The sequence below is a fragment of the Mixophyes fleayi genome, chromosome 10, assembly GCF_038048845.1.
Source record: "Mixophyes fleayi isolate aMixFle1 chromosome 10, aMixFle1.hap1, whole genome shotgun sequence".
Lineage (NCBI taxonomy): Eukaryota > Metazoa > Chordata > Amphibia > Anura > Limnodynastidae > Mixophyes > Mixophyes fleayi.
The window spans coordinates 93,156,784-93,228,872 of record NC_134411.1 but is presented as its reverse complement, the minus strand read 5'-3'; the positions used below and the strand labels follow the sequence as shown (position 1 = coordinate 93,228,872).

The 72,089-nt window shown below is 44.3% G+C and overlaps 2 protein-coding genes and 1 pseudogene across 3 annotated transcripts; 1 reads left to right on the top strand and 2 right to left on the bottom strand.

The window, feature by feature from the left end:
• Positions 1 to 9,913: 9,913 nt before the first annotated feature.
• On the bottom strand, positions 9,914 to 10,362 carry LOC142103393 (adenosine 5'-monophosphoramidase HINT1 pseudogene; annotated as a pseudogene).
• A 6,352-nt stretch (positions 10,363 to 16,714) lies between these two features.
• Positions 16,715 to 18,105, top strand: LOC142103614 (SS18-like protein 2). The gene is made up of 4 exons (XM_075187701.1): positions 16,715 to 16,900; positions 17,034 to 17,110; positions 17,523 to 17,607; positions 17,704 to 18,105. The coding sequence occupies exons 1-3, from the start codon at positions 16,832 to 16,834 to the stop codon at positions 17,605 to 17,607; spliced, it is 231 nt and encodes a 76-aa protein (XP_075043802.1). The 5' UTR covers positions 16,715 to 16,831; the 3' UTR covers positions 17,704 to 18,105.
• A 1,343-nt stretch (positions 18,106 to 19,448) lies between these two features.
• GARRE1 (granule associated Rac and RHOG effector 1) lies at positions 19,449 to 66,141 on the bottom strand. 2 transcript variants are annotated; one of them, XM_075189171.1, is made up of 14 exons: positions 65,915 to 66,141; positions 44,278 to 45,584; positions 38,960 to 39,160; positions 33,859 to 33,999; positions 33,264 to 33,359; positions 32,339 to 32,500; positions 32,091 to 32,249; positions 30,085 to 30,182; positions 28,860 to 28,985; positions 26,529 to 27,574; positions 24,779 to 24,944; positions 23,647 to 23,784; positions 22,512 to 22,590; positions 19,449 to 22,262 (listed from the first exon to the last, which is right to left on the bottom strand). In XM_075189171.1, the coding sequence occupies exons 2-14, from the start codon at positions 44,755 to 44,757 to the stop codon at positions 21,963 to 21,965; spliced, it is 3,192 nt and encodes a 1,063-aa protein (XP_075045272.1). In that variant the 5' UTR covers positions 44,758 to 45,584; positions 65,915 to 66,141; the 3' UTR covers positions 19,449 to 21,962. The 2 variants fall into 2 exon arrangements, with proteins under 2 accessions (XP_075045272.1, XP_075045273.1); XM_075189172.1 differs by lacking the exon at positions 44,278 to 45,584 and having other exon boundaries at positions 65,915 to 66,140.
• Between the last annotated feature and the right edge of the window lie 5,948 nt (positions 66,142 to 72,089).

Here is a 72,089-nt window from a genome sequence, read left to right as displayed (position 1 = left end):
CATCACACTGTGCCATGCTGCTCCCCCTCCCCATCATCACACTGTGCCATGCTGCTCCCCCTCCCCATCATCACACTGTGCCATGCTGCTCCCCCCTCCCCCATCATCACACTGTGCAAGCTGCTCCCCCCTCCCCATCATCACACTGTGCAAGCTGCTCCCCCCTCCCCATCACACTGTGCCATGCTGCTCCCCCCTCCCCATCACACTGTGCCATGCTGCCCCCCCTCCCCATCATCACTGCCATGCTGCTCCCCCCTCCCCATCATCACACTGTGCCATGCTGCTCCCCCCTCCCCATCACTCTGTGCCATGCTGCCCCCCCTCCCCATCATCACTGCCATGCTGCTCCCCCCTCCCCATCACACTGTGCCATGCTGCTCCCCCCTCCCCATCACACTGTGCCATGCTGCTCCCCCCCTCCCCATCATCACACTGTGCCATGCTGCTCCCCCTCCCCATCATCACACTGTGCCATGCTGCTCCCCCCTCCCCATCATCACACTGTGCAAGCTGCTCCCCCTCCCCATCATCACACTGTGCAAGCTGCTCCCCCCTCCCCATCACACTGTGCCATGCTGCTCCCCCCTCCCCATCACACTGTGCCATGCTGCCCCCCCTCCCCATCATCACTGCCATGCTGCTCCCCCCTCCCCATCACTCTGTGCCATGCTGCCCCCCCTCCCCATCATCACTGCCATGCTGCTCCCCCCTCCCCATCACACTGTGCCATGCTGCTCCCCCCTCCCCATCACACTGCCATGCTGCTCCCCCCTCCCCATCACTCTGTGCCATGCTGCTCCCCCCTCCCCATCACACTGTGCCATGCTGCTCCCCCCTCCCCATCACTCTGTGCCATGCTGCCCCCCTCCCCATCACTCTGTGCCATGCTGCCCCCCCCTCCCCATCACACTGTGCCATGCTGCTCCCCCCTCCCCATCATCACACTGTGCCATGCTGCTCCCCCTCCCCATCATCACTGCCATGCTGGTCCCCCCTCCCCATCACACTGTGCCATGCTGCTCCCCCCTCCCCATCACACTGTGCCATGCTGCTCCCCCTCCCCATCACACTGTGCCATGCTGCTCCCCCCTCCCCATCATCACACTGTGCCATGCTGCTCCCCCCTCCCCATCATCACACTGTGCCATGCTGCTCCCCCCTCCCCATCATCACACTGTGCCATGCTGCTCCCCCCTCCCCATCACACTGTGCCATACTGCTCCCCCCTCCCCATCACACTGTGCCATGCTGCCCCCCCCTCCCCATCATCACTGCCATGCTGCTCCCCCCTCCCCATCACTCTGTGCCATGCTGCCCCCCCTCCCCATCATCACTGCCATGCTGCTCCCCCCTCCCCATCACACTGTGCCATGCTGCTCCCCCCTCCCCATCACTCTGTGCCATGCTGCTCCCCCCCTCCCCATCACACTGTGCCATGCTGCTCCCCCCTCCCCATCACTCTGTGCCATGCTGCCCCCCCTCCCCATCATCACACTGTGCCATGCTGCTCCCCCTCCCCATCACTCTGTGCCATGCTGCCCCCCCTCCCCATCATCACTGCCATGCTGCTCCCCCCTCCCCATCACACTGTGCCATGCTGCTCCCCCCCTCCCCATCACACTGTGCCATGCTGCTCCCCCCCTCCCCATCATCACACTGTGCCATGCTGCTCCCCCTCCCCATCATCACACTGTGCCATGCTGCTCCCCCTCCCCATCATCACACTGTGCCATGCTGCTCACCCCTCCCCATCACACTGTGCCATGCTGCTCCCCCCTCCCCATCACACTGTGCCATGCTGCTCCCCCCTCCCCATCACTCTGTGCCATGCTGCCCCCCCTCCCCATCATCACTGCCACGCTGCTCCCCCCTCCCCATCACACTGTGCCATGCTGCTCCCCCCCTCCCCATCATCACACTGTGCCATGCTGCTCCCCCCTCCCCATCACACTGTGCCATGCTGCTCCCCCCTCCCCCATCACACTGTGCCATGCTGCTCCCCCCTCCCCATCATCACACTGTGCCATGCTGCTCCCCCCTCCCCATCACTCTGTGCCATGCTGCCCCCCCTCCCCATCATCACTGCCATGCTGCTCCCCCCTCCCCATCATCACACTGTGCCATGCTGCTCCCCCTCCCCATCATCACACTGTGCCATGCTGCTCCCCCTCCCCATCATCACACTGTGCCATGCTGCTCCCCCCTCCCCATCATCACACTGTGCAAGCTGCTCCCCCCTCCCCATCATCACACTGTGCAAGCTGCTCCCCCCTCCCCATCACACTGTGCCATGCTGCTCCCCCCCTCCCCATCACACTGTGCCATGCTGCCCCCCCTCCCCATCATCACTGCCATGCTGCTCCCCCCTCCCCATCATCACACTGTGCCATGCTGCTCCCCCCTCCCCATCACTCTGTGCCATGCTGCCCCCCCTCCCCATCATCACTGCCATGCTGCTCCCCCCTCCCCATCACACTGTGCCATGCTGCTCCCCCCTCCCCATCACACTGTGCCATGCTGCTCCCCCCTCCCCATCATCACACTGTGCCATGCTGCTCCCCCTCCCCATCATCACACTGTGCCATGCTGCTCCCCCCTCCCATCACACTGTGCCATGCTGCTCCCCCCCTCCCCATCACACTGTGCCATGCTGCTCCCCCCTCCCCATCATCACACTGTGCCATGCTGCTCCCCCCTCCCCATCATCACACTGTGCAAGCTGCTCCCCCCTCCCCATCATCACACTGTGCAAGCTGCTCCCCCCTCCCCATCACACTGTGCCATGCTGCTCCCCCCCTCCCCATCACACTGTGCCATGCTGCCCCCCCTCCCCATCATCACTGCCATGCTGCTCCCCCCTCCCCATCACTCTGTGCCATGCTGCCCCCCCTCCCCATCATCACTGCCATGCTGCTCCCCCCTCCCCATCACACTGTGCCATGCTGCTCCCCCCTCCCCATCACACTGCCATGCTGCTCCCCCCTCCCCATCACTCTGTGCCATGCTGCTCCCCCCTCCCCATCACACTGTGCCATGCTGCTCCCCCCTCCCCATCACTCTGTGCCATGCTGCCCCCCTCCCCATCACTCTGTGCCATGCTGCCCCCCCTCCCCATCACACTGTGCCATGCTGCTCCCCCCTCCCCATCATCACACTGTGCCATGCTGCTCCCCCTCCCCATCATCACTGCCATGCTGCTCCCCCCTCCCCATCACACTGTGCCATGCTGCTCCCCCCTCCCCATCACACTGTGCCATGCTGCTCCCCCTCCCCATCACACTGTGCCATGCTGCTCCCCCCTCCCCATCATCACACTGTGCCATGCTGCTCCCCCCTCCCCATCATCACACTGTGCCATGCTGCTCCCCCCTCCCCATCATCACACTGTGCCATGCTGCTCCCCCCTCCCCATCACACTGTGCCATACTGCTCCCCCCTCCCCATCACACTGTGCCATGCTGCCCCCCCCTCCCCATCATCACTGCCATGCTGCTCCCCCCTCCCCATCACTCTGTGCCATGCTGCCCCCCCTCCCCATCACTCTGTGCCATGCTGCTCCCCCCTCCCCATCACACTGTGCCATGCTGCTCCCCCCTCCCCATCACTCTGTGCCATGCTGCTCCCCCCTCCCCATCACACTGTGCCATGCTGCTCCCCCCTCCCCATCACTCTGTGCCATGCTGCCCCCCCTCCCCATCACACTGTGCCATGCTGCTCCCCCTCCCCATCACACTGTGCCATGCTGCTCCCCCCTCCCCATCACACTGTGCCATGCTGCTCCCCCCTCCCCATCACACTGTGCCATGCTGCTCCCCCCTCCCCATCACTCTGTGCCATGCTGCTCCCCCCTCCCCATCACACTGTGCCATGCTGCTCCCCCCTCCCCATCACTCTGTGCCATGCTGCTCCCCCCTCCCCATCACTCTGTGCCATGCTGCTCCCCCCTCCCCATCACACTGTGCCATGCTGCTCCCCCCTCCCCATCACACTGTGCCATGCTGCTCCCCCCTCCCCATCACACTGTGCCATGCTGCTCCCCCTCCCCATCACACTGTGCCATGCTGCTCCCCCCTCCCCATCACTCTGTGCCATGCTGCTCCCCCTCCCCATTATCACTGTGCCATGATGCCCCCTCTTAGTTGCACCATGTGTTGGCTCAGATGACTAGTAGCCTGGTGCTTTACTGACATTAGAGTCCTGGTTCAAATCCCCATTTGTACATGGGTTGGTGCACCTGGCTGGTTCATGACTTTGAGAAAAGTCTTCCTGAAGGGCAGTCTGTCTATATTCACATTGAGGGCATAAGTTACTGGGCAATCAGTAAAGTGCTCAACTGAGAGCAGAGTTCCTATTAATATAAGAGTAGTCTAGTGCCAAATTAATAATGTAAGAAGAGTACCATTTTCATAAGTTAGCTGTTAGTGCTTTTAGAAACCCCCACAACTATTTTTAAATAATGCTAGACAAGTAATTTAACACATCATCACAAGGAGAGAACCCACTGAGCAGGTTGATGACAGAGAAAGACCATCAAGCCTGTCTGGGGATTCAAACCAGGACCTCCCACTTCACAGTCATTAATCTGGCTATTAGTCAGCTGAGCCAGCCAAGCCAGTACATGATGTGAGCAGCAGTGAGACCTTTATCAATGGCATCAAGAGGTCTGGAGCCAAATCAAAAATCCACGTAAACTATAAACAGGTCACCTATCTTCTGCACCACCAAGCTGGTACATCTGTTGTCGATATGGAGAGACTTTTCTCATGGACTTCATCAAACCTGTTGCAATATAAAATGTGCTAATAAGGAAGCAACTCGGAATTCAAAGCAGGGCCTCTACTATGACTGTCCATGGGCACCTCACTACTGTCTACTGAAAATTCTTACCTCCTAAATATACTGTGCTGGATCAACATCTCTACTAGCAGAGATGTTGAAGTCCTGGTTTATGTTCCCCCAGACAACATTCTGTTAGTAGCTTGGATGTTGCTCCAGGCTGGTTGATGACATTGAGCATAATCTCCCTTCATATCTAGCAAACAAGCTGGCTCTGTTGACTTGTGTCCAAGTTCTCTGTTTGCAGCTTATGGTGGTGTCTCAGGTTTGAACCCCAAGACAGGTTTCTTTCAGCTATATTTTCTGATGCACCAGGATGAATTATGACACAGAGGAAACCTTGGCTCAGAGGACTAGTAACCAACTTGTTTGCTGGTAGAGATGTTTGAGGTCTTAGTTCAACTCCACAAACAGCTGTAGCTTTTGTACCTTGGATTTTACACCTGACTTGTTGAAGACATTGAGATAAGTTTCCGTATTTTCTTACATCATATGTGGGCAGCGTGGTGGCTAAGTGGTTAGCACATCTGCCCCACAGGGCTGGGGCCATGAGTTCAGTTCCTGAACAGGGCCTTATTGTGAGTGTGTTGTGCTGTGGAAATAGTGGTGCTATATAAATGATGATGTTGGCTCAGATGAGTAAGATCTAGGTTATGTCAATGTATATATAGTGTATCTGTCAATGTGTATCTGTCAATGTGTATCTGTCAATGTGTATCTGTCAATGTGTATGTCTTTGTCTTTGCTGGGTGGAGGACTTGTCTGACTCATGACATTTAGGAGTCTTTGTGAAAAATGGTCTTTAGTCATATAAGTTAGTGGGCAAGTAGTAAAGTGCTCATTGGGCAGAAGAGTTCCCATCAATATTGAGAGTAGTGTAGTGAGAGAAGAGTAATAAGAGACAAGTTAATAATGTAAGAAAAGTGTAGTATTTTTATAATTTGGCTGTTAGCTTCTTTCAAAACCCCCACAGCCATGTTTATTTAATAATGCTGGACACACAATTTAACCCATCACTTACAAGGAGAGCACCCACTGAGCAGGATGATGACAGAGAAACCATCAAGCCTGTCTGGGGATTCAAACCAGGACCTTCAACATCACAGACAGCAATCTGGCTACTAGTCAACTGAGCCATCCAAGCCAGTACATGATGTAAGCAGCAGTGGGTCTTTTATCACAGTCATCAATGGGCCTGGAGCAAAATCAACAGAGCTGAAAATGTTACCTGTTCAGGGTTTCAAACCAGGAACTCCACCAGCACAATCAGCAATCTGGCTATTAGTCAACTGAGCCATCCAAGCCAGTACATGATAATGAGCAGCAGTGAGACCTTTATCAATGTCATCAAGGGGTCTGGAGCAAAATCAAGAGAGCTGCAAATGATACCAGGCTCAGGATTTGAACCAGGGACTACATATCACCTATAAACAGATGCCCTGTCTATTGGGCCACCAAGTTAGAACTCTTGTTGAAGATATGGAGAGACTTTTCTCAATGTCTTCAAGCAGCCTGCTGCAACATTCAATTTACTAAAAAGACACAGACAGGGGATTCAAACCCAAGCCTCTTCTATCACTGCAAGTAAAGAACATGGCTACTAACCCACTGAGCCACTTCCTCTAGTAAGTAAACTTTTGTCCAGATTCTCTGTTCACAGCTAATGCTGGAGTCTCCAAGACAGGTTTCTTTCAATTACCTTGTCTGATGCACCAGGATGAATTAGGACACGAAGAAAAATCACTTGCTTAAGCTGGCTCAGAGGACTAGTAACCTGGTTCTCTGATTCTAGAGATGATTTTGCTCTTAGTTCAAATCCACAAACAGTTGTAGCTTTTGTACCTCAGATTTTTACACCTGACTTGTTGAAAAGTCTCCTCACTTACTCCATATGTTGGCTCAGATGACTAGTAGCCAGATACTCTCCTGTCATTAGATGGCTGAGGTCCTGGTTCAGATCCCCTTTGTATGTTGGTTGGTGTATCTGGCTGGTTCATGACATTGTCTTTACAGTGCTCAACTGACAGCAGAGTTCCTGTCAGTAATGAGAAAAGTGTAGTCTAGTAGCAAGTTAATAAAGCAAACACAACAACTGTCTTTTCATACATTGTTCTAGTAGCAAGTTAATAAAGCAAACACAACAACTGTCTTTTCATACATTGTCTGTTAGTACTTTTGGACACAACAGCCAAGTTTATTAACAAGTGCGAGACAAACATGTTAACACATCATCACTACAAGGAGAGAACCCACTGAGCAGGTTGATGACAGAAAAAGACCATCAAGCCTGTCTGGGGATTCAAACCAGGACCTCCAACATCACAGTCAGCAATCTGGCTACTAGTCACCTGAGCCATCCAAGCCAGTACATGGTGCGAGCAGCAGTGAGACCTTTATCAATGTCATCAAGGGTCCTGGAGCAAAATCAAAGAAACTAAATGTTACCTGGTTGGGGATTCAAACAAGGGCACCTATATCAACTGCAAACCGATCTCCTATCTGCTAGGTCACCAAGGTAGAACATTTGTTGAGGATATGGAGAGACTTTTGTCATGGACTTCATCAAGGAACATGAAATATGCTAAAAAGGAAACCACTTGGATTTCAGAGCAGGGCCTCTACTATGACTGTCCATGGGCACCTCACTACTGGTCAACTGAGCTACCTTATACTGTTCTCAATGTCTTTAATCAGCCTGCTGCAACATTCAATTTATTAAAATGAAGCAAGACAGGAGATTCAAACTAAAACCTCCTTTATTAATATAAGTAAAGAACCCACTTACCAGCCAGCTGAGCCATTGCTTTCTTTAGGCAAGTTGAGAGACTTTTCTCACTGACTTCAATCAGTAACTTTGTATCAGGAATGGGCCATGCTTCTGAACTGCAAGTCCCAGCAAACTTTATAAACCTCAGTCTGACCATCAGTGGAGAGAGTCCAGCCACAACTGGAGTCCTCTATTTCTCTGACTGCAAAAGCCTTTGGTATCTGATTATCATATATTTCTACATCGGTACCTTTAGAGCTTTGAAACAATGGTGTCAAATCATTCTGTTCTGTGGTGGGGTTTGTACATGTCAAGGACTATAGGAAGGGGTAGGTGACAAGTGGGGGTTGTACATGTCAAGGACTATAGGAAGGGGAAGGTGACAAGTGGGGGTTGTACATGTCAAGGACTATAGGAAGGGGAAGGTGACAAGTGATATGTGGAGTGATGATGATGATGATTTTGGTGTGGTCACCTCTCCAACAGACAAATGGCGGCTGGGGGAAGTTTGTGGTAGTGGTTAAAGAGAGACCTTTGGGGTCTCCTCACACTTGGGGCAGTTAGTGAGAGAGACATTAGATACAATGAAGTTATAACTAATTTCGGATATTATTCTATAAGATAGACACAAAGGGGCATATTCAATTAGGTTTCTGGTCCGCGGTGCGCAGTATTGACGGTAATACGGTACCGCAATAACGCAGATTTTCCTACGCAACCCTATGGGGTGCACACCAAAATCCACATTATTGCGGTACTGTGGATTGACTTTGAGGCCCGTTCCGGCGCGTTACCGCGGACCGGAAACCTAATTGAATATGCCGCAAAGGGCCCGATCCATTAAGGAACATAAATGCCAATACGTGCCGTATTTTGCGTAAAATAGTTCTGCCCATGTCCAGAGACAAACCATACGCCAGTGAGCGCAGCAACGTCCAATTCATCTATGAGCTCAGGGGACCCTTACTACAGACTACGATTTCAGGGGCGGATCGAGGAGCGGACTGGGTGTATGAATGTAGTCATTGTACAGTAAGGACAGGCCAAGCCAGAGGACAATCAGCAGTGTCCGATTCAAGCTTTGGGGATCTCTACGGTACGTGATTTTCTTTTGTGCCACTTGCACCAACTACAGGTCGGATGTAAGCGACGATAACTAGCGATGATCTATAATATAAATGGCTAGTGGCGTGTGTGTGGAAAAAAAAACCCAAGCAGCAGCGCCACCTGCTGGGCAGAGTTATACACTGACCTATATATTTCTTGAAGGAGAAGTGACAGTTGGGAGTGGTTGGTGGTTGCCGGGGGTGACAGTGGGGAGTTTTTAACACCTTAAGTAGCTTGATGTGACTAGAATGCATGAGTATCATGCACGGGGTTAACTGACCTACTAAATTCTTAGTGTGTGTGGAAAAAAAAACCTCAAAAAGGGCTGAAATTTGGTATACTGACATTATTGACGAGTTGAGGGGTCAAACTCATTTTCGTGAGGTAATTTAACCTCATGAACACACATGTGTACAGTGGCGGATCCAGGGGGTGCGATCGGGGCAATCGCCCCCCCCTAGCAGGGGTTTGCTGCCGACGGCTGCACAGTATGTGCAGGTCCGTTTGGCAGTGACAGTGTGCTGCCCGGCTGCTCTGATTGTGTTTTAAACACACTGTCCCTGCCTGTCACTGCTGAGCGGACCTGCACATACTGTGCAGCCCCCAGCAGCCTCAGAAGTCGAAAAGGGGGTGGGTCCTAAATCGCCCCGCCCTAACATCCTTCCGGGGAACAAACATTTTCTAGATCCGCCCCTGCATGTGTAGCTGTGTGTGTGTGTGTGTGTGTGTGGAAAAAACTATTTTCTCAGAAAGGGCTCATCCGAATGAGCCGAAATTTGGTATACTGACATTATTTGACAAAAAATCGCATGAGTATCATGCACGGGTTAACTTGTGGTCATATATGCAGCTAAAACATGTGTTTGCAATCGGCAGTAACTGTATTGTACATTTTATGTACAATAGACATTAATGTGATCATGATAAATGTATTTTATGAAGATAATTTTTATTTTTTAATGATTTCTTATTAATAACTATAACAGGTGACATTAATTATTATTATTTTTTGTGTGTGTGTGACTTTATATTCCACACATATATATTGGATGTATCCTGCAGTGTATTGTCTGTTAAAGCAGAGTGGACCTAGACCCGTATTTATCAACAGAGGCTGGTCCAGATTAAGTACCACATGTGTCTTGGGCTGAAAATTATAAAGGGCCTATTGCGAGAAGTGCCGTCCCACTGGAGGTGTGGCTAGTCGTGGGTGGGTGTGGCTAGCCGTGTGTGGGAGTGGCCAACACCATGGAGGCATAGTTGCCAATTGCGCTTATAACAAGCGGAATTGGGCTTCTTATTTTTGTGTGAAGTTGCGTTTTTTTTTTTCACTGCCGCGGGTAGCTTGTTTTTGGGCTTGGAGACCAGGCCCATATCAGCAGCACATTTCTTGCCAACAATCATCAGATGTCCTAGTAAAGCGTCATCAGCAGGTTCTACTTCAGATAATTGGCTAATAGCTTTCTTAGGTACCAATTGGAAATGTGTTGGTGCTTGTGGAGCGACATCATGGAATGCGATACATTGATCGCCCTCATAGATTATATTAGCCGGGATTTCCTTACGGATAATTTTCCCGAATATGGTGTCACCACCGGGACGGGCTGTCTGTGCTTTGCTGAACTCATCCGCCATAGCTGCAGCCCTGATGACAGGTGCATTCAGTTTGTTTTTTTCGTGGGCGGGTTGTGCAGCGAAATCCTCCAATGAATTAGCGCTTTGTGGGTGGGCAGAGTCAGAGGAGAACGTGGGAGACATAGTTGCCAATTCCGCTTATAACAAGCGGAATTGGCCTTGTTTTATTTTTAAGTTGCGTTTATTTTCAGCTTGCCGCGGGTTGCGGTTTTTTGGGCTTACAAGCTCAGCACTTTTATTTCCTTTTGTTTTTTAAAAAGCTTTATTGCCTTGTTGAGTGTATGAACGCTTCAGAGTTGGACGCTGCTGGCCTCTTCTTAAGTGGACGTGACCTCGGCTGTTGGCCGGTGTGTTAGCACGAGCTCTCAGCTGAAGGGAGCAGCAGAACTAGGAAGAGGTGAGAGCCGGGGATTTAAGAACATGTGACATTCAGATCTCCATGTGTGGTTTAGTGGGGAACCTGTGCAGGAATGCACGGGGTGGGTATAGCTGAGGGTCCCAGTAACCAGGGGGATTCAAAATGGAGAAAGGAGTCTCTTGTGTCAGTACATCTGTCTATAGTATGTATCTTGTACCGAATATTCTCTATGTGCACTATATATTATATTTATATGTGCTCTGTCTGTATGTAGAATATTAGTATTAGTATTACTGAGCCTGGCAGATGTAGGGCATAGTCGGGACCATTCCAGGATTTAAGATGTGACACTGTTTAAGGGTTAACATATTAACACATTAATTGCCTAAGGTGAAACTGAATGACCTCTGACTGCATGGAAACCGAGTATTCTAATTACATTCACTTTTAATCTTGTATTTGTCCCTGACTGGTCACCATTCATAGTAGATGAATAAAGTATTGGAATTATTAACTCTCATTCAATGCATTTTAATAGCAGTGAGAACACAATTGGTCAATGTTTTACTGTACCAGATACTGTATGAAACATGGTATAATATTTTATTGGTATTTTATACAATGTTCTATTGAAGAAACATTGAAGACAGATTGTAGAAATCTTTATATGTATTTATTTAATAATAAATACACGTTGTGGTTTTCATTACAGTCCTGTCCTCTGTAAGTTGGGCTTTTTAGGATTGGTTTGGGCTTGTTCTTCACTTAGCGGTTGCTTGTTTTTCATTTCAGAGTTGGCAACTCTGGATGGAGGGCGTAGCTTGCACTGCCCTCCAACCACCTACATCTCCCTCCCATCCTCCATTATATACAGAGTGCACCTCTAACTGGTTCACACAGCATGTATGTAAAGTGAAGAGTGGAAATACGTCCCAGCTGTCCCTCATGCCGGTACAAGCTCCTGGCTGATCAGGATAGTCCCCTAAAATAATGACTTTCCTGACGAGGGGTAAATGTTGTTTTATTGACCATTGAAGACAAAAATTCAAACATTGGTTGATTATTTTTATTTATAAAGTGCTTTAACAGAAACATACACTAATTTTCAGGTTTTTAACACTGAACAAAGTAGAGGGTGCTGAAAACTTAAGAAAAATAAATAAATAAATAAATTTAGTTGAAAAAAATAAATAAAATATATATATACACACACACACACACACACACACACACACACACACACACACACACACACACACACACACACACATCTATATTGATCATAATATATAAACATTCACTATCCACTTTATTAGGTAGCCCTCCCCTGGCAGACATTGTCCAATAATACAATTGTAGTTCAGACCAAACACCAGAATGGAGAAGAGATGTGATATAAGTGATTTTTCCTGTGGAATGATTGTTGGTGCCGTACGGGTTGTTTCAGTACCTCAGAAACTGCTGATCTCTTGGGATTTGTACACAACTATCTCTAAAGCTTACAGAAAATGGTGCTCAAAACCACAGCATCAGTTCTGTGGTGGAAACACCTCGTTAATGAGAGATGACAGAAGAGAATTGCCAGCGTGGTTCAAGCTGACAGGAAGGCGACAGTAACTCAGTTAACCATGGGTGGTATGCAGAAGAGCATCTCTGAATGCACAGCACATCCAACCTTGAAGTAGATGTGCTACAGCAGCAGCAGAGACCACACAGTACCCTTGTGACCGCCTCACAATACACAGCCTCCTTGTGACCGCCACACAATACACAGCCTCCTTGTGACCGCCACACAATACACAGCCTCCTTGTGACCGCCTCACAATACACAGCCTCCTTGTGACCGCCACACAATACACAGCCTCCTTGTGACCGCCACACAATACACAGCCTCCTTGTGACCGCCACACAATACACAGCACCCTTCTAACCACCACACAATACACAGCACCCTTGTGACCGCCACACAATACACAGCACCCTTCTAACCACCACACAATACACAACAGCCTTGTGACTGCCACACAATACATAGCACGCTTGTGACCACCACCCAGTAAAGACAACAAAACATGATTTTTATTGATACAAACAAAATGCAGTTAATGTGCGAGAACGTGATTATCAGCTGCTGGTTATTTTCATACCATCTAACACCTCACTGGAGGTGTGGCTAGTCGTGTGTGGGTGTGACCAGCCGTGTGTGGGAGTGGCCAACACCATGGAGGGCGTAGCTTGCACTTCCCTCCAACCACCTACATCTCCCTCCCATCCTCCATTATATAAAAAGTGAACCTCTAACTAGATCACATATCTTGTATGTAAAGTGAAGAGTGGAAATACGTCCACCTCAAATGGCCAAAGGGGAATGTATAAGATTTGTTATATATAACTATTCTTTCTTCAAGTGTTCATACATCTGAGCAGACTTCAAAATACAAATAGTCAGACACAGTCACTGTCAGTGGCACCAGGGTATAATCTCCATTGAAAATGTTGGTAATTTTGTTGCAAGAATAGGAACGGATCCCTATACTAATACACACGGGTCATTCACACATGTATATTATATTTTCACATGTCCCCTGATGTCACATATCCCATTAAAAAATAAATTGTTCCTACCTGTTGTGTTGAGCACCGCTGACCTCCGTCTGGGACTGGGTGGGAGCAGGTACAACACGAGTCACACACAGCCTCTGAATGCACAGCCTCCACCCCACTCAGCAACAGACAGGCTCGCAATTGGCTGACTGTGGCTCTAAAATGATGAGACCGCCCCCTGGCAACCATGAAAGCCACCAACGGTCCACATCACCAGCCTGCACCGCTCATTACCCTGAACCCCTCCCTGCGCCAGATGTAGTCACACACACAAAAAAAATCACTCCTGATTGGCCTGGGCCTATTTCTGTGGAGAGACCTCGGCCTGCAGCCCCATTGTTAATCCGGCCCTGGGAAAGGGCACATTACCCCTGTGCAGGTCCTTATGAAAACAAAAAGTTTTGTTACGCTGAATTACAGCTAATCCACAGACCCCCCCTCCCCCCCCCCCCAAGATCCTGCTCCGTGTGACATCGTCTTCAGCTATTTATATAGCGCCACTAATTCTGCAGCGCTGTACAGAGAACTCACTCACATCAGTTCCTGCCCCATTGGAGCTTACAGTCTAAATTCCCTAACACAGACACACACAGACAGAGAGACTATGGTCAATTTAATAGCAGCCAAGTAACCTACTAGTATGTTTGTGGAGTGTGGGAGGAAATCTACCCAAACAAACACAGGAAGAACATACAAACTCCACACAGAGAAGGCCCTGGTCAGGAAGTCAATTCATGACCCCAGCACTGTGCAGCAGAAGTGCGAACCACTAAGCCACCGTGCTGACACCCACTTTTATTTATAGATCTCACTGATCTGCGGCTTTTACATACAGACCTCACGCATGTGCTCAGCACAAACTGCCCCCGTGTGGCTGCTGCTAGTTACAGTATGAAGGGATCCTGACTCTGGCTGTGACTGGAGCTCAGCGAACACTGCCCCCCTGTGGCTGCTGCTAGTTACAGGATGAGGGGATCCTGACCCTGGCTGTGACTGGTGCTCAGCGCATACTGCCCCCCTGTGGCTGCTGCTAGTTACAGCATGAGGGGATCCTGACCCTGGCTGGGAGCTGGTGCTCATCATATACTGCCCTCCTGTGGCTGCTGCAAGTTACAGCATGAGGGGATCCTGACCCTGGCTGGGAGCTGGTGCTCAGCACATACTGCCCCCATGTGGCTGCTTTCAGTTACAGCATCAGGGCATCCTAACTGGCTGGTAGCTGGTGCTCAGCACATACTGCCCCCGTGTGGCTGCTACTAGTTACAGTATGAGGGGATCCTGACCCTGGCTGGGAGCTGGTGTTTAGCACATACTGCCCCCTTGTGGCTGCTGCTAGTCACAGTATGAGGGGATCCTGTTCCTGGCTGGTTGCTGGTGCTCAGCACATACTGCCCCCGTGTGGCTGCTGCTAGTTACAGTATGAGGGGATCCTGACCCTGGCTGGGAGCTGGTGCTTAGCACATACTGCCCCCTTGTGGCTGCTTTCAGTTACAGCATCAGGGCATCCTAACTGGCTGGTAGCTGGTGCTCAGCACATACTGCCCCCGTGTGGCTGCTACTAGTTACAGTATGAGGGGATCCTGACCCTGGCTGGGAGCTGGTGCTCAGCACATACTGCCCCCATGTGGCTGCTTTCAGTTACAGCATCAGGGCATCCTAACTGGCTGGTAGCTGGTGCTCAGCACATACTGCCCCCGTGTGGCTGCTACTAGTTACAGTATGATGGGATCCTGACCCTGGCTGGGAGCTGGTGCTCAGCACATACTGCCCCCGTGTGGCTGCTGCTAGTTACTGTATGAGGGGATCCTGTTCCTGGCTGGTTGCTGGTGCTCAGCACATACTGCCCCCGTGTGGCTGCTGCTAGTTACTGTATGAGGGGATCCTGTTCCTGGCTGGGAGCTGGTGCTCAGCACATACTGCCCCCGTGTGGCTGCTGCCCCTGGCTGGGAGCTGGTGCTCAGCACATACTGCCCCCCTGTGGCTGCTGCTAGTTACAGGATGAGGGGATCCTGACCCTGGCTGGTAGCTGGTGCTCAGCACATACTGCCCCCGTGTGGCTGCTACTAGTTACAGTATGAGGGGATCCTGACCCTGGCTGGGAGCTGGTGCTTAGCACATACTGCCCCCTTGTGGCTGCTGCTAGTCACAGTATGAGGGGTTCCTGTTCCTGGCTGGTTGCTGGTGCTCAGCACATACTGCGCCCCTGTGGCTGCTGCTAGTTACAGGATGAGGGGATCCTGACCCTGGCTGGTAGCTGGTGCTCAGCACATACTGCCCCCGTGTGGCTGCTACTAGTTACAGTATGAGGGGATCCTGACCCTGGCTGGGAACTGGTGCTTAGCACATACTGCCCCCTTGTGGCTGCTGCTAGTCACAGTATGAGGGGTTCCTGTTCCTAGCTGGTTGCTGGTGCTCAGCACATACTGCCCCCGTGTGGCTGCTGCTAATTACTGTATGAGGGGATCCTGTTCCTGGCTGGGAGCTGGTGCTCAGCACATACTGCCCCCGTGTAGCTGCTGCCCCTGGCTGGTAGCTAGTGCTCAGCACGTACTGCCCCCTTGTGGCTGCTTTCAGTTACAGCATCAGGGCATCCTAACTGGCTGGTAGCTGGTGCTCAGCACATACTGCCCCCGTGTGGCTGCTACTAGTTACAGTATGAGGGGATCCTGACCCTGGCTGGGAGCTGGTGCTCAGCACATACTGCCCCCATGTGGCTGCTTTCAGTTACAGCATCAGGGCATCCTAACTGGCTGGTAGCTGGTGCTCAGCACATACTGCCCCCGTGTGGCTGCTACTAGTTACAGTATGATGGGATCCTGACCCTGGCTGGGAGCTGGTGCTCAGCACATACTGCCCCCGTGTGGCTGCTGCTAGTTACTGTATGAGGGGATCCTGTTCCTGGCTGGTTGCTGGTGCTCAGCACATACTGCCCCCGTGTGGCTGCTGCTAGTTACTGTATGAGGGGATCCTGTTCCTGGCTGGGAGCTGGTGCTCAGCACATACTGCCCCTGTGTGGCTGCTGCTAGTTACTGTATGAGGGGATCCTGTTCCTGGCTGGTTGCTGGTGCTCAGCACATACTGCCCCCGTGTGGCTGCTGCTAGTTACTGTATGAGGGGATCCTGTTCCTGGCTGGGAGCTGGTGCTCAGCACATACTGCCCCCGTGTGGCTGCTGCTAGTTACTGTATGAGGGGATCCTGTTCCTGGCTGGTTGCTGGTGCTCAGCACATACTGCCCCCGTGTGGCTGCTGCTAGTTACTGTATGAGGGGATCCTGTTCCTGGCTGGGAGCTGGTGCTCAGCACATACTGCCCCTGTGTGGCTGCTGCTAGTTACAGCATGAAGGGATCCTGACCCTGGCTGGGGGCTCAGCGGATACAGCAGCTGATGATTGCTCATTGGCTATCACCTGTGTCTGTGCATCACGTGACGTCCCAGGTAGGCGACGGGATCTGGGGTGACGTCATGAGCAGGCGCGGTGACGCTGACAGTGTGCGCTGGAAACGTCGGGACCTCCGAGAAGATGTCGGTTGTGTTTGTGCCCGAAAAGCTGCGAGGCCGATTCCAGATCCCCGAGGACAACGTACAGAGGGTGAGTGACCCGGTGCCCAACTACTGGCACAGCCTCAGTCATATACCCGGCAGCAGTCCCGTCCTTTACACCGAGGCCCAGATATCTGCTGATCAGTTCCTGTAACCACCGTCCGTGTTGTTGTTTTTTTCAGCTGCTGGAGGAAAATGATCAACTCATCCGCTGTATTGTGGAATATCAGAACAAGGGGAGAGCAGCAGAGTGTTCCCAGTAAGTATCCAGTGTCGTGGTACTGTGGAGCGTACACCCACCCCATCCCATCCCTGTTCTGTTGGCCCTGGGTGGAACACGTTATTTCTGGGCCCCATATCAAAATTTGGTAGGGACGACAGCATCCTGCAGCCACACTCTGCTTTTGGCATATACGGTCACCTACACATTGGCAGTGACACTCTGTCTTGGCCTCACTGAGTTTGCTTTGTGATTTTAATAGATCACAGGCAGTGGTGATAGTTCTACCACTCCCAGAGACATGGCCCATGTCATGTAAAGATGCTCTACCAAGCACACAGCTTAATTTTCAAATAAGTGTTAAAAAAATTGCTTTAGATACCAATTCTCCCTTACATTGAGACCACCAATTAGCATCAACATCCTGTATTTTTTTTTTCCCCCCACTCAGATACCAGCAAATTTTGCACAGAAATCTTATCTACTTGGCAACGATAGCAGATGCCAGCCCAACCACAGTTAAATCAGCAACCTGAGTGAGTATTTCTTTACACAACTTATTATTTATTGTACAGCTTTTTGTTACACTATAAGCAGACTATTCAGACACTCATTCTTTGTTCTTATCTTAGATTTGCCTGGAAGCTGAGAAATGACCACTTTCAGAACATCGCAACATTTGGCTGAAAATCCCACTTTTTATGTGATGCTAATTGTATCCCAGTGGTGTCCACAAGGTGGTGCTAGATAATTGTTGCACATAAATTATTTATTTTTTCCTTGTATATCATCCACTTAGTAAATTGGTGGAGACTATTCTGTAAGCTCACGGGATGAGATGCATAAAGGAGGGGAGGGAGGAAGTCTAGGTTGATGAACGGGCATTTGTTTGATCTTGTGAGCATCATTTTAAATTTATTAAATATCCACGTTAAGTATTATACCTGTGATTGTTGGAAACATGTACTGTTGTGGATTCCTTTTTAACAGGACAAATAAAATTGACACTCTAGCTCTAACCTACATCCAAAATATTTCACGTTAAAAGTGTCTTAAATTTGAAAACTGTGACTCTATGGTATAAGTTAAGAGACATTTTTCACAACACTGTTCTCTGCTTCTGCCAACCCATTCAAACTTCAAATGGGATAATTTACTGAACAAGCAGAAAACCCCCCAGATTGTGATGACCCCCCCCACACACACAAATAAATGGAAATCTCTTTAAAGTAGGAACTTCAGTGTAATTATCATATAACTGCTGTTCATTGTCCAGAACTTAACTTGAGTGCCGCTTCTATTGGTCTATATAATTTTTTGGGCAACCATGGCCATAAGCTACCCTTTATGATGGGTGTGGAGGTTTTATCACATGGCCATGTCCCTGTTCAGATGGTTATGGACAATTGCTGATTTTGGACCCAGTTCGGGCTAGTCAAATTAAGTAGCCCATAGATACAGATGCACTGTATATATGGGCCAATTAATCTTTAAGTGTAATAAGCAGAATCCTAGTCTGCCTAGTGTAACATGGTCTTACAATTACTTTAGTCAGAACTTTTTATAAATCAAATGTTTAGTCTTTACCACCAGTCTAAGGGTTGTTTAAAAGTAGAAAGTGGAGATAAAGTTCTTCCATTTGATAAAAAGGCCACTGCTTAATATTGAGTGCATTTACCACCAACCTTCTGTACTCTTTATATTGAATAGACCTTTAAATATTCATTTCAGCTTGTGTGTGGACCAGTGAGACATCAGATCATTACATTCTTTAATGAGGGATTGGTTCTCTCTCTCTGCTGAGGAAATGTGCTTAGAACTCACATTCTGGTGTCTTTAACGTACGGCAGCAAATACTGAATTCCTAAAACCCTTTGGGCTGTATGTATCATTTTGGGGCCCTTACGTCCATTTACTAGTATGTTTATCATCTACACTTGTGAACAAGTGTATGTTCTAGAGAGCGTTAATATCACCTTCCCTCTACTTTCTAGATAGTGTGGAGAGACTACAGAGACCTGATAAGATATTAAGACCTCAAAAAAAAAAACCTAATGCTTTATGCAATATACACAATCAGAAGAAGAAAACTCTTCCAAGCCCTATTTTGAAGATATCCTTCTATGCCCACATGTAGAAAATGTCTGTCTGCCGAATGGTACTTATTGTGCTGTACAGCTTATACTACCATGACTGGGCTCAGCTATTAAGGCATCTTGCCCAGGTTGTAAGACTTCGCCCATGCCTGCGTCTTGATGCCACAAACCAATGTGCAAGTTTCACATTGTCAGATCTTCAGCTTATGTAATAAGACATTTTTTTTTTCCTGCTGACACAGAAACAACAAACATGCAACAATAAAGAAATAGAAATAATGTCACACTATTAAATGTATCTTTAATAAAGCAAATAGTTATTTTACTTACAGAAGCTTTAGAAGTAAAATACAAAATGTACAGTTCCAGTTCAGCAGTGTTTGCTGGAAAAGAGAAAGCGATAGCGAGGGCCACGGTCACACAGCGCCAAACCCTGGCACGGACTCCGAGGGGGCCGATGCCAACTGCTGCACTGTAACTCCTGGGCATACGGAGAAGTGGTGCAGCCTTCTCTTGCCGGAGGGTGCGGTGACCAGTGTTCAGAACAATTGGAAGCCAAAAAACCGTAGCACCTACATGGTCAAAGCTTCAACATATAGAAAAATGGTCTCAGGTTTCAGTTTCCGCGGATCGTCACATTTAAATTTAGAAGACTTCAAAATACAAGTAAAAAAAATATATATAGAATGTGGAACATTAAGTTGGCACTTTGAGACGTCTGTTCGATACAAATATATACGTCTATCCATTAATAAGACCATAATTATTCTGATAAAATATGGGGGTAGATTAAGTGCAAAGGGCTGACGTGGGAAACGGGAATTAATTTGGGAGACTGAAAGTGAACCATTTGTTAAATCTCATACACAACTAAACGTTTAGAGCCAGTCTTCGAAACAAGTGGTACAAAATATTCTTAGAAACAGACGGGGAGGAGGGGGCAACACTACACTGACATCACTAGAAGGTTTTATATACACAAGTCTCTGTAAACATAGAGAAAATGAAGACTTGATGGGGGCGAAAACAATAACTTCTCACACAGCACGAAAGTAACATTCAGGGCCTGCTGCTATGAAACACATTGCTGTACAAGGCTGGGAATGGGCTTCTCTGCCCTGCTTTATGTATTGTATATAGTTTAGTGTTTTATACATATTTTTGGTATAATTAGATAAGCTTCGTACAAAAAAAACCCCCCCAAAAAACTCAAAATGTGCTTCAACATTTCCAACGCTGCCACTAACTAGGTCAGCAACTCTTACAGTAACCAGTATAACGTATATTAGTGATATAAGAATTTAAGAAAATACAAAAATAAGATTAATACTGTCAATACTTATTTTTCTTTTCATACTAGAAAATATGGGGGGGGGGATTTAACAATAAGGGTTTCTTCAAAAGATGAAATGACATTTTAAATACATATAAACTATATATATATATATATATAAAGAATATTTTGTAACATTGATCAAGATAAAATGGGAGATCTGTACATAAACAATTTAAATTTAGTCGTAAGCACCATTTATAAGTATCTCTATAGCCACTTTGGTTGGAAGCGTCTCGTCTCCCATAGGTTCATTATCATGGCATCGCTAAGTGACATTATGCTTTTGTTCTTTAAAAATATACATTTGTTTTATCTGTTTATTATTTCATCTACCTGCTAATTAATTTAGTTATTTCTGAGCCAGCTCACATAGATTTTATTTTTTATTATTATTTTTAAAGAATATTGAAAGACTTTACTATCCCAGAATTGTTTTCCCTCATCAGGAGTTGTATATGTGCATAATGCATTTGGCCTTATAGAACAATAAGATACAAATATATATATTAAAAAAAAAAAAAAAGTTACAAAAAGGAGGATTGACGGAGATGAAGATTAATGACCTGCGGCCACCTGGGGGGGGGGGGGGGGGGTCAGATCCACATTGCACATATCCTAATATGAAATTAAGAGGCCATAGTTTATATCCATTTAGATATCGATCTTCATTTGCCTAAACCACCAAACTACCATTTCCTTCAGGGCTGTCATAGGAGCACTAAATATATCAAAGCTGCCAGAAACTGGCACAAGTGTAAAATAGGGGTTTGTTTGTTTATTTAAATCGGTATGTGCCCCTCACCCCTGGACATTGTTTGCTAACAAAAAGCAGACCACAAAAAAATAAAAATAGGACATTGCGCTTTGCAGACAGAGGACGGATTTGCATCCTGGTGTCGGTCTGAAAATGTTTCCTGATTGTTTCTAGGGATGAATTGTGTAGAATCTTGACCTGGTTTCAGCCCAACTACCCCTTGTCCCAAACGTTTACTGGGAGCACATATGGTTGGTGGGGAGATGGGGGATATAGATGTGCTTAGGGATCCACGCTGCGGGACGGGAGAGATCTACTGGGAGGATTTTTTCTGTAATTTGCTGAATGACTATATTGCATTAAATTCACAGCACTCGTCTCTCCTCCAACACTCAAAATCCGAGGCTTAAAATGTAGTCAAAGTGTGTGGAAACCGCACTCGCACCCAAACCTCTAACACCAGCAAATTCAGACCTCCCTGTGGGTTATGTGAATGGTAGAATAGAGGCTGCTAACGCATATGTAAGAGATGGCCGAGATAAACGCTCTGCTGTAATGTTTAGTTTTAAATCTATCCTGCCCAACACAGGGTCAGAACCAAACACCCCAAACTGTTATCCACTCAAACACCCCCTCCCCCTCAATCTATTAGACTGCAAAGCCCCCCCATAAGAACACAGTCGAAATGGCGTTTGGGAAACTAGGTCAGAACTGGTGCAGGTAGGATGGCCTGCGTTCATGCTTCATCTGGAAGGATTTAAAGCCCTTGTTTGCTTGCTGGGATTGCTGCTGTGCGTAAGCAAACGTAGAGGAGATCCCGGTCGGAGGAGCACAGTCGTTGGCCGTGGACCACACCGGTGACTGTAGGATTTGCATTGTATCGTTCCATTGGCTCACAGGATTTGTCATGTGGTACAAAGAAGAACTCTGATTGGGCAGTGTATTAGTAAGAGGAGAGGAGTGCTGCCAAGGTGCTTTTGGCGGCCATGTTTTGGTTTTGTTCTCCTGAAACAAAATAAAATACAAGTTTATGAAACTATCCAGAACAGTTTCCTGCTTCCAAATATGTGCAAACTTAGAAAGATTTCTATTGTGCAATAGTTCCTTGTGAACGGATAGGCTTAATACTGGAGCAGCTATTGAAATAGCCATGCCCACTGCTTGCAGACAACAGGCAACTGAATGTTGTTTTATATATATTCACAAGTTCTAACGATAAAATAACAGCAATACAGAAAGACGGAGGAAAGTCACCTGGTTGAGATCATCTACCGTGGATAGGAGAGGTGGTGATGGTAATGTGTTTGCCTCCTGCTCACCACTGCTGTGTTTCCTGATGAAAGAACACCACAAGATAATGTTAGTGACAGATTCACGTTTACACTCCTGTTCCTAGAGCAACATTGTTAGATCCGTCCATTGTCTCTATTGTGTATGGTATTGGAAGCACTGCTGCCCCTAGGCCTATATTAGACAGGACCAGCTGGGCTAGGTCAGAATTTCCAGTGGGCCAGGAGATACACCGCACTGTGGGCCAGGAGATACAACGCACTGTGGGCCAGGAGATACAACGCACTGTGGGCCAGGAGATACAACGCACTGTGGGCCAGGAGATACAACGCACTGTGGGCCAGGAGATACAACGCACTGTGGGCCAGGAGATACAACGCACTGTGGGCCAGGAGATACAACGCACTGTGGGCCAGGAGATACAACGCACTGTGGGCCAGGAGATACAACGCACTGTGGGCCAGGAGATACAACGCACTGTGGGCCAGGAGATACAACGCACTGTGGGCCAGGAGATACAACGCACTGTGGGCCAGGAGATACAACGCACTGTGGGCCAGGAGATACAACGCACTGTGGGCCAGGAGATACAACGCACTGTGGGCCAGGAGATACAACGCACTGTGGGCCAGGAGATACACCGCACTGTGGGCCAGGAGATACACCGCACTGTGGGCCTAGTGACTTACTCAGAGCTCCCAAGAATAAACTAGTTTCATACACTGCAGCTGATGTTTAAGCACTTCAGAAGTGTGACGACCATTTTATCTGTCATGGCACAATCCATGGGGAAGGCAATAATCTGTCCTGACAACCCAATAATGCAAAGCTCCACATTTCACCCATAAAACTATTTTATTTTTTCCCCTATAGGGAGAGCTGGGGTGTTAGTCAACAAAAGGGTAAAAAGGAAACCGTTATTGGTGGCCTCTGTGACCCGTTTTCTGAATATGGAAGAATAGTAATCACTACACAGGCACATGGCCTAAATCTAGCACTGTCCTGTACTGCCGACATGTTGGAGAATTACAATGTAACGAGGAGCCTTCAGGTATTGGCATCGGATAACAAGTTATCACCGCCCATAGGAGTCATTTACCTTCTCTGTTTGACTGCAGCAACAAGATCTGGACCTGAGAACATTGAGAATAGACTGTCTCCATTGGCAGAAGAGGTCTCATCGCTTGAACTAGCAGAGTCTCCCTGAGCACCCGTCCAGCTGCTGTTTATCGCATCACTAGAAAATAAAAGGATTTATTTTGCGGTGTATTGAGCAGTAAAGTGTAAGTTAGAAGGGGAGAATGTTTCTCCCAGTCCAGATCTGGCCCCTGTACTTCCAATGAGACATTTTATCAATTCCATTAGAAAAAAAAAAAAAAAAAAAAAAAAAAAAGGAGGATAAAAACAGACTATTATACATTTGTTCCTCTTTTAGGTCCCTTTTCAATATGTTGGTCACCATACTGACCAACAAGTGGCACAATTGCTTTTACAGTCTATGGAAAGGTTTCGTCAATTGCCAAAAGTTCTCCACAGACACCAACAGCAAGTGACAATTTTAGGTGAGAAAAAACATTACGGTGTAAAGGTCTATAGACTGCTGGGTACCTTTTAGATGGAACCTCTTCCAACTGTGACCGCACCTTGTTTTAATCAGAGGAGAGAGACAGCAGATTTGGAATTCTACAAAACAATTCATTTCTTCCCATGTAATGTAAAATAATCTCCATGGTTTGACCATCCCTAGGTTTCCTGCATGATAAGGGCGGATTCCTTGGCAGGGCACAGATAATGACAGATGTAGGAATGAGCAATAATAGCATATAACAGCTGCAGTATTATCAAGGTCTTGCTATGCTAATTACAATGCCGTATGTGACATTACATGAAACTCATTAATGTAGTGTAGTGCCAGAGGCTGCCTGTGCAATTGTAGATACAAAACCGGCTACCTATCTTCACTGTTTTGTGTGACTTTATTACCATACTTTGTGGCCTGAATCATATCGTTCGTGAACAAACTAATAACATGACTCAGTTGTCAGCAAAACTGCTAATTTCACCAATACTATATAGTGATATCCTGGTATACCTGCAGTGCATAAAACAGAGCAGGTAAAGAAAATTTTACTTAATATAGTCCAGTCTGCAGAGACTTTATAACAGATTTAATAGAGACACATCGGCAATCACCGGCAAGATGAACTCCCCCGTGATGTCTGCTCTCTTACCGCTCGGTGAAGTACTCCGGGAAAGGCCATGTTCTGTGAGGGTCATCGGGTTGGGCCCAGGTGCTACGCGAGGTGCTCGGACGACGGATGTGCTGTGCTTGCCGTTTCTGTTGCATAGCTTGGTTGACCCCGGCCACATACCGGGCAAACTCCGGGTCTGAGCCGACTAGAAGAGATGGAAAAAAAAAAAAAGCACAGTCAGTTTTCAGCTCTTTGCTCTACGTTATCACAATCATTAATCTTTTAAGCTTCACTGTCATCTACTGCTGAATGCAGCACAATGGACGAGCCCACAGTCAGCAGCCCGTAACACTTGTTTACAGGATAAACTCCTGAGCATTCATTGACAATACACATTCTCTCATTCAAATCAAACTAGCAGACCGTCCGGTTTATTGTCACACTGCTGGGCACTATCCCGCTCTATAGAAATAATCACTTATGTTAGCAGCTGTCAGTCTCCTGATATCACAACCACAGACTCTGTCCGGAACACACACACAGCTAGGGAATACTATGCAGATATTCCTGCAGCTTCTGTTGGTCAGAGACACCAGCACAGTAAAAATAATCATATTAAATTTGGAGTGATTAAAACGGATTACCATTATCCCCATAGTATTAGCCAAGCCTAAAAGAATAATTAAGCCCAATATATAGTTGATTTTATATACACACACACATACATATAAGCAATTATTAGTAACTTTGACAAATTGAGAGGTAAAGTTTTCAGGCCCCGATTAGAACGTTTGATTTATCAGTAATAGTGGGAAGTTTTTCCCCAGGCACAGCAGACTTCCTGTGTATAAGCCTTGTTGAAGGACACCGCATAGCTTTTCAGAGCTAATGCCGCAGCCCGCCCACTCCTGCCCGGGAAGGGTTCAAACAACGTTACATATTTTTGTCATGGGAGCAATTTACATAAAGATCAGTGAATCTTCCAATGTTCAGATTTTAGCCATTTGAAGCATCTACTTGAAGTATTTCTTCAGGTCTGTGACATCGGTGTCACTACTTTTCATGTGACCATGAGCAGGTTTCAAATCATGAATACCCCAGTAGAAATCCCCATACCCCTTATCAAGCGTTCAGCGTGTCTGTATGACATTAGGTTCATACTTATTAGCTATGTGCAAATACAAACAATAGACTTCCCTCTGGCAGGTCACAGAACTCAGGTAGGAAGTGTGATCCCCGACTACAGACCTTTACTGAAGAAACTAGTTCATTTTAAATGGATCAATTAACTTGGAAGGGTTCACTTAAACCTTATTGATATTAAGGGGCTATTGGGGGTGGTTATGGAAACCGTCAGCTCGACTCCCGATTCTCAAGCGGCCCGAGCTCTGGAATAATGCTGTGCAGAGCTGGTGCCTCTGTTAAGCTGGAATATTGCTTATACTTTTACAGGTACATATTGGTAAAGTAAAAGGGGTAACTACTGGAAGAACTAGTCCACCCATTTCATCATTATTAATGTAATAACCAGGGAAGATTTATTTTGTCTAATTTTACATTGTGTTTTCAGGAGAGGAGACTTTGGGCATTAGATTGTGAGCTTCAGTCCAAGCAAACTCAATCTCTCAATTATGTTCATACAAGAGATATTAATAGACTAGATTAACCCAATATGCGCACTTTACTCATACTTCATGTGATTACCACAGATATAGGGCCAGAGAAGAAAAGGTATATAATTTAGCCTTATCTCCCCCCCCCCCCCTCCTCCAAACTCAAGGATAGTCACCTGCAGGATCAAAGGGCAGAATATCTCCAAGCATTCCAAATACTCCGTCACTTTGGTCACGGTTTGGCCAGGTGTTATTTCGAGGTCCTTGAGATTTCTGTCCCAGCATTTCGGACATCATGTTATCCATGAAACTGCTCACAAGCCCCATGCTGTACAAGTCCGAGCTTAGATCGGGGACCCCCTGATTGCTCCATTGGCTCATTTGACCAAGAGAAGACAACCCGCTCCCGACTGCTTGCGGCGACTGCTGAGCTGAGCTGTTTAACCACTTTCCCGGCGGATGCTGGGATTGTTGTTGCGGCGGCTGTTGCTGCTGAGGACCGATTGGCTGAAACAAGTGCTGATAATACTGCAGTTGCTGCTTCTGTGACAACTGCAGTGGCGGCGGCTGCTGTAACAATCCCTGTTGCTGCTGCTGTTGCGGAGGAGGATGCAGAGGAGGGTGCATCACCGGCTGTGATGGTGGCTTCACAGTCCCTTGTTTTTGCTCCAGTGCTACAGAAGACGTGGCAGAGTTTCTTCTCTTCACCACAGGTGACGTCTGCTGAGACTTCCCCATGTTAAATCCCGAGAGGAAATCTATAACATCTTGCATCTCCTGATCAGAAGGCAAATTCATTCCTTTCTCGTCCTTTAGATCTTCTCCTTTGAACAAGTCCTCTCGGCGGTCGACAAGAAACCCGTTGACCAACTGGCTGTTTGTGCTGTGGGTGGAGTGAGAGTTGTCCATGGACCTGGAGAAATTTCCCATGGTCAACATGCTCTGTAACTTGGAGTCTGCATGGTTGGAGAGTTTAGCCTTTTCTTCAGAATTACTAGTGGTTAAGACATGCTTGGAAGGTGTCTGAGGGACAGAGTAGCTGCCGCTGTGGCCAGATCCGCTACAAGACACTTTCTTAGTGAACCTTGAAGTCAGTTTTGAGAACGTCTTCTGCAGCCCCCCGGCCGACTTGCTGCCGCTCCCGTGTGGGAGATCGATCTGGTTCCCGAACTCAGAGATTTCCCTCTGCAACTGGATCTGGATTATTGGCAACACTTGCTCCCTGCAAACAATGGGACATTTCAATTGGTACAGTAAATTCTAAAAACGGCAGGCGCTCATAGAGTCTCTACATAATAATATGGGTCTTTTCAAATAATAAAAAGGTAATTTTCACCCAAGCCTCAATTTATAAACACACTACAGGAGATCTGTTGCAATATCATCACACCCAAACAGCTTGGTGAGAATGTCTTTTTAATACAGTCAATATTCTTACTGGAGAGTGAGGGAAGTTAAAGACATCCAAAAGATCTAAATTAATAATAACATAGAATACAGATCCACTTAAGAGGTCAATGTACTATGGTGGTGGGCCAATAGCAGAAGACTATTCATTTTGTAGGTGGGGCTTTAGCTCCTACCGTAAAAAGGATTGTCCACAAACAAACACACCCCCACATAGCGCATAGATAGCACACAGGGCCAGAGCCAGCTAGCGCTGCATTGTATTTCCATTGAGCTACGGACAGACTGCATCCTCCAGCACCGACCGCCACAGGACTAACCTTCTTTGCTGTATGTCAGGAGCATTAAGCAGGGGTTGTCTAAAGTAGGTAAGAGGAGCTTGTGAGAGTTAGAGCCCTCCATCTGCTCTACCTAAAAAGACAAGAGTCTTCTGCTAATGAGCCTCCATTCAAAGCTCAATAACCGGAGCTATATTCAGTATATGGGAAACAATTAATTCTGTGAATCATAATAAAATGATTTTCTGCTGGTTGGTGATAATGTTCTACATAAAGACACGATGACCAAATGCTTCCTCCTCCAGTCACTGGAAGGAACCACAGCTACACAACGCTATGGCCAGCATAATCTCCAATTATTCAGAGATCCTAAGTCACAAGCATACGGGATAAATCCCATACCTGTATATGGAGAAAGTCAGCCAGGCGCAACTTTCTGTACAGATCTAGCAAAGCACATAATGTTATACCAATATAGGAATACATTTAAAAGATAACTTTAGTATTTTAGCTGGTACACACCCCCCTTACTAAATATAAATAGATATTTTTTTCTTCTAACTTCCTTCTGTGATTTTAACTCCTCTTTATATAGGCAGGATTATTTATTTCTGCTGTCCAGGGATACGACACAAACAATTGTAGCCAACACAGAGAGCACAGCAGAGCCTTGTTATAACAGCGGGAAAGAACAGAGAGCTCTGTCTTATGGTATAAATGTATGGGGGGAGTCGTTGGACGTTTGACAATCCAGCACGGCCTTTATAACAGAGAAAGAGGCATTAAAGAGACAGAAATATGGTACAATAAGAGGACATGTACCGGCCCTCTTTCCAGCGCGCAACATCAAACACCGCAGTGTACAGCACATCCACCAGGCCCAAGGTCTTCTCTGGGTCCAGACTCCTCTGCAGCAGGGACATGGTGGCTGGGTCCTCCTTTAGACACCTGTTCAACACAACATAGGCCTAGATCATACACCAAATTCCTGACTGCTGAACAATGGCTGCACAGAGCAGACTGCATTACCATCACAGAGGGGCATTAATAAAGATAGCGCCACTAAGAACTGGGCACAAATAATACAGCGTGAATTTTGTGTAGCTGATGGTGTGTTTTTTAGATTCTCTCCCCAATGCACAGTGGCTTTATTTTTATTTTTTTTTAACTACTAGAATCCTGCTCAATCTGTCTCCTCCATCTAATCTGCCTACTGAGCCACTGTAACCAGCGGGAAGTGCCAGCGAGATTGGATGGAGAAGGATAAAAACAGGTGAATTATTAGTAAGAAACCTCAAAAGATGGAAATAAATGTAGTTTTAAAAAATACCATTGAATAAGATGCTGACTAACAATGAAGGGGAAATGTAATATAACAAACTGCGCCAATGACGACTCCGAAAGTCATCAGTGGCGCGTGCATATATCTAATATATATAAGCCTAGTGGCATGTGTGATAAAAAACAAGCTGCAGCGCCACCTGCTGGGCAGAGTTATACACTGACCTATATATTTCTTGAAGGGGAAGTGACAGTTGGGAGTGGTTGGTGGTTGCCGGGGGTGACAGTGGGGAGTTTTTAACACCTTAAGTAGCTTGATGAAGGATGTGGCGATGAAGATGAAGGATGAGGTGATGGAGAAGAATGATGAGGTGGCGACATGTGGACAAAACCACGTTAAAAAAGGGCGCTTGCGTCGGGAAGTAACGCTCTTCCCCTGAGGAGGCCTGGGCTAGGCCCAAATGCATGACAAGAACCTTTAACACCTTAAGTAGCTTGATTTGACTTGAATGCATGAGTATCATGCACGGGTTAACTATATATATATATATATATATATATATATATATATATATATATATATATATATATATATATATATATATATATAGTCACTGATCAGCTACTGCATCGAAACATAAAATTATTTATTTCAGGCCATCTGTAAATAAATATGCAATCTCCAGTCCATTAACAAGGAGGCGGTGTTGCTTCTTGTTGTAATAATAATGAACTGCTTGACTATAGGAGGCTGAAGATGATTTACCATGTAGACGGGACTTGCACGATAACCCTCGTTCCTTCCAGGCTGATCTGTGGCGCGTAAGCTTCCTTATTCTCAATCTGCGCTGTATCAACGACCACCTAGCGGATCCAAAAATGAAAAATAAAACAAATACTTTTATCAATGAAGTTTTGGTGACCTCACTTTCCATGCTCATCTAGCGTCATATAAAGCGTTACCCGGTAATAACACGGCTATGCTGCATCTCATAGGACTATCGTGTTTAGACTATAAAACAGCCTTATAAATATCAGAAACTTGGGATGCCGCCCCCCACCTCCCATCTCTTTCAGTGTATAACTACAATACTATACTATACTATACTATAATAACTATAGGGTTAAAACTTACTCCAACCACAGCGCTCATAGTGAGCAGTGCAGTTTCCCACACCCAGACTGGGGAGGGGGCTGTGGGAACTGTTTCCTGCCCATGTGAGAGAGGGCTATTGTGCGACAGGTGTTTCCTCGCTTCTAATCACAAGAGAAAGATACCAGCACACAAAGTCCTATGACGTCATAACCCGGCACCGCCAAAAAGCCCCACTGCCGTTGTATACCATCATTATTCGGCAAGTGAATAAGGAGCTGTGGTCTCATCCCCGCAGCAGGAGTAAACAAGGTCCTGGCTTTCATTACTGAATAGAGCTGTGTAGGCTGCAGACAGGTCTCCCTTTATCAGTTGGCAAGTAAGGACTCGCTGCGTCGGGTGTGCCTGGAAACAATGTTGTCATATTATGGGCAGAGAGAGAGAGAAGCTGATCCTGAGACTAAGACAGAGAGTGTAAAGGGTTCCGGTGTATTGTTACAATCTATGTCTGTTCTCATGTAACACCAGGATTCTAGGATCACGCCCGAGAACGCCAAACTGACCTGATTCAGCCCCATACACTTCTCTTAAACTTCAAATGTGGGTGGATGGGGGGGCTCATTTCTATACGACCATGTCTGGATATTTCTACTTTTTGGAAGTCCGTTCTCCCATTTCCTTCTCAGCTATTGCCCCCTCCCTTGCTGGAATAATCTATTAAATAAAGACAGCTTCTTCTTACATATTACCCTGTTTTATCCTCTGAAAGTTAACGATCTCTCCTGGTACCACAAGATACTCAACAATCCCACCATCTCCCAATGGCTCCATTTCATCAGCCTCTCTCAAATTATATAAAATAGCAACTACTACCCATGAATGTCCTCAGGAATGCCATAAGACCTGGGGGTAGACAGTGTTCCTACAAATGCCTCCATGAACCAACCAAAATCTAGTACTATCCCTATGTACACAGTGCACTTCAAAGAGGTGTGAGAGATAGATAGATATATATATATATATATATATATATATATAGATAGAGATATATATATATATATATATATATATATATATATATATATATATATATATATATATATGTGTGTGTGTCCTGATTATTTGTTCAAATTTCAAATAAAAACTTTATTTAAAAAATAAAGTAATAATAAAAAATAAAACACAACAAAAGACAATGTTGTAACTTAATGCCCTGATGTCACCGCGCTGGCCTTGAGGGATATACAGCTGAGGGAATCGCAGTCTCCTGACTCATGCACAAAGTCTATTAAACATTAAGTCACAAGTTCCGAATTATCGTGATTCATTAAATCTATCTCTACAACAAAACTGAAAGGTGAATCAGTGATGCTGTGTTTTTACAGTCATGGAGAGTTTAATGTCATTACAAGACTGTGAAACCTAACATCTGCAATGTACAAAGCACCAGACCTGATAATGAACTACATATCATCATCAGCTATTTATATAGCGCCGCTAATTCCGCAGCGCAGTACAGAGAACTCACCCCCAGTCCTTACGCCACTGGAGCTTACAATCTAAATGCAGATATACACACACTCTCCATGTATTATACGTATAACTTAATAATTGTATCCAAAGGTAGCCGGTTATTTGAGGATACTGAGAATGAGCATCAGAGTTTTGCGCTCACGTACCAGACCAGCCTGGCCGAACAGCAACTGCACTGCAGTCTTACAAGCCCCCCGCCACGTGGAAGGACACACTTGATTGAGAATTTCTGTCACCACTGTTTCATCTCTGTCAGTCATCCCATTATGTCCGTCGGCTTCTTTGATCAGCTGCAGCATTGCATGCTAAAACAAAAAGAGCAATGTTTAAATTTTGTCCTAAAACTGAACAGGATTATCCCTTAAGATATATAGTTGGGAATTGGAGAAAGTACCGTTTTCAGCTTCAAATTATCTGTTGCGGACTCGTTAAACGAGGTTCCTTTGAGGAAGTGGGAGCCGATCTGCACGGGTACAGTGGGCAGCTCACACTGTATCGGCTGAGGCGGAGTCTGCCTCCGTCCTGCCTGTTGTGCCTCTGCGTCACTACAGCAGCCCTGATGGAACAAAAAGACCATTCCCTCAAACTCACAAACAACCCCTTACACGGCAGAGCTACAAGTTTGTAACCAGAAGAAGATTATGAAGATCCCGGACTGAAAAAGCAGTGTCCTCGGCTTCACCTGTTGTGTGTCCCGATTATTAGAACATAAGGCAGGGTCTTGGCACCAAACATAATGTTGCTGCGAGATTGGCAACTTAAGACCCTTTTATATCATTTTGATTTCCGGGCTAAAAGTTTTTATACGAACAAGCTGGATGTATTAACTTTGTTTCAGAAAAATCTCCCCGCAGTAGTTAGACACAGGTCTTGCGTCATTGATTTATGTTTAGATGTTTGGATTAGCTACATGTCAAGCTAACCACTCCAACCTCAAACTTGTCTACCCATGGAGTTGAAAGAGCCAAATACTGTGCTGAGTTTAACATTCTAATGCTCCAATTGGCTACATGTTCTTACAGCCCCGCCCACATTATCTCCTGTGTGGTCCCCAGCTTTGAACAATGAATATAATAATCAGACCATACTAAAGTGCATCTAAAGTGGATTTAAGCCACATTTATTGTTAGATAATGACAGGTGCTTATGAACTGTGGAACACAAATTTGTAGCAGTACTGAAAGACTTTTCCATATGGATACCAGACCTACCATTAAATCAGTTAAAATACATAGTAAGTAAGAGAGGAAAAGAAAAGAAACCCTACAATGGCTGATGTTTTGTTGAACCTTTTATTAAAAGAGAATTCCTATGGTTACCTTTAGACTTTCTTCAATAGCCTTGGGATTGAGGTGGAAGCCGGCCTTCATTGCATATTCACAGTGACCTAAGCTTTCCAGCGCTATCTTGTAAGCCTAAAACATAAACATAATACATTAAAGGGCTACAGGGGACCTAGACAAGAGGTTTATGATTTCATACACAATCTAATCGGTTGTTCCTGTGTGATTGTGGCCACACAACGGCCTGTTTGTCAGATCGTAAGAGATGACCACATACAATGCAATTGTACAACTGGATCTATAGGAAATAATATGAAAGGACCATCACTGTGGCATTATTTGGGCTTTATATATTATACCCCATGGCTAATGAAAATTAGTTTACAAACAAACCCCAAATCCAATACTTATGTGCTATGCCAGATCCTAAACATAAGTCACCATACAGAAGCTATGGAGGTCCAAAGAAGAATATCTTTACCCGATGCCAGGTGTACAGTGCTAAATTTAATACAAAGTATTACCCAATCCCACTAGAAGCTGTGACATGTACGGCCTGATAAGGAGGAGTGTAAGTCAGACATATGTTCTGTTTCATATACAAGGAGTTCGGGAACAGATAAGGGCTGACCTGTAAGGTCATGTCAATCTTCATATTAAGTTCCTTGAGGTGATGCTCCGGGATGGCCAAGCTCTGTGAGCAGAAGAGTTGCTGAACCTCTAACCCAGCCAGGGAGCCGTCACATCCTCGCTCCCGCAGACGGCAGGTGGCCTGTAATACAAGAGCAATCAGTAACACCACAATGATGCAATACCTGCAGAGCACACCTCCAGGATAACATTCACTGTGTAACCAGGCATGTGCACACCACAAACGCCCTAGAAGAGCCAAGTAGTTACGGTTAGACAAATCTGCTGTAGCATACAATGTGGTTAACAGAGTTTATTGATTTATCAGCAAATTGGAATGTGGTTGGGACAATCTCAGAAATAAGAAGCATTCAACAGAGTAACAACAAAATTAATCTCACAGATGCAGCTCAGTCTGTAATAAAATCCATCACAACGGTCCCTAGGTGGAGTACCTATATAACACACGACCATGACCATTCATTTTGAAAGTAATATTTGCATTATCTGCACCTTCTTACACGAGAGCGTATTACGGATCTCACAGAGCATCCCAGAAGGTCCCCTTAGCGGAAGCCGGAACTAGATGTCACATGACCCGCTGACCAGCATACAGGAATCTCACAGCCCTGTGACCTGTATATAACAGCACTCAGCTGACAGCAGCATAGAACGTTTATATGCTCGTGGATTTCCTCTGTAACTTAATATCCTTATAATTTACAGTAAAGGGGTACACATGCTACCCAATATGAAAGAGTTTGGTTCCAAATCAGAGGTTGTCTAGAGTCTATTTTCTGCCTTAAAGATCATTATCCATTTTCATACATATGACTGATACAAATGTTTACATAGTAACACCGCATTACTGATAACTGATTTTAAACTAAGGCAGCTACTTACTTAGTTAAGTTCACTTCAAAGACTTTTGGGACAAATGATAAGGAAATATACACTATAATATCTTTTTTTTTTTTTTTTTTAGACAACTGAATAAATATTCCAACCGTGGCTAAATGCACTAGAATTTAGTAACCTCAATATAATATAGAAACTAAATTACCATGAAAAATGGTACAATACTTGATCGCCTTTACAAAACTGTAGAACACACACAGTAAGCAGTGCTGTGGTAGATGTATGAAGGAGATCAGTCTTACAAATGCACGTATTATTGTGGTTCGTTTGCTTCCTTATTTACCATTCATGCGGAGGAAGGTCATGTGACAGGGCTGTACTACAATGAGATGCTTTGTGTACGGCCTGCCAGTTCGTGTCCCGTGCCATGCTGCCAGGCTTACTCCCTGATCACCAACACCGGCCTGTTGGAAGGGTTAACCCGCACACTGCCAGACATCCAAGAACTTATAACCTGTACAGTCTGCTTCACTCCAGACAAATCATCAAACTACAGATAATCATTAGGAAAAAGTGTGAGCAGAGGATTAGAGACCTACACTGAGCCCATCATGGAAGACGTGGGCACAGAACAGTGCTCAGCCCATGACCGGCTATACACAAACACACCACTAAGATTTACATCCTGTATGTTTTGCCTGTACAGTAAACACTTCAGTGCAGAGCACACGGCTTCTAACCTTGACAGTGTACTACGACAGCAACATTGCAAACACTAGTGTAAACACAATAAAATCTGGTGACATACACATTGCTTTGAGCCATGGGAAATCTAAAAAAGGCGACAAGGAGTAGATCTGACCTAGTTTTGAAGATTAACCTGATTACTCCAGACGTATCCACGTAACCAGAGTTCACAGCTCTGATACATTGTGCAGAGAAGTGTTCCTGCAGGTTAATTGCTGTGGATGTGGGAGAAAGTATCACGCTGATCAGGTGCGGCTGTCAGCTTGGAGGAGGAGGAGAGCCCCAGGCACGTGAAAAGGTGTCTGGCACACAATACTGAAACTTGTGGCCTCATCAGCCATTCAAGCCTTGTAGAAGTAAACAGATGACACAGCTGCTGTAGAGCGCTCTGGGTTATCAGCAGTTACACCTACAATCACACTGAGCCCTTCTTTGGTTGCAGGATGTGTAAGCAGCTAAGATCAATACATGGCTAACCTGTTATTAGTCTCTTACTGCAATGTCCTGTCATTAACACTTAACTGGTGAATGTTGGCACCTCCATAAATCAGATTTGTTCCAATGCATTTGCTACACCCAATATAAACGCACTCAGCAGGTAGTTAATAGCTATGGCTCTTTTTATGTATAACCAGGGGCACCAAGAGGGATGGAGGGGCTGTACTCCCTGTGTGGTGGGAGGAGCCACCGACCATGTGGCCACTCCCCCTCAGCAGCTATGTAAGGGTTTCCCCAAGAAGTTGCTGTACCTAGGCCTGAAATCTCTCTTCGCTGCTCTGCCTGTGGATTACTTTCTGCAAACTGTAACCCTATAAATACATCCAGCTTTCCCTGAGGTCTAGTGGAAGTTGTAGTAGGGATCGTCCATATAATTGTATGTACGTAGTCTGTGCGTGGTTTATCAAATGGGGAGAGTTACAACCTGAAGTCTTCATGGTCCATTAGTCACTATCTAAGAAGGCAACGAGTGACGTTTACGAAGTCGAGGCAAAGTAAAAACCCAATGTGCGGTTTCTTTTTATTTGGTTTTTTTTTTAAACGGCATAATATTCTTAATTGGGTTTGCAAGTCTTTATTTTGTCCTGGATTGCTCCCGGTGATATCTATAAGGAAACAATTGTATTCACACTGGACGTTCCACAGCAGAAATCTGGGGCAAACGTCCTGCCTGCTCCCTGTGTAATGTAAACGCTGCACAGTGTCCTAGAGGGGAGTGTGGGGCTGTTTATCTTCAGCATTGGCAGAACATTTGTTTAGCACATTGAGCTGTTTAATGTTAAAAACGTTACACACAGGCAAGTTCAGAAGCCACGTTGTTTATCACTGTGTATGCACCGGATTATTTTCTTTATTTACAAAAAAAGGGACGACCGGCTTTAACCTCACCCACTGTACTACTACATGTAATAGATGTACATTTGCAGTATGTCACCTGAATATGAAACCTGTACATGTCTATGAGGGAAGGGGAGGGGGAAAGAGAAAAAGTATTCATTCCTTAATTATTAGCAATATGTATTTTCAATTTCGTTTTCTGACCAGGATAACACCGATCAGCAAAACACATGGACACAGGTCACTCTGATAAGAGAAACAGATGACACTTTATTAGCATCAAGACAAAAACCACAGTAGAATCATAACCCAGCACCCTGACGCACAAATACAATAGACACACACAAACACACATACAATGCCACAGACATATATATTTACACAGAATATATATTTTTTAAATTGTTCATTATTTATTTAGAACACAACCCCCCCCCGTCGCCTTCACACATTCCCCAAAACAACACACCCACCGAGCTGCTTTTTAGATCCCGGACAACCATGTGACCTCTCGGAGTGAATGTGTCGCCTCTCCCACTCTTTCTTTAAACGGCACACAGGTCCCTGCCAATCTCTAATTTCCCAGAGCCGATAGGCCCGGTTCGGGGGTAAGTGAAATGTTCGCCCCCGTTGGGAACTCAGATAAAAATGGCACGACACATAAAACAGAGTCACATGACCAATCAGGCTGATGAATCTGTCGTTGAAAACATTCCGCTTGGAGATTATAAAACTCTGTCATGCTCTGTAAAATAAATGTTTACATTCCACTTCAAACCCCCATTCACAGGAACAACATATCTAGTGACATTCCTACAGGAACTCGGATTTAAAGTGCAATTTTGAAACACTTGAGCCAGAAAGCAAGACAAATTCCCCGGTAGCGACTTCATTTTACTAATCCTGACGCATGGATTGGAATTCCCTTTGCATTCTCTATAAATAAGTCGATGTGAGAAGACAAGAGACATATTATTGCAAGTAGCCTGCGATGATCCACGCTGGCACCAGCCTGCTCTCCCACATTAGACAAGAGCCCCAATTAAAGGAAAAGGTCATAACATGGACGAATGTGTGCTCTACTGTAAGGACAAAACAATACACAAAGATCCACACAAACTGGAACAAATGGAGCAATCTCCTGGCACCGGTATGGACCAGTTACAGCACAAGCCGAATGCTCATCCGTCACACAAATCCTGGCCAGTGGGAAAAGACTTTGCCAACCCTACCTATACAAGCCTCAACATCTGGCCTCCATGGGCCTGTGTGTGTTATTTTTGCAGCATGGAACATGCCTAATCCACATAATTATATACTTAACATAATGATATAATAGTAGGCTTGAGTCACAAACAAAAGTATATAAAAATATCTGCAAGAAGCAAAAAAAACAACCAGTCACTGGATGACAGCAACATCATCATGAAGGGACTGTATAGGTTGGTTAGTGTTAAACCAAGAAGAATGCAGCCTATCGAATCATCAGGAACCTGGCCGCAGTCTTACGAATCTCTGTTCATTTTATTAGTAACTCTTTAATATAAAGAAGCAGATTCCAGGTGGTTTTCCTGTAACTGTGACCAAACTGGATATGGCTCTCTGTCAGCGAGAAACAATAGACTTTATATAACTTGATGCGGCCGCGTGCAGGAGCCCACACGAGCCTCTGATGACAAACAGATAAAGACGAATCCACTACAGGGATTTAGCAGTGTTTGTTTCGTTTGTCTTCAAAAGGAGAAAAACAAACATGAAAATGTCTTGGGATAGAGCCGAAAGGATGCTTCCCATGTACTGCATATGACACAAAGCTCAGTCCGTGACCCTCTTGTACAGATAGGTCACAATGTCACCACTCCTACAATTTTCATTTAAGTACTGAGCTCACCCTTTGAACCATTCTGCAACAGCTTTCTCCTATCTAGAAGGATGAAAAGGAATAAGAGGTTTGTAAACTCCATAAATTACGTAGTATTTCTTCCAACAGAAAATGCAACCCCACTCGGTTTTACAGACTGCGTTTGTCCGCAGTGCCGTGTGGCTGTCAGGAGGCCGGACAAGGAGAGTGTAATGAAATCCTAGACACACACCAGTGGCCCTAGAAACCATCATTCTGCAGCACATCGATAAAACCGTGTTAGGTGAATGTGGTTACTCACCTCAGTGGCTCCTCTCCAAGACCTCACAGCATCATCTAGCTCTCTTGTGGGGCTCGGATCACCGGACCCGGGAGCGCTTCTGCGCTCTTGTGCTATCGCTTCGGCAAAACACGAATGTGCCACAGGCTGCACCTTCTGTAACGCTTGAGACAAGAACTGAAAATGAACCTGCATTACAGTCAAGAAACAGCGGCCGAGCACCTGAGGAGAGAAGAACAACAGGGGTTACTCGAGAAGACAGGAAGGGAGGACAGCACGCATTCCGCCAACAGACATGTGACACGATCATGTGATATCAGAGGTACGGCACAGCAAATATTTGTACTAAGCGACCAATACTGATGGTTCTCTTGCATAAGCCTAAGGAAACACTGAAAGCCACTTTAGTACAACACTTCCTTGTTTAGTTAGGCCACTATTACAAAGTGAATACAGTAATAGAACATCATCCCTCTAAAGAACTAAAATTGGCCAATTTACAAAGTTAACTAGATAGTCATTACAATCATACAAAGGATCTATTATGCTAGCAGGGGAATACCTAAAATATTTGTTCGATGCAAATTCTTTGCTGCTACAGAAAAAAAAATAAAAAATGAGAAACTCGCAACTGTGGCCCTCGGGTGGTTCCTTAAAATATTTTCCAAAACATCAAGTTGAGTTATAGAATGATATACCATATAGAAAGCTGCTCGGCGATTACTTTTCACACTGAGCCACCTCTAGCACTCTGACTTCTGGGTGATTATATTGAGAGCGGAGCTGCAGTAGAAAAATGAAGGTTGCAACCCCCAACAAAACTGGTTCTACCAAAATAAAAATGTGAAGTCTCCAAAAAATCAAAACACAACAAAACTAAAAGAAGAAAAAAAAAATCCCTCAGCAATTCTTGGAATTAGCAGCAATAAAAATATGAATGTCTAAAATAGAAAAGGGAAGAAGTGAGATCTATTATTGGCAGAGAGATCATCTTTTTTTTTCCTGTTGATGAGTGCAAACAAAGACGCTTCAGAGCGCCAGCGTCACACAGCTGGATTCAGATGGGGAGGAAATAGGAATTCTATTTTAGTCCCTTGACGTCTTCTTTAACACTGGCAGAAGCATGGCCTGTCAAACAACTAAACGTCATGTCTTGTGCTGGCAGTAAAAAAAACACATGAATAAAAAGGACTTTATGTGGTCTGGAGCCTGTGCTGCTAGAATTTCATCAAGGCTCCCGAGTAGTAAAGACTATAGAATATCAGCATACCATTCACACCCTGCCCTGGAGACCCCAGTGTCTGTGCTGAAATACTACCTCTCTGCTGGAATTTTATTGGATATTCTACATCCATTTATAAAGTTGAAGATGGTGAACAATATTGGATATATTTACGCAGAGATTTATGGCAGCAATTCACATGGGATTCTAATGTTACACATTGATATTTTAAAAGACTAACACTATGTTTAAAGGACCGGTTACAACAATACAGTTAAAAAGTTTATACAAAAGCTGAATGAAATGTGTTTTGTAATCATACGATTTAAGTCTAATGACCCTACAATTGTGCATGTACGTTCGTACAGAAAAGCAATACACCTCTGTGCAGCCTATTTAAGAATACAGCATAATGTGTTGGAAATCTTTATCGTGTTTGGGGTAAGGGCCCTTTAAGTTTAAATGCATCAATGTGTTGATGCAGATCTCAGGTGTCTAAAATTCAATGAGTGACTTCTGTTACATACGTGGTAGTGTCTTTCAAACAAAAGTGAGACAGGGACCATTGTATAGATGAGGGGCAACCTGTGGCTCTCCAACTATGGTGCTACAACGTGCTCATATCATACTGCCCAAATCTGATGAATACAGTACAGCTTATGCAGAGGTTTGAGTGCTCTGTGACAGCTCCAGCACAGCTATAATTATCTCGGAAGTAAGATTGAAAGTGAGGTGATAAGCAACCAACACCAATGCCGACATGTTTTATATCTATGCTACATGGCTAAAGTATGTGTATTCCTGATCATCACATCCATAAGAACATTTCATCCCAAAATCACAGGCATTCATACGGCATTGGTTCCCCCTTTGCCGCTATAACAGTCTCTATTCTTCTGGGAAGGCTTTCCGATAGATTTTGGAACATGGTTGCAGGAATTCACATCCATCCAGCCACAAGGCCATTAGTGGGGTCAGGCATTGATATTGGGAGATGAGATCTGGCCTGTGGTCACCGATAAATTTATCCCTACGGTGTTAGACGTGGTTGAGGTCAGTCAAGTTCATCCACACCAAACTTGGGAAACCAGGCTGATGGCGGGAAAGGTGCTTCCCCAAACTGTTGCCACAAAGTCACACTTCTGCCTCTCAGCACTAGGGTCTTGAGTTCAATTCCCGACCATGGCCTTATCTGTGTGGAGTTTGTATGTTCTCCCCGTGTTTGCGTGGGTTTCCTCCGGGTGCTCCGGTTTCCTCCCACACTCCAAAAACATACTAGTAGGTTAATTGGCTGCTAACAAATTGACCCTAGTCTTTGTGTGTGTGTGTGTGTGTGTGTGTGTGTTAGGGAATTTAGACTGTAAGCTCCAATGGGGCAGGGACTGATGTGAGTGAGTTCTCTGTGCAGCGCTGCGGAATTAGTGGCGCTATATAAATAAATGGTGATGATGAAAGTCGGAAGCACGCAATTCCCTCTAATGTCGACTGCCAGACGGAGCCTGATTCGTTACGCCAGGAAACGCCTTCTACTGCTCCACAGTTCAATAGCGCAGTGCTTTTTCCAGTCAACATTTGGCATTGCACGCGGCGGTCCGAGGCTTGTGTGTGGCTCAGCCACAGAAACCCAATCCATGAAGCTGCCGACTAACAGTTCTTGTGCCAATGTTACTTTCAAAACTCTAGTGAAGATTACAATAGAAGACTTCCTTTTTTTAAAAAAAAAATTTATGAAAGAAACTCAAACAAACAATCAGAACAAAATAGTTGAATATGTAACCAAGTGTTCCTGTTATTTTTGTTGTTCATAAAGGACATAAGGGAGGGGAGACAAAAACTGAGAGAAGAGGAAAGACTTTATGTGCACTCGGCGGTCCCCTTTTGTGAGCTTGTTATTAAATCTATATATCTGTATCTTATAGCAGGCATCAGTTCCTGCATGTGTCTATAGGGAAGGAACAATGAAAGTCTAGATTAACAAAAATAAAAGCAAAGAGGAAATGGAATAGACCGAGAGGAGCTTTGTGCTGCTGGGACAGTGAGCTCATTAAAAGGAAATCCTTGGACCTGCCTTTAATACACAGAAAGCAAGGACGCTCAAGTACAGACCTGGGACATTCAAACTCTACTGCCAAATTCACATGCTTAGCACTCAAACATTACTAATACAACCAGAGAACCAAAGTCCTGCTACCCATGAACATGTGACAATGTGAAATCTCCAAGCCCTGTCAAAGTAGAAGATCTTTTACCTATATCTGTATATTTTTTTCCCCAACGTCTTTATATATAAGGCAGAGATGCACAACGCAGCCCACAAGACCATTTTTTGCAGCCAGCGGAAGCAGGACAGGGAAACCCGGGACAGAAATACTACTGTAGTCTTTCCTTCCTGGCAGCCCAGGCCCCTGACGGTGGAGGTAAGGACTCCCCCAGTCACCCCATCCTCAGTGACACCATCCGTCCGCGAGGACAGTCTAGCGGCCAATCAGAATCAATGAATGAATGAGCTTTAGTAAAATTCGTTGACAGACTGAGCATTGTCTCACAGCCCGGAAGGACAGGCAAGTCTGTACAACAATGGTTACCTACAGTACTAACATACTGCAAATAATTCTAACTCTCACTGCAGTCTCTGACACAATACATTTTTTAAATCTGTCTGCAGAGAGGCCATATTTTCCCCTGTCCGAGTCTCTCGTTCGTGCATTGCTTTGTACCTTTATAACATCCCACGTGAACCATTTTTGTATAACATTGTTGAATATACTGGCGCTATAATATTGCTATTTCTAATATTTAAGTCAGCAATGCACAGGCTCTGTCATGTACCGATCCAATAGCGGGTTTACTTTAAATACCGGTAAAATAATTTCTCTGCTGCTGTCTGAACTGGCGACGAATTAACATTCAAACATCAAAAACCTAAAGACTAAGCAGAAAGTCTATTAACCGTCTCTCTAGGAATAGTGGCCATTCTCAGAATCTCATTATGGAATGATAAACAAAACAAGTAGCCCTGGTGTTTCCGCCAGGAGACCATCATTCTCATTCATAGTTTTCCATGGAAACGGCTGTTAAACATCCTGGTCTCTAAACGTGGAAAGGAGAAGTGATCTTTTCCTGACTTCAACATTACTGATGCAGAATTAGCCCATTGACGCTGGGGTAAAGCTCATTGGACGCCTTCTGCTTTGCAAGAAGCAAGTACAACCTTTGCGCCACTTTAAAAAACAAAATAAATGCAAAATAAAACACACAAAATATATGTTGCATTTTCCTTGTTTTATCTCTGCAAACATAACATTTTCTTTCATTTAAAGGTAACGTGTCGACATGGCACATTGTATTTTTAGTAAATGGGATTCCTGAGGAAACAGGTTTAGTCATCAATAAAATATGTGGTACTTTAAGCCACAAAAATATGCAGGCCCCACATAAGCTACAACACTAAAGTACAGATAAAAATATGAAACAATCTGAAGACGAAGCATCAGGCAATTTATATGTGTTTAGTGCCGATTAATGGGCTTGTAAATATCCACCATTGTTTTACCGTCATCCAATCCCCTTCTCTGTTCTTTATGGGTGTATTTATTTTCTTTGCCTCGAAATATATGACAGAGCTCTGGTATGCTCTCTATGCACTGTATACAACTCTGTACAAAAGAGTGGCTCTGTGCCTCATCCCTATGCAACTCAAACAGACAATTCTACCAGATGATCTAAAGGCATGGCTGAAAACGCAGGAGTATTTTGTAAAAGTTGGAAACGGGTGTGGAAAAGCCAACATGTTGAAAAACCACCTTCATTTTAGGTAATTATAACAGAATATTAACTACTTAGTAAAAATCTGCAATGAACACAGCAATAGGAGCGTGCATGCCTCCTACAGTTATATTATAATGTTACAGTGGCAATCTGACACTGACCAGAAAAACCTCCCACCGTAACGTAGCCCCCCGACTATCTGTAGCATCACCAGCAGCTATGTAATTGCTGGCTCAGTTTCTTTAAAAAACAGAGGAAGAGAATTATACATAAATATACATTTTTGTGGCTATGCCCCACATCATCAGTAATATGCTCATTAGCTGGTAGGATAAAACGACAAACTGACCTCGATATCCTGCAGGCTGAACTCATTCTGGTCTTTAAAGTTGGCGGCCCCGGCACTCAACTCCATCAGCATTTTTGCTATCTCTGGTTTTATTGCTGCAGTGAGTCGACTGGCAGCCTCCATGACGTGGTCCTGCACGTCTTTGAGTTGCATAGCTGCCTTCGAGTAGTGCGAGTTGCGGAAAACGCTGCTGAAAAGGTCCGTCAGGAAAGTGCTGGCGCGGCAGAAAACGTTGAGCGCATCCAAATACTTGGAGATACCCTGCTGGATGTCCGCGATGGGGGTAGTGTGGGCAGCAGAGTGAGGGCAACTGCCCGCGTTAGAAATCAAAGGGGTGGTTGAGGCCAAGGGTGCGCTCAGAGTCCGGCTGAGCTCAGGCATCTGGTACTGCTGGTGCTGCTGGCCCTTCTGCTTGGACCCGCCAAGCAAAAACCGCCTCTTGTAGTCCATTTTACTTTCCTGCGCGCTACAGCAATACATAGGTAACCTACTAGCCACAGGCGCCTCTGTAAGCTTACCAGCCGTGCCTCCAATATCCGCCTTCGATCAGTTGGCTATGTCAGATAGTAGAGGAGGGCGGCATACATAGGTTTTGTAAAAGGCATTTCCAAAAGGCAGGCTGTGTAATCTGTATCAGAAGAGAGGGAGAGCGAGAGGCAGCAGATAATGCTGACTTAGGGATTTTCAGTATTCAGCGCAGTCCAGCTGCAGATTACAACTTGTAGTTTGGAAGCCAGCTGAAGTGTCTACAACGCGATGTGTGCGCCTCTGTTATGAAGGGCTCTGGTTCGGTTAACCCTTCTCGTCACCAGACAAAGTCCACTACTGCCACTCAGAAAAAAAACCCAAAAAACCACGAACACCTTAAAGTTATCTAAAACCAAGGGTGTACATAGAGAAAAAAAAAATATATAATCCTTTAAATGGAAATACTATACACTGAATTCCAAAAGCAAACAAAAAAAAAAAACCAAGCAAACCACTGATCAACAGCTGGTGTGAAGCAATCCACGGCCTCTTAAAGGGAAGAAAAAAACAAAACCAAACCCTCAAAATAATCTAAGTGTAAATGCTAGAGTCCAGCAGATCCAGTCTGCACTGAACTGAAGTGCCTCTAATACTGTGTTCTCGACAGTGTGAAGTCACAGATTTGCTGCTGCTGGAAGTTCCCCCTCCCCTTCCTCTGGCTTTGTTGAGGTAGTTAGTTACAGCGGAAACAAGTGCAGCTCCCAGATTGAATTCGCTCTGGATGGTGTTCTGGAGGAAAATATGCACACAATGTACTTGTAAGGCCTCTAGGTCATTTCCTGGCAAAGGAAAAGAAAAAAAAGTGAGAGAGAGTTTTAGTATCGTTGTTTTTTTATCATTTCAAAAACGCTGCAGCCCTGAAAGATTGCTAGGAGGAGCTCGGCCCACTGGTCACACGGAGTGAAAGTGGACATTGTCCTGTAGCATTGTGTGTGGGCTGTTATTATACATGGTCATAGGAACAGGCTGCTACAGCTGACAAGCAACACATTGACATTGAGTAACAATGATCATTACACAGAAACAGGTCACTAGACATCACACTTCCTCCTGAGACAGTTAGAGTAGACCTGTCACCTACTCACAATGGAGGCAGACATTTTTTTGGGTTGAACCAATCATGACAACAAATGCTGTTCACGAAGAACTACCAATGTCACTGAGGCACTTTGTGTCACATGACTCAGTGACTCCACTAGTTCCCTGTGGATTGGTAGGATGAATATTGGTTCAGCACATAGAATGGTTGCAAATAGCTACATTTAAATAATCATAGTTCATTTTAATTATCTTCTTACATTGAGATATATATTTTTAGTATATACAGAATATGATTGTTGCCAAATCTCCCGAAACATCAGTACTATAGACATGAGCCCAAAAGGTTAAGGTAATACCCTTTTCTGAAGGGATCGTGATCTAAGACAAAGGGACGTCCATATGTGGACTGCTAATGATCCGATTACAATTACCCCTAATCTACAACTGCATATTACAATCTGTAAGATTGTGAGCAGGACCCTCTTACCTCTCAGTCTGTCTGTCTTACCCAATATCTTTTTATTACTGTGTTTGCTCCCAATTGTAGAGCGCTACAGAGTTTGCTGGCGCTATATAAATAAATGTTGATTATGCCACTTTCCATAAATAGAACACAAAAATAAAATATGCACTCTGCAATCATGCAGGACCTCTAGTTATTATTATTATTAATTTTTATTTATAGGGCCCCCACAAGGTGTCCGTGGCGCCGTACAGGGACAAAAACGAATTACAATACAGGGTGAGACAGCACAGTACAGTACAGTAAACATAAAGCACAGTAACTCAGTAAGCTCAATGCACAGCTAGTGAGGGCGGGGGGAGTATCCGCAAATGACGGGGCCCAAAAGGAGGGCGCGGAAGACAGGGAGACCCCCAGAGGGGGGAGGAGGGCCTTCGAGGAGGAGGGCAAACTAGCTGGAGAGCAGAGTTAGAAGTGGTGGAAACAGGAGGAGAGATGTTAGACCTAGTTAAACACAGAGGCGCTCTTAATGCAGCACCATTTTATCCAAAACTGTTATTTAACACAGATCGTTTTCTCTGTTTACTAGATAAAATATAATTTTATGAGCATTGCAAAAAAAAAACAAAAAAAAAAAACTTCCAAAGCGCAGTCAGGATTCGTCCCTAAATCTCAAAGGGTAATAGGAGCCTCTAGCAGAATATTACAGAGCAGCCAAACAAATGCAGGGTTCCCATTGGTTATGGCAGTCAATGGACTTATGCATTAGTGAGAACACCCAAACTATCATATCATTTCCAGACTTAATAAAGGAGGAGGGGACAACTCCAGCAGAATACAGACAGAAGCATCATACAAAACACTGCTTCCTATAGACGCCAAGCCAGAAACATGAAGACTATTTCTGGGACATTATACAGAAACAGGACTTATTTTAAAAGCTATGCAGACATCCTCTTGTTAACGTGCACAGAGAGGCTTTTGTTCTATAAATTTATGATAAACTGCCCTCATGGAGAACTGTTCCATTTGAGTCGACTTCATTTCACTACCGACATTAATAAAGTATGCAGAGAATTTAGATGCTATTGGCTTTTACTGAAAGTCAATGGGCAAATACAATTAAAATAAACTCTACCTATAAAAGACATTAAAATGCACAATTAAGTTTCCTACAGCCAAAAATTCTGCAACTGTTAGTACCACAGCCTCCTTCACCACAACTCTGTGGTTTCACACTAAAGGCGACTGAAGTATGTTAATATATAGCAGCGTATTATTTATATTACTACTTGGGTAGGGGTTACATGGTGCTCCAGCTGTTAAGAATAATGACCTAGGCTAACAGAGAGTCCTGACTGGGGGTCTTCAGCAGCTGTCAAATCAACGCTCAGCACAAAAGGTGAAGTTCCGGCAGCTGTAGCGAGATTACAAGTGTTGCTGCTGTCAACAATCTGATACATTGAGTTTTGGCGATTAGTTGGTTGGTTTTCCTCTCTACAGGAGCCAGATATAGCAGTGAATTCTCACCTTACTTAATTAACCTGACCAGATATATAGGTTACAGAAGACAAGATCAGCTAATTATTTTAGCAGCCTAATGAAAAGTGACAACACGAGATCTAGTTAAACACAAGCCTATATCATCATCACCATTTATTTATATAGCGCCACTGATTCCGAAGCGCTATACAGAGAACTCATTCACATCAGTACCTGCCCCATTAGAGCTTACAGTCTAAAATCCCCAACATACACAGAGAGAGAGACTAGGGTCAATTTTGATAGCAGCCAATTAACCTACCAGTATGTTATTGGAGTGTGGGAGGAAACCGGAGCACCCGGAGGAAACACGCAAACACAGGGGGAACATACAAACTCCACACAGATAAGGCCATGGTTGGGAATTGAACTCATGACCTCAGCGCTGTGAGGCAGAAGTACTAACCACTAATCCACTGTGCTGACCTATATGGTCACATACTAGCCACACACAGGAAGGACAAGATGGAAGGGTTATCAAACCAAATGTATTGTATGACAAGATATATTTAATTTATTCTGGAAGACCCCACAAACAGCTTATGTGAGAATTGATCAGCCTTTCGGACCTGCTTGATCGGATACCAGTTTGATTGAACAGATCTGGTCACACATGAGAGTACTGGTTCAACACCACCAAACCAGCTGACCGTACTGGTGTTTGATTTGTAAATAGAAACACCACACATGCAACTAAATAAACCCCCTGCTTTTTAAATGACCATCACCTATTAAATTAGAACGACTGACAATCACCAATAATTAACATACACAAATCGCATACTGCAAACAATCATGGCTCCACCTGCAATGTCACAGCTCCGAACGTGGAGCTACGCTGGTGTAATGTTAGAACGTATTAAACAGGTATTATCGACAATGTTTCTGGATAATCCATTGTGACTTGAAAGGTTGTGACAGCGGTTACTTGTCTTCACATTTTACTTACGGACACCGCTGTCAATATACACCCCAAACTGAATGCAAAATTCAAGCAAACCCTGGATGATGTGTTACTTTTCAAAGGGTCCAAGCACACAGTCTTTGTGTAGGACACAAACTAAAGACGCATTCAGCTCCAGGTTCGCGCAAAACAAGTATTATCCCAACAGACACTTCAAGGATTGGATCACTTTCATTTATGAAATGCAAATCGTTTTACACTGTATAAATGAAACACCTCTTTACTCTGAGCAGGGTTGTGAGGGAAAAACTCTGGAAAGATAAACACTGCACATACCAACCTGACAGTTTACAAAGACAATGTGCTATTTGCACAGGATGTTGCTTTTTCACATACAGGTAAACAGAAGCGTTAGACTGACTCTCCACTACACTTGGAATATTGCTGCAGCTAACCTGCAAGGCGGCCATAAAGTGATTTATCATTCTGCATCCTTGTGCCATCAGCTCTCACATACATACCGCTAAGAAATACTGCTGAATCCCACAGCAATCAGACTCATCTTCCAATCACTACTAGACAATAACGGTTTCATTCGGATTTATAGCCTTGGGTTACAATAACTTTTGAAAAAAGTCCTCCCCACAGTCTGTTTAAAAGAATCTCCCCACGATACCCATAACATTAACAAGCTTTGTACCGAGATACATGCTGCTTGAGTTTAACTCTGACGTACTTAAGAATAAAACCTACTCTGTTATTAGTATAGTTTCAACCCAATGCTTACTTTTTCCAGGCTACAGCATTTGGTCCTGTGACACAAAAGTGGCCTTTCATTTTGTCATTATAACGAGTGCCTACATCATTTACACAGTGTGATATTACATTGCTTATTTTAAAAGGAACCGTTAAAAGTTTGCAAATAAATGTATTAAGGGTAACAAAACCACGTGTTCTTAAGAAAGGAGAATACACCCTTTTCTATCTTCAGACCATGGCTACACGTGCACAGCGTCTGCTTACCAACAGTCTGAAGATAGCGCTAGACAGAACGCCGGTAATATCTGTACACAGAGGGGGAGGGCATCCCAGCACTCGCCAGCCTGTGTTGGCATGTTATGCATGCTCCGGCCTGTCTGTGCTACAGGATATCCGAAGGAAGCAGCTGAAGAGACGCTCCAGGTGACCACCCAGGATTGCAAGTGGAAAATATATATATCTACAGCCCATAACAGTGCTAGTAGTTTACAGAGCATCTCCCCCGACAAGTTACAGTACTTGTAGATAAAGGACCATCTCCCCTGGACTGCCTCTCCAGTAAGACCAATCTACATTCCAGGTAATTATCACACATTTAAAAAGGGAATGACAGAAACTCTAGTCATACATAATACGAGTCCTATTGTGCTTCTTTCCAAAGCTCTACATAGAAAACAATATAGTTTCCATGTAATGACATTACACAATTGGATAACTTGCTTATTGTGATGGGTTGTTTTGCCGAGAGTATTAAACTTTGGAACAGTGTAAAACGACTGAGGCTAATCGTATTAAAAAGAGATTCCTGGCACGAAATAAGAATATTTGGGGAATGACAACATGAACGAGCACTGAGGTAGTCACATTAAGAGGCAGTATCAGAGCAGCCTCGTAAGACAGTTTCTTGCAGTATTGCCTTTAAAAGGCAATTGCCCTAAAGCTCAAAGTGGCTTCATGCAGGAACCAGGTTAGGAATAAAAGACTCTACAGACTGGTACATGGAGGGGGGAGTAAATGTGGGGCGCTCCTCTCTTAAAAGGGTGTATTTATTACTTTAGTAATTCATAGACTCGGATCGACTAAGAATCCTGCGCTATCAGCTGTGGAATAAAATGAAAAACTTGTAAGATTATCATTTTTCGACAAACGCAAAGTAATAACGGGACGACTTGTCAGCAATAGCTCAATAATAAAGTTTACAAGAATAATTCATTTTCAGTAGAATATCCCGTTAACATTATAGGTTATATAACATCCAAACCGGATCCTAGGAGAATTCTGAGCTTAAGCCAATTGCAGCCTCATATCTTACATCATATGTGTCTTTGTTAATTGTAATGCAACTTCAGCTCTGGTTCAATTTTTGACGCATCCACTTATGATAGATACTATTGGCTGTGAAACACTGATTAGACTCAGACTAATTAGTAACAACATATGACTTGCTCGACTGGACATTCAACTTAACATGAAATGAAAATAAGTAATATAAGTCCATATCTATATAAACTAGTCACTTGTATCCTCCAAACTGGTCAAGCAATTAAAAGCATCCAGTTAGAAGTAACGCAGACTCATCATATTCACATATAAATAACTCATTTGCCTAATTACTGCACATTAAACACAGAAAGGAACCATATTATTTATATTTATCTTTCTCGTTATACTATAAGAATACCTCTTAAAACAGCCAGTTTAAAAACAATGAAAATAAATCTGCCTTGAAGACAGGTGTACTTCCACGCACACAAATATCCATCTTTACAGTGATTACACAAGTCCTCTTTCTAAACTGATGCAGGTAAACACCGGACAAAAACATGGTGTCGTGAGGAAAAAAAAAAAACTAGAGAAAGATCATCTGTCTCCCCTCCGACATGTCCTGCTCTTGTTTAGTTTATGTGTAAACACCAGAAGCCAAACTTAGCCTTGTGTAAGAGTCCAACCAGAGTTATAGCTTCTAGAATAAACAGCAGTCGCACAATCTCGTTGGCATTTCCTTTGTCAGAGCCGGCTCAGTTAAACATAGCTCCTGAAAATTAAAATTAGATCCTTTCTAGTCTCTGGCCTCTGGTATTGTAATATTATGAACGGGAGAACTACAGATACAGGTAAGACGACAACAGTACAATGGTTACAAGTGAAAAGTGTATACAAAACTTCCTATTAATCCATCAGGTATTCTCTACTCGCTATCCAAAACATGGGCTGCCATGCCCCTTAGGGTGGGTCCTATGACCCCATAATATATCATTTTAACATTATCAAATATCCATTCAATATTTCTAATAATACATGACATTTGAGTCAATTATTAAAAATGTAACCATGATTTGCAAAGCAGATACACACACAATTTTACAATCACCTTAACTAAGGGTCGTTCTAGTCCATGAATGTGGCTTTAAATAGTAATGAAATGACTTGCACATATGTACCAGGGGCACTAACTCAGTCTATACTTAATGCTGCCACAGTGCCACCAGAGATGTGGACACAAACATGTGTTTAGAGGTCTTTCTTCCATCACTGACCCCGTCACCTCTTGCTGTATAACTAGACTGATGCAGACAATTGAGAAAACATGTAGAAAGGACTCAGCTGTTTTTTAACAGGTGACAAAATAGCAACAGCAGGTCCTAGATTGTGTGACATCCCTTTGAGGACTCTAAGTCACACAGACTCGGAGGAACAACAACCGGCTGTTAGGTAATGTGCAGATGAGCATTGCTGACCACAAAACACAACAGGCCCTTTCATTCATTCATATTCCAACTTCAAACGATCATCCCAGGAGTGCACAGGGAATACCAGAAAATGCCGTACACTCCCAGTGAGGAAATTAAATATATTACCCAACACGGTTTACATCATGACTACACAATAGTCTACCGTATTAACCAACTTATGTGACTTGAACATGCCTGAGTAAGAGCATTATTATTTCTAAATGACCGGTTAAACAATCTATTTAGTACATACAGCCAGTCACTTTTTAAAGCTATAACCACAAGATTTCTGCATTATTTAAATTTAATGATCCTTCTCACCAGGAAACAGAACGGTGTATAAAAAAAAACTTGCAGAAGGGCACTTCCCTTAAATACTTGGGGCCTTTGGGAAGTCCTGAAGTCTCAGGCTTGACTCCATCTGCCCGCTGATAAAACTACAGATCCCCTGAAAGTATTCGCTATGTCTGTCTGTTAAAACACAAGAGCCGTACTGTGCAGTCGCACGTCTTTGTACGTGCTTAAAGAAGACCTGCATTTCACAACCGTCACGGGGCCTATGAAGGTGGCATGTGTCGGGGGGGGGGGGGCACATACTTCAGCCATCAGTGCGCCTATTATTTTTAGAGCTCAGAACTGTAGGAATCAAGGCGCTAGATGACTTGACATCTGTTAACGGGCAACTGTGTTCCTTCTATAAAAATGACTTGGTCTGCAGTATAGAGGAGAAAAAAAAATGTTTTTTTTTTTATTTCTCTCTCCTACTGTAGTTTAGAAAAAGAAGAATAAAGGTTATAGATGTTTTTGGGTTTGTTTGGCTTTCAGCAGATACGTTTCGTTGCTGTAATATATCGGAGCCAACAGGAAATGTCTGCATACTTAACTAACCTGAGCTGTTGCCAATCAGAGAAACAATGAGAAGAGAGCATTACAGAAAAATACATGAAAACAACCACGAGTTTGATAGCTTTCTACGTACCATGACCAGCTCCAGTTCTACAATAACCAGTTGTTGTTAGATAATCGGCGCTGGGCAAATACTGGTCACTAGGTTACATATTTGACTTGACCTGGTGCCCAGGATTTGCCTTGGACATGTGGGGTCTAGGTTCATATGAATGGTCCATGACAAACTGCTCCCCATTGCATCAGGCAACATCCATTAGAGATGCTCACTGATCCCCGGGAATTGGTTTTGGATCTGGATTAGCTTCGTGTTTTGGCAAAACCGCCCTCGTGTGTTTTGGGGTTTTCTCTTTAGAAAAATTGCAAAAATATGCTAAAAAATCACATAATTTTGCTCTTTTTTTTTTCCTACATTATTATTAACCTCAATAACACTAATTTCAAGTAATTTGCAGTCAATTTAGGCCACCTCACAGGTCACAATATTATTTTCAAACACTTTTAAAGACTGCAGCGACCTGGCTGGATGGTAAGCGACAGAGCAATGACACAAACACACGGCAGTTCCTAGCACATCTAGGACACATTTGCACACAGCAGTGGCAGAAAAGAGAAATGGGGGTCCGCCCTCCCTCCCACCCCCCGCTATGTTGGGCCTTAAAAAGGAATTCAAAACTTGCGAGATCCTACGACGTCATAATGACGTTTTGCCTTGTTTTCAATTCCGAGGGCGCACGACAGTACCGAGCCGGCTCGGCTCTCGGATCCCCTAAGTTCGGGTGTGTGCGGTTCTCGAGGAACCGAGCCTGAGCATCTCTAACACTGTACTATTAACGCACCCAGTCTCACATTACAACATTCACCAGAAGCGTTGCTCAGTTACCTGGGGTGTGGTGGACCTCCGATATCTCCCATGGTGCCCTCTATATCCAGTAAGGCCTGCCTGATTTCAAGCAGGCAGCACATGAACGGTAAAACTTATATGCAATAGTCACAAATATAACCGCGGCTTATCCGAAATAAATGGTAGCAGCATAGAGACTACCAATCAAGCTACAGACAATGTTTCCTAGGATCCCAATAACACATAACCCACAATATCCAGCGAAAGGAAGCCCAGATCTCCCGTGCAGTATACGATGCACCAGGACAGCGCAGCATGAGTAATAAGAAGCTAGTCATTAGGGAAGGAACGAGTGTCACAGGGTGCTAAAGTGGAAGTACGATGTTCACTCATGATCGGCTTGTGATCGTAACGTCTAATAAGGCAAAGGCCACACACATTTGTTGTATTCCTAAAATATATTCACACTGCCAAACAGCTGGGTAACTTTTTCTTAAAATCAAACAAAAGGGAACAATGGAGGGTAGAGGAATTTGCGTTTGTTTCCCATATGAAATTTAACGGTTTAAAGTGCCAACAGACCAGGGCTGGACAGACACCAGACTCTTGTAAACAGCTGTCATTCTGCTGAAAGAGGCATCAAACGGCACGGACTAGCATAATTCAGTGCTGAACTCTTTACTGAGCCACCAGTGGTATAACCATACAGACCTGTACATGGATTCTGGGAATAGGATGTCTACAAGCATCTAAAAAATGACCGCTACTGTGTCTGATCCCAAACCAGAGATTTGCTGTTTGTTTACAAGTAGATAAGGACAGCTGGCGCTGGGAAATGTTTCTAATGTGATTGTGCACACAATCCACTCCAGCTGTGAGCAATGGCCAGTGATGAGACACAGCAGCTTTGATCCAGATACAGTATGTTGGTATTCCATTAGGTCACAGAGCTGTCAGATATTTTATGGGTATGTCAGGGTCTGATAGACTCTTGCTAGGTCTTTGTTCTATTCAGGGAATTGGCAACTGGGAGGTTTGACTAGGTGTGCCGCATAGAACCTATCAACAGAGCGGAGGAGAAAATTGAAGGTATCATTGGTTCGGAGCCAGAAAGGACAAAACGCACATATTTCATATTTAAACTAGTTGTCTAATGATATAAAAATTGTAATCGCCTTTCAACTAATTTAGACAAATTAACAGAAAAGATCGTTTTACACATTTGTAAAGCTTGGGGAAAAAAGTTTAGCACTTTACCCGATACATGTAGGATTTTATGTAACTATGGGAGACTTTCAATACCTTAGGATTTTTAACATGCATACAAGAGCGCTTAGCCTATCAACACAAGTTTTAGTTGGTTTATTGAAATATTAATCAATGTTTGACTATTCGCAATAACCCAGATGCAAGTAGCATTTTCCTTTTAACGCATTCATAATATTCATATCTTTTCAGCTCACAAAAACCAAACCCCACATTTATATTGGATAGGATAATAGATTAAACCTACAGTAGAAAATAGTTAGTGTAGGGCTACCCATGGAGAGGAGGCTTTTCAATAGCGCTCAGCTTACCTGGGAAACTCAAGGCTGTCCATTTAAATTAAACACCCTCCATTTCAACAAGCCCATGAAATCTTGGCCAACAAGACTTGGATTAATGAGGTAAGCTGTCAATATAAAGCAACAATGTTGCCACTTAACCACCGTTCTATTTAGACACCATGGTATCACTGTACGCAATTCGGGCACTCGGCTCTTTGGTCTGGATCCTTTCTGGGATCGCTGGAGGCTATCGCTGCCTGCATTCACCAAAGCACACACAGTATAGACCCTATTGATTTAGATCATTATTGTATATCAGGGTTGCTATGGGGTGACATTCGCTGCAATATTACCACAGATATCACAGGGTGTGCGCCCAGTATTATAAACTAGTAGTTTCTATAAGGTGATACTCTCAGCTAGATGCGCTTGTCTTTCCCTGCTTCTGTTTTACAGAGGAACACTTGCAAATTGAACCACGCCAAGCTTCAAGCAGCTTGATTATTAAGTACATAGATAAAGTATTCAAGCACATCATCAGCAAGCTCACCTACTGCAGATCCAAAAAATCTTAATACCTTATTTGCCTAAATAAAAAGAGAATCCGCTGTGGAAAAACATGGGAGACCATAAGAGGCGGCAATTACCTTATCTTAGCTAGCATAACATAGCTGCCGCAAGATAAATTTGACTGCCGATATTAAAACAGCTATGCAGAAAATGTGGACTACACACCATAAAATTCTACTGAAAGCATTTTTGCTCTATAAAACTATCACTTTCTCTGATCTGACAAAAGTTATTTAGTGCTATTTTTGTGTGTGTTAAATTTACATAATTGCACAATAAAAAAAAAAAAACACAGATGCTATGGAATAGTGGCTCCTTGTAACCAGGTTAACCTTAATTATTTCCTGTGGGGAAAAAAAACATAACTGATACAATGCTATGGATCACTGAAACAAACATCGCCACAGACACAATCCAACGCAGAATCAATCTATTTGTAGATATGCTTTAGAGTTTTGCACTTCCTGTTTGGCTGTGAACTCCGAGTGCTACTGATTACGTGTGTGTGTAAAGATCTGACGCCTGCTGCTACTAAACACAGATGAACGCTGGGTGATCACAGAAACAAGGATTACTTTACCAGAATAGTAACAAACCTAACAGGCACAATAAAAGATTTCTATACAGATATATTCAGTGAAATATTATCACTCAGCACAGACAGCCCTATTTCTTCACATCTTTTTGTTGACATTTACTAACATGGCAACTGTCTATATTGTTTATTTGTAGTCCTCCAGTTTCCATGTCTGAAGGACCAGGCAAACAAAAACATACAAAGCATGGAAGCGCAGCTTGGGGATGCATGCCAACCTTTTAGCACGACTTGCCCAACATACATAAAAGACGCAAACTCGAAAAATCCTAAAACAAACGCTTGGGCGAACCAGCCCTTTCATTTTACAAAGTAACAAAAGCAGCTCTTAGTCTGGAACCAACACTGACCTAATAAACCCGCTATTTTGTTTTATTACTTAGATTGTTCTTTCAACAAATGTAAAATTTGTTTTTCTCTCCATCCTCCAATGTGTGTTCATTTAGCGTCTGGGGTCAGACCAGACTGCAGTGGTAAACTGGACGAAGACAGCCACAGAATGAACAAATTAGCACATATTTCCTCTAACCAGCCAGAGGATTACCCGAAAGCCCCAACAGATGTTTACTATTCCCCATCCAAACTGGTTCCCACAAGAATGTACGGTTTTCAAAAAACAAAACATTGTCCTCATTAGTGGCTAGTACAGATCTGCAGGGCGGAAACATTCAGACAGTCATTCACCAGCCAGGGATAAAACTGCTTTGTGTCATTATTAGAAGATGCTATTGAGAATGTTTCATTTACACCCAGTGAGTATGTGGAATTCTACAGAAAGAAACCTCTGATGTATGCCAGGGATGGAAATGAAGGGTGCCTTGCAAAGTGCATTTGTGTTATTAGCAGTTCATAATGTACCACATATGACATACTGCTTTGGATTTTTACTCAAATTCAATTCACGAGACAGGGAAATAACCTGATTTGGAAACAAATTGGTTCTGATCTCTACTCTGGCTGCTCCTAAGTTACTAGTGAACAGATCTCAGTTAAAAAAAAAAATACAAAAAAAATCGCATACAATATGAAGTATGATAATAGGACGTGGTTAGGTCAACTTTTACGCTGGCCGTCTTTAAGAACGGTTCTCACTTTTTTCTACAGACTCTACATCTAAGCAATTTGGTGCATTCTGTTCCAACAATGCAAAGGTTTCCTCAAAATGTTTACTTATAAGGAAAGAGGAAGAGAGCTATGCTAAACCTTTATCAGAAAGCCTTAGAACTGCAGAGGCTCCCTACCACCAGGACTCGTGCTATTTATATATTTCGGGATGTTTGAATGCAAGAGCCTTTTTGAGCCAGGCTGTCAATGGTATCAGATCAGGAATCGATGTCTTGCTTTCATCCACACTTCCATTAACAAAGATGGAACCAAATACAAAATTTAGCAAAGAAGCACCCGGGATGGAGTCAGCGTCTTTTAAATGTAGGGGGCTTCAGGGTAAGCTTGCCAATAGTAGTGGGCACAGAGGATTTTTTCTTAAGCCTTAAAGTTGCATGAACCTCTCCTTTAATAAAGACATTAAACAGGATGTTCATTGAGAATGTGGAAAAACAAATGCCTAAGGTCGTACATATTTCAAATATTTGATACAGCTTTGCAATCCTTTTAAAGGGCTGATATTTAAGGTGGGTGTTAGATTATGGATTAACTCTGTCAACTTTGAAGCAGCCAACAAAGAGCTAATATTACACCCCAAAAATCTGTCCCGACTTCACAGTTTGTCACAATTTACAAAGCATAACTAGGGCAACGGAAGGAAAAAGAAAAAAGGAGTAATGTGTTTTTTTTGTCCCTAAAACAAAACAAACCCCAATATCTAAAGATGTGAAGGAATGCAGACAAATCACTACCAGGAAAAAAACATGGCAGTCAAACTAGTTGTTCCTTTACCATGTCTGCCGATGCTACATGAGGAATTTATATGAAGGATTTGCAATGTCAACTAGTTGTAACATATTTCCATCCTGACAACATTGAAGGCCATCACAGTCTATACTGTCAGGAGCTCGTCACCAGCTTTCAAAACTTACACAGATTTCCTTTTGTAGGCCGTTTACGTGAGATGTGAAGCTATTAAATTGACCCGTGCCCAAAGATAAGTTTTAGAATATCAAAAGAGTATCCAGTGCGGCACTACAGATGCAAGGAGGAAGATAATCAAAAAAAATGTCTGCTGGTGCCTGCTCAATTTGTTCTGTTGAGAATTCAAAATATCAAGCTGTCTCCTAAGTTTTCCTAATAGGGATACCCATCTCCCAGCATTAACCCATAAGTCTGTTAAAGGACATGTCAAGTCAAAAGAAAGTGTAAAAAGACATATGGGTCAATGTTTTAATGATTTGAGATTTGTTGAACTTGTATTTTTATGTGTTGATAAAAAGACACTAGGGGGTAAAATGTATCAACTGCCGATATTTTCAACAACGCGCCACTAGTCGGCGAGTTTGCGGAGCTAATTTAAAGCGGCAATGGTTAAAGCCATTGCCACTTAAAATTTTCACTGTAAACTCGCCGAATAGCTGCAAGTTGAAAAAAAAACATCGGCAGTTGATACATTTACCCCCAAGGGTCCCAAAACGTGGAAATGAACATGAAAACCTGCTGAAATTAATATGGATCCCCGGTTCTTTACTCAATTATATCGTTGTAAAGGAAGCCACAAACAGGTCAATCTTATTACTCAACCTCCGATTGCGCAACGTGACGATTGTTCCATTTAACTAAAAAGAGCAGGAGGCTGAATCAGACATCAGCCATCCACTTGTCTCTTGGATGGATAGCCCGGCCTGTTCCATTTCTTTAATGAAGTCCCATAGTTTTATTCCAGAGCCAGACTTAAAATGATTAAAACAATCACATTGAAATGCACAAGTTATTTTCAGTGGCACACGCTTCACATTTTACATGGTGAAGCTAAACACATTCACATACATTATTAAAAACATAAAAAAAAAAAAAAAAAGTGTCATATACTGTAAATGATCACTTTGTCTTTCCTATCAAATACACTCTGCCCATTACCACACAGGGTAATGCAGAGAAATATGTACCACCACCAAATATAAAATGCAGCGAGCAGAAGGTATGAGACCATACAGAAGCCTATTCAAAATACCTCTTCTCACCTTCAATGAACTCTCCAAAGAGTGTCCATCTAATTTTGGGTCATCCGTCTGTCAGATCTGACCACAGCAGCAAAAAAAGATATTTCTCATCTATGGATGGTTGATAAATATACATTTCGGGCAGCTGGTTTATTTTCACATTTTCAGGAGTAATTCCTACTTGGGTTCAGCAGGTGTTTGCCAAAATCCAAGTTTCCTTCCAGAGAGATTTCATCAACCCACCCCAGTGCAGTAGGTCACTCTTATTTTCCTACTCTCAATCAGGAAGCTTCATATAGTAAATAAGGAAAAAATTACAGACACACACAGGGTAAGTGGTTAAAGAGGGAAATGATTCGGAAGCAATTTAAAACATACTGGGGACAGTTTATAAAAACTGGTGGACAGGGGGTGCTGCAGAAGATGTGCGGTAACCCAAATTTGTGCTTCCAATAAATTATGTAATTGGGTATTTCTAGGTAAAGCAGAGCAAGTCATATACTATATTATATGGCGATTTTAATTAATAAATGTTAATATGCAAACAAGAATGACATAGAACATATTCTACTTCTCCGCTCCGCAATCGGCTTCTGCAAAGCGCCCTTGTACACGGCCAGTACAGAGATCAATGATCTGTTTGTCCACCGCTCTCCTGTCAAAACCACGGAGGAGAAATTAAACTACAAACTGTTGCGTCCACAGGTCCTTATGTTCATGATTTACTAAACATTTGCAGAAAAAGAACAAACTATTCTGATAGTTTGGGTTTCATTCAGAGAATCCAACCATTTTATCATAAACCTTTGATATTATGAATAGGCCCAGAGAGCGTTGCCCTCTTTCTCCCATGACATTAGCGCTGGTTATCGAACCCTTGGTGCAAAGAATCCGGTTATCCCCAAGACACATTAGTTGGCTCAGAGGACTATAAAATAACCCTGTTTGCAGACAACCCCCTTTTTACATTATCGTCATCCTGTATATCAATTCCAAAGTTGCGCAAAAAATTCCCTCCTTGTACAGGTCTATACAGGACTCACATGCAACACTCTATCCTTGTTGTACTCTCTTCTGGCATTAGCTGTTCAGATTTGTTTAAAAAAATAAAAATAAATTCTGATTAGCGGTACACTTCCCCTGTAATGTTGTAGTCCAAGCACCACACTTAACGGCAGACATTCTGCACCACCTTGTCTCGGGCATTATGCTGTGCTACCCATCACGTCTGTTGTTTTCCGCTTAATGTTGCAGCCATTTTTCACTATACAGAAAGACTTGGTGGCAGAATTTTTTTTACTTACACAAATAACGATAAACAAATCTCTCAGCCAAGCAAATACGTGATCAGTGAAAAACAAAACGGTTTTTGAATGTGTAAACAGTCCATTAAAGAGAAAGTCATCTATTTTTAAAAGCTATTTTTACATAAAACACAGTCGTTAAAATTATACGGTTTCTAAAGTGTTTAGATATAGGAGCACCAAACAAGGTCTACAAATCTGCCACTGGCTTCAAAGAAAGTCAGCTCCCTCCCAATTATTAAGACAGAGAGATTCTTTATACATTTCTGTGGCCATTATTTTTATTACAAGTTGTGTTGTTTTTTTTTTTCCCCAATGTAAAACCACTGAAGGATTTCATTATGGGATGATTAATCAGGCAGCAGACAAGACAATCAGTTAAGGATGAGGGTATCATAGGAAATTAGCAAGCTTCCTGCCTTTGTAACTGAATGGTCACTGTCAAACACAATGCAAAGTGCTCCTGACAGGCATTGGAACACTCCAAGGGCATTTCCAACCATAGATTAACAAGTGCATTACATTTCTATTAAATAATTTCCAAAGGGTCTTGTGTTTAACCTCTTCACTGCAAAACTTTTTCTTTTTTTTGTTCTTAAATCCCCTCTGGCAGGCTGTAGTGTTAAAGGTGACAGGAGGGATAATGTCAAACTAATTTTAGAAGAGAGTTAAAGGTTCATCGACAGTGCGAACTGCCATTTCGTCGGCCTAACTGATATTCCTAATATCGCAGCCTGATAATTCACTAAGCACCACTGACACTAGTAAGTCACGCCTCGGGGATGTCACTGATACCTAGTGAGTTGATAGGCCGCAGCCTCAGGAATAGTAATTCATCTGACAAAGTGGCTACCTTCGTTGTCATGACAGGTACACTTTAAGAGTTCATGACATAAGTCACTACTATCTACCTCCAGATCGGCATGCAGCACAGACTAAATACATGTCTTCCACATGCGGACAAAGTTATTCATCAGTCTTGAGCTGTGGCATGAAACGTTTATTACCCAACAAATGCTTCACCAGGACAGTCACCTGCAAAGACATTCCATACACGGATATCACAGACAGTGCAAGCAAATGCTTCCTGACTTTATACTTTGTAAAGCATCAAATTCACGCAGTTAGCAAAGTGCCAACAATACATTTCCTAGTTTGGAAACTTATGGGTGGCAATTCACCTTACACTATATGAAGGATAATTTAACAGATACATTACCTTAATCATTAATCTACAGCGATATCAACCACCGCAGTGGTTCCCAATTTCTTCAGTGTCTCAAAGCAAGTAGCACATGATTCATTTTTGTGGTAGACCAATATTGTGATAAAATTATAATCATAAATACAACAACAATTTGAAACCAAAGTTAAACACAGCCGCTTTGTCCCACTTACAGTTAAAAATATAGTTCATATATAATCCACATTCCACCTCTCTAACATATTTTAGAGTCTTCCTGTTAACCCTAAATACTTGTGATACAACCAGTTTGATATTGTGACAAGCACGTGCCCTGACACCATGATTGGGAATCACTGATCTGATAAGCTATGTGGAGTCAAAGCAAGAATATATTGTATACACAAACACTAGAAATTTTCCCATGCCAAAACTCAAACAAAGGGAAGGCACATTCTAAACACTAGAAACTTCCTGAATATTTGCATTGCTGAGGCACAAGCAAAACATTATATTTAGGTTAGGGACTACAACAAAAATCAATAATATTTACATAATTAGCACTGCAAAGGTGTTTCGTAGTTCTGTATTAGCGCCTTTAAATGAAAACACTTTCATGGTAAAAATATCTGTCAAACACACATCTACATTATGAACAGCAAAGGTTTATAGTCATTACATTACTAGCCTGAATAATAAGTCTTCCCCAAACCAAAAATATTCTGTGTAATATGATCTGTCAATCGCTGCTGTTCTTTCGCTCATTGGAAGCATATTGGAAGAAGAGATGTCAATATTAGAGCTACATCAGCAACAGCCTTTGTACAGATTTGCTCAGTCATTTTTCCACCACAGGTTGTTCAGCAGAGAATCAACAGAACAAGTATTTATCCTACTGTCCTGACTTGTACACCACTAAATGGGTACAGTAGCCTTGTGCACCTTCAAAATGTCATGCACTGCAGTCGAAGACATCCCACAATCTGGCAAATGCTGCTAATGAAAGCATTAAGTTACTGATTAATTGTACACAAACACGAGTTGATGACAGGGATCAGTACCGCAGTCTCGTTTGCAGCAGACGTTCAAGCCACAGTTTGCACAAATCTAACGCGTACCCTGGTGACAATCATTCTAGTGCAAAATAGAGCAAAGCAATGCAGAAAAAAAAATCACAAAGCTAGGTAAGCAGGTCTGCAGCTGCCATGATCCAGGATTAGTGCGCGTGTTTATCTGATGGCGAGAGCTAGGAAGTTCAGCACAGATCCCTGAGCCACAGGGTGACACAGCCCTGGATGCATTGTGACCGGCTCACTATTTAGCATATAGGGTGCTCAGGAATTAATTTTACATTTCATTGAAACTTACATGGCAACCTCCACAGATCATCACCTAAAAGGCCCCTAACATCTGCAAGCTAAGGGTCCACATACAGACCTGTATATAACTACATCACTGTAGTAGCATCTACAATGTTTTCATTGGCTTCCAGTAGTTAGATTTGATTACGGGTAGCTCAATTCCATGTGACTGTCTCAACTGCTTCCTTTATTATGTGAACGGAGACACTTTACTCTCCCCTCCCCCACAAAAAAAATGCAAGAGGCGATGTCATTCTTAAATACCACCCATTCCTTAAATAACCCATGTCTTCCTACATAAGCAGAAGAACCCCCACCCACTCTCTCTAAGTAAACCAACAGAGCAGATCACCTAAATAAACTAGAGCACAATGATTTCTCTAAATAACTATAAATGTTCCCACTTGGTACCAAAGTGGCATTAATAACTCGTTATAAGTTCCACATAATATTTATACAAGAGTATATTCACATTATGCATTAAAATGCACATACCAATATACCATACACAATAAAACAAACTTCCTCCTCCCACAGTGTCATTGTCACAAATACCACAAACACCTTTGTCTGCCAGGGATAGCAACAAATGGTTTCTGAAAACAACTACCTTGCCTAAACAACAGAACAAATCTCCCTCATTTCAATGCCAGAAACCCTACATCTCTTCACACCAAACCCCCATCATACTAAAACTTTCCTATACACGTCATGCACTTACTCCCACCATGCTGACCTTTCCTTCCAAACCCCTTCATGTTGTCACATTCCACTATTACCTCTCCATATACCTAAAACCCACGTGCCACTCATACTGTTACACCCCAATTATGAGACACCATGTATCCGCCCTCATATTCAAACAAATCCCATTCACCTCTTATACTGTTACACTCCAAATATTGTACAACCATCACACTGTGAACAGTCATAACGAAACAGCCCCCATGTCCCCTCCTCGCACACATACTGACCCCCCCACTACAGTCTCCTTCTCGCACACATACTGACCCCCCCACTACAGTCTCCTTCTCGCACACATACTGACCCCCCCACTACAGTCTCCTTCTCGCACACATACTGACCCCACCACTACAGTCCCCTTCTCGCACACATACTGACCCCACCACTACAGTCCCCTTCTCGCACACATACTGACCCCACCACAGTCCCCTTCTCGCACACATACTGACCCCACCACAGTCCCCTTCTCGCACACATACTGACCCCACCACAGTCCCCTTCTCGCACACATACTGACCCCACCAGTCCCCTTCTCGCACACCTACTGACCCCCCCACAGTCCCCTTCTCGCACACCTACTGACCCCCCCACAGTCCCCTTCTCGCACACCTACTGACCCCCCCCACAGTCCCCTTCTCGCACACCTACTGACCGCCCCCCCCCACAGTCCCCTTCTCGCACACCTACTGACCGACCCCCCCACAGTCCCCTTCTCGCACACCTACTGACCGACCCCCCCACAGCCCCCTTCTCGCACACCTACTGACCCCCCCACAGTCCCCTTCTCGCACACCTACTGACCCCCCCACAGTCCCCTTCTCACACACCTACTGACCCCCCCCACAGTCCCCTTCTCACACACCTACTGACCCCCCCCACAGTCCCCTTCTCACACACCTACTGACCCCCCCCACAGTCCCCTTCTCACACACCTACTGACCCCCCCACAGTCCCCTTCTCACACACCTACTGACCCCCCCCCACAGTCCCCTTCTCGCACACCTACTGACCCCCCCCCACAGTCCCCTTCTCGCACACCTACTGACCCCCCCCCACAGTCCCCTTCTCGCACACCTACTGACCCCCCCACAGTCCCCTTCTCGCACACCTACTGACCCCCCCCCCCACAGTCCCCTTCTCGCACAACTTCTGCCCCCCCCACAGTCCCCTTCTCGCACGCATACTGACCCCCCCCCCAGTCCTTCTCGCACGCATACTAACCCCCCCCCCCCCACAGTCCCCTCCTCGTACATACTAACCCCCCCCCCCCAAGCACAGTCCCCCTCCTCACACAGAATCTGCCCCTTCATATTGCTTATATCAACCAATAGCCATACACCCCCAGCACCCCCTTATCCCTCTACCCCTTGACTACTGACACCCCACACCGTGCACCTCGCACCCCACAGCCGCCCTCAGACAGAGCTGTATGACCGTGAGACACCCCCCACACCTCGGTATAATAAGCCCAACCTATAAAGCGGGACCACAGCCCCGAACTCACCGTGTTTCTGTCACCGTCCACCGGGGCCGCTCTCACCATCTAGTCACCGACACCCCGCCCGCCGGAAGTGACGTCACCGACACCCTCCCCCCACAAGATGTGCCCCCCTGATCTCACCACAGAGCGGGGCCAATCTCATACTTTCTCACTATCCCCGATTTTACAGGGACAGTCCCGGTATTACATGCAGCTGGGTCTCTCCCTCCGACGTGCGCGCTCCCGCGGTCTTGCACCGCGCGCCCCCGACACCGCGCAATGGTGTGCGCATGCGCAGCGCTGCCTGGTGCTCCCAGAACTTCTATTATAACCTGAGTCCATGCATTACCCTGCCCAGGGTTACCAGATGGCCCTATCCACCAGCACATAGCATAGCATGGCATGTAGATATAACTGTATGTACTGTAACTGGAAGACAGCCCTGCAGCCTAAGTATTGAGTCTTCACCAGCACATTGCATGGCATGCAGATACTCATGTACTGTAACTGGAAGACAGCCATGCAGCCTAAGTATTGTGTCTTCACCAGCACATAGCATGGCATGCAGATACTCATGTACTGTAACTGGAAGACAGCCATGCAGCCTAAGTATTGTGTCTTCACCAGCACATAGCATGGCATGTAGATATAACTGTATGTACTGTAACTGGAAGACAGCCATGCAGCCTAAGTATTGTATCTTCACCAGCACATAGCATGGCATGTAGATATCCATGTACTGTAACTGGAAGACAGCCATGCAGCCTAAGTATTGTATCTTCACCAGCACATAGCATGGCATGTAGATATAACTGTATGTACTGTAACTGGAAGACAGCCATGCAGCCTAAGTATTGTATCTTCACCAGCACATAGCATGGCATGTAGATATCCATGTACTGTAACTGGAAGACAGCCCTGCAGCCTAAGTATTGTATCTTCACCAGCACATAGCATGGCATGCAGATACTCATGTACTGTAACTGGAAGACAGCCATGCAGCCTAAGTATTGTGTCTTCACCAGCACATAGCATGGCATGTAGATATAACTGTATGTACTGTAACTGGAAGACAGCCATGCAGCCTAAGTATTGTATCTTCACCAGCACATAGCATGGCATGTAGATATCCATGTACTGTAACTGGAAGACAGCCCTGCAGCCTAAGTATTGTATCTTCACCAGCACATAGCATGGCATGCAGATACTCATGTACTGTAACTGGAAGACAGCCATGCAGCCTAAGTATTGTGTCTTCACCAGCACATAGCATGGCATGCAGATACTCATGTACTGTAACTGGAAGACAGCCATGCAGCCTAAGTATTGTGTCTTCACCAGCACATAGCATGGCATGTAGATATAACTGTATGTACTGTAACTGGAAGACAGCCATGCAGCCTAAGTATTGTATCTTCACCAGCACATAGCATGGCATGTAGATATCCATGTACTGTAACTGGAAGACAGCCATGCAGCCTAAGTATTGTATCTTCACCAGCACATAGCATGGCATGTAGATATAACTGTATGTACTGTAACTGGAAGACAGCCATGCAGCCTAAGTATTGTATCTTCACCAGCACATAGCATGGCATGTAGATATCCATGTACTGTAACTGGAAGACAGCCCTGCAGCCTAAGTATTGTATCTTCACCAGCACATAGCATGGCATGCAGATACTCATGTACTGTAACTGGAAGACAGCCATGCAGCCTAAGTATTGTGTCTTCACCAGCACATAGCATGGCATGTAGATATAACTGTATGTACTGTAACTGGAAGACAGCCATGCAGCCTAAGTATTGTATCTTCACCAGCACATAGCATGGCATGTAGATATCCATGTACTGTAACTGGAAGACAGCCCTGCAGCCTAAGTATTGTATCTTCACCAGCACATAGCATGGCATGCAGATACTCATGTACTGTAACTGGAAGACAGCCATGCAGCCTAAGTATTGTGTCTTCACCAGCACATAGCATGGCATGTAGATATAACTGTATGTACTGTAACTGGAAGACAGCCATGCAGCCTAAGTATTGTATCTTCACCAGCACATAGCATGGCATGTAGATATCCATGTACTGTAACTGGAAGACAACCATGCAGCCTAAGTATTGTATCTTCACCAGCACATAGCATGGCATGTAGATATAACTGTATGTACTGTAACTGGAAGACAGCCATGCAGCCTAAGTATTGTGTGTTCACCAGCACATAGCATGGCATGTAGATATCCATGTACTGTAACTGGAAGACAGCCATGCAGCCTAAGTATTGTATCTTCACCAGCACATAGCATGGCATGTAGATATAACTGTATGTACTGTAACTGGAAGACAGCCATGCAGCCTAAGTATTGTATCTTCACCAGCACATAGCATGGCATGTAGATATCCATGTACTGTAACTGGAAGACAGCCATGCAGCCTAAGTATTGTATCTTCACCAGCACATAGCATGGCATGTAGATATAACTGTATGTACTGTAACTGGAAGACAGCCATGCAGCCTAAGTATTGTGTGTTCACCAGCACATAGCATGGCATGTAGATATCCATGTACTGTAACTGGAAGACAGCCATGCAGCCTAAGTATTGTATCTTCACCAGCACATAGCATGGCATGTAGATATCCATGTACTGTAACTGGAAGACAGCCCTGCAGCCTAAGTATTGTATCTTCACCAGCACATAGCATGGCATGTAGATATAACTGTATGTACTGTAACTGGAAGACAGCCATGCAGCCTAAGTATTGTATCTTCACCAGCACATAGCATGGCATGTAGATATCCATGTACTGTAACGAAGACAGCCCTGCAGCCTAAGTATTGTGTGTTCACCAGCACATATCATGGCATGCAGATATAACTGTACTGTAACTGGAACACAGCCATGCAGCCTAAGTATTGTGTCTTCACCAGCACATAGCATGGCATGCAGATATGTATGTACTGTAACTGGAACACAGCCCTGCAGCCTAAGTATTGTATCTTCACCAGCACATAGCATGGCATGCAGATATAACTGTATGTACTGTAACTGGAACACAGCCCTGCAGCCTAAGTATTGTGTGTTCACCAGCACATAGCATGGCATGTAGATATAACTAGATGTACTGTAACTGGAAGACAGCCCTGCAGACTAAGTATTGTGTCTTCACCAGCACATAGCATGGCATGCAGATATAACTGTATGTACTGTAACTGGAACACAGCCATGCAGCGTAAGTATTGTGTCTTCACCAGCACATATCATGGCATGCAGATATAACTGTACTGCAACTGGAACACAGCCATGCAGCCTAAGTATTGTGTCTTCACCAGCACATAGCATGGCATGCAGATATGTATGTACTGTAACTGGAACACAGCCCTGCAGCCTAAGTATTGTATCTTCACCAGCACATAGCATGGCATGCAGATATAACTGTACTGTAACTGGAACACAGCCATGCAGACTAAGTATTGTATATTCACCAGCACATAGCATGGCATGCAGATATGTATGTACTGGAACACAGCCCTGCAGCCTAAGTATTGTATATTCACCAGCACATATCATGGCATGCAGATATGTATGTACTGTAACTGGAACACAGCCCTGTAGCCTAAGTATTGTATCTTCACCAGCACATAGCATGGCATGCAGATATAACTGTATGTACTGTAACTGGAACACAGCCCTGCAGCCTAAGTATTGTATCTTCACCAGCACATAGCATGGCATGTAGATATGTATGTACTGTAACTGGAACACAGCCCTGTAGCCTAAGTATTGTATCTTCACCAGCACATATCATGGCATGCAGATATAACTGTATGTACTGTAACTGGAACACAGCCCTGCAGCCTAAGTATTGTATCTGTATTTAAAACAAACCAACTACACAGTACCACTTTTCTTATGCTGTGTGCTAGACATGGACAGCTGCATAGTGCTACTTCCAGAGCCAACTTCACTAGCTTCATTGTCACTTTAACAGAACAACTGTCCCCACATTATACCACCACTCAAAATGCCTCCACGTTATGTCACCAGGGGAGGGCTGGCCAATTTCACCCAGAGGACAAGACTAGACTCAGCAGCCTATTTTAATGGAAAAAATTCAGGTGGCCCAGTGACCCTGCCCAAGGTAGCCCACTATGGGACTGGCCTGGGGGGCCCACAGCCCAGCCCAGCCTGCCAGTCACTATGCTCCCACTCGCTGTGACTCACATGTCTTTACTGGGCCCTCACATGTCAGCCCTTTATTATAACCATCCGCTGTGCCAGGTAACCCTTTATTCCAGCCATGCCGATATACCAGGTGCCCCCACATGCCAGCCATCCATTGTGCCAGGTGCCACCACTTTACAACCATTAACTGCTAGGTGTCCCCACATGCTAACCTAACACCATTGCATGCTACTATTCCACTGTGTCAGGTCCCCCTCCATGCCAACTATCCACTTTGCCAGATGGCCCGAAGCCATCACAAAGTGTCTAACACTTACTAATCCACACTGACAGAGTGATTGTGGGCACATAGTGGTCTCCAGTGAGCTTCTCTGTATGGGTTCAGTACTTGACTGAACATCCTCATCATCAACATTTATTTATATAGCGACAGCATATTTCATAGCGCTGTACAATTGGCAACAAACAGAATATAAAACCAATACTGGGTAATACAGATAGAGAGGTAAGAGGGCCCTGCTCACAATCTATGGAACAATGGAAGTTTAATGCATAAGTTTTGCTGCTACATATTGCGTATTAATCCAGGGGGAGGGGGTCAGAGGGTTGTTGTCTTGTGTGAACTGTGTAGAGAGTGGCAATAGGGTAACCTAGGGAGGTTTACAGGGTGGTTTAGGAATATTATAAGCATACCTGCACAGATAGGTTTTCAGAGAACGCTTAAAGGTTTGAAGACTTGTACGAGGGAGGGATTCCACAAAGTGGTTGCAGCCCGAAAAGAGTCCTGTAGCAGGAATAGGAGTAGGTAATGAGTGTGGATGGGAGATGTGATGAGAACGAGCACCCACCATTTGTTATCTGGTGTAGCAGAGGGATTATCCATGGCAATAACGCTTCCGCCATTAAGGATCGCTAACTCTCGCAAAAGCAAGGGGGAGATATCAAGAATCTCCATAGGGCAGTAACAGAAAAGGCCACCGAAAAAAATAATTTATTGGTTCATTTATTTAATATATCATTTATTTTTTTCCAATCTGGATCTATTTGAAATTAATAAAGCTATTGCTGCCAGGAAAAACAGTAGACATAAAATAACTTATATATACATCTACCACTTCTGTGGGGTTTCTTATCAGAGAAGAGCTCGCAGATCATGGGTTAGGCAAGTAAGTGGAATCTGCTAGGTCAAAAGGTGCACATGGAATGCGGCCCCTGATTTGATTGGGCATGGCTGTCCAATCAGCTGCTGCGTTCAGTACACACCGATACACCGATGGTTCCAATTCTCCAGGACTGAAAGCTCTGAGCTCTTCTACTGTGAATCAATGTGATTTGGTGGCTTTTCTCAGGTAGGTGAATAACAAGGGCCCCTTTCATCAAAGAGCTAGATGGCGTTGGGAGTTTTTAATGAGAGCCGTTACACAACAACTTCTTGATTGAATAAACAGTGCTTTTATCGTCCATATCGCAAATAACACAGCACAGTTTTGTCAGGATGACTCTAGGCGACCCTAGCTCTAGGTAGCTCTATAACAAGGACCCCTCATCAAAGAGCTAGATGGAGTTGGGAGTTATTAAAGAGAGTCCTTACACATCAACTTCTTGATTGAATAAACAGTGCTTTTATTGCCCATATCGCAAATAACAGCACAGTTTTGGCAGGATGACACCAGGCGACCCTAGCTCTAGGTAGACACAGACCTCCTGCCTAGTCACCGGCTAACTAACTGGCATTGGTCGCACTGCACAAATGAACAATACCGAATTAATGATAATAAGCCACTCTCTTTAGTCTAATTGCCTCATTAGACCCATGTGGTACACCTGTATATGTTCACCCTAGGAGTCTTACTCTGCAGGAATTTAACCCTGTCTGCAGCCTGTACTTGTAGACTCCTTGGGGCCTCACCTGTCCCTATGAAGGAGTTGTGTGTCATATAACCCTCTTTGTCACAATAAATATATATATATAGAGAGAGAGAGAGAGAACTGTTTAAGTTAGCTCTTAGACTT

Bases quoted from the DNA above. Each gene is read 5' to 3' on its own strand.
- GARRE1 (XM_075189171.1), bottom strand. From the start codon at position 44,757: ATGTATTGCTGTAGCGCGCAGGAAAGTAAAATGGACTACAAGAGGCGG. The intron at 33,360-33,858 runs GTCAGCCCTTAT...TTTATGTTTTAG, and splicing joins AGATTGACATGACCTTACAG to GCTTACAAGATAGCGCTGGA. The intron at 32,250-32,338 runs GTACTTTCTCCA...TTTTTGTTTTAG, and splicing joins ATAATTTGAAGCTGAAAACG to CATGCAATGCTGCAGCTGAT.
- LOC142103614 (XM_075187701.1), top strand. From the start codon at position 16,832: ATGTCGGTTGTGTTTGTGCCCGAAAAGCTGCGAGGCCGATTCCAGATC. The intron at 16,901-17,033 runs GTGAGTGACCCG...TGTTTTTTTCAG, and splicing joins CCGAGGACAACGTACAGAGG to CTGCTGGAGGAAAATGATCA. The intron at 17,111-17,522 runs GTAAGTATCCAG...CCCCCCACTCAG, and splicing joins AGAGCAGCAGAGTGTTCCCA to ATACCAGCAAATTTTGCACA.